Source organism: Salvelinus fontinalis, chromosome 23 (genome assembly GCF_029448725.1).
Source record: "Salvelinus fontinalis isolate EN_2023a chromosome 23, ASM2944872v1, whole genome shotgun sequence".
Lineage (NCBI taxonomy): Eukaryota > Metazoa > Chordata > Actinopteri > Salmoniformes > Salmonidae > Salvelinus > Salvelinus fontinalis.
Genome location: NC_074687.1, coordinates 41,826,433 through 41,898,521, shown reverse-complemented (window position 1 = coordinate 41,898,521; position 72,089 = coordinate 41,826,433). Strand labels below are relative to the sequence as shown.

At 42.7% G+C, this 72,089-nt stretch overlaps 1 pseudogene; it reads left to right on the top strand.

Moving 5' to 3' along the window:
* The first annotated feature begins 31,173 nt into the window (after positions 1-31,173).
* Positions 31,174-58,448, top strand: LOC129821346 (protein Wnt-10a-like; annotated as a pseudogene).
* Positions 58,449-72,089: the final 13,641 nt, after the last annotated feature.

The window sequence follows — 72,089 nt, the reverse complement described above, 5'->3', positions numbered from 1 at the left end:
GCTTGGTGCGTGGTGCCGGGACTGGAGGCACTGGGCTGGAGACACGCACCACAGGGAGAGTGCGTGAAGGAGGAACAGGGCTCTGGAGACGCACTGGAAGCCTGGTGCGTGGTGTAGGCACTGGTGGTACTGGGCTGGGAACACACACCACAGGGCTAGTGCGAGGAGCAGTAACAGGACGTACAGGACTCTGGAGACGCACAGGAGGCTTTGTGCGTGCTGTAGGCACTGTCTTAACCAGACGGCTAGCACGCTCCTCAGGACGAGTATGGAGAGCTGTTCCCGGTGACATTAACTCACCAACACGTTCATTCGGACGAATGCCGTGCCTCATGCACCAAACCAGTACATCCCTCATAACTCTCTCCTCCAATTTCTCCATTAACTCCTTTACTGTCTCTGCGTCACTCACCTCCAAATCCGCCCTCACCGGCTCCTTACGGTAAGCAGGAGGAGTTGGCTCACGTCTCCCGACTGACCCAACTAAACTACCCGAGAGCCCCCCCCCCAAGAAATTTTTGGGTTTGACTTACGGGCTTCCAGCCTTGTTTCCTTGCTGCCTCCTCATATCGCCGCCTCTCTTCTTTCGCTGCCTCCAGCTCAGCTTTGGGGCGGCGATATTCTCCTGGTTGAGCCCAGGGTCCTTTTCCGTCCAATATTTCCTCCCATGTCCACGAGTCCTGGTTACTTTGCCACTGTTGTTGGTTCCGCTCACACTGCTTGATCCATGGTAGGTGGGAGATTCTGTCACGATTGTCTTCTTTAGAGAGAGTGGACCAAGGCGCAGCGTGTGCAAAATACATCTTCGCTTTATTTTGAAGATGAACACAAAACGAAACACTTATACAAACTATACAAAACAACAAACAACCGTGAAGCTACAAACGAAAGTGCACACACAAGCTACTTACGTTCAACATAGACAATCTCCCACAATCACCTAAAGCCTATGGCTGCCTTAAATATGGCTCCCAATCAGAGACAATTAATGACATCTGTCTCTGATTGAGAACCAAACCAGGCAACCATAGACTTTCCTAGAACTCTCTCCTGAACACAACCCCATACACTATACATGTCACGTTCCTGACCTATTTATGTTAGTTTTGTGTGTTAGTTGGTCAGGACGTGAGGTTGGGTGGGCATTCTATGTTATCTGTTTCTATGTTGGTTTCGGTTTGCCTGGTATGGCTCTTGATTAGAGGCAGGTGGTTTGCGTTTGCCTCTAATTAAGAGTCATATTTAGGTAGGGCATTCTCACTGTTTGTTTGTGGGTGATTGTCTCCTGTGATGTCTTTCGTCGTTGTCGATGTGTTTTCACTTACGGGACTGTTTGGCTGTTCGTGTGTTTCGATGTAACGTTCCTGTCCGTGAGTTTACGTTTGTGATGTGAGTTTATGTTCAGGTTCCGTTCTACGTCGTTTTGTTATTTTGTAAGTTTTGAAAGTGTTTGTTTTCGTGTCATCAGTTTTCGTTGTTATATAGTAAAGATGGCATATTTCCCTGAACCCGCATTTTGGTCAGAAGATCCTTCTCTCCTCACCTCATCTGAGGATGAGGAAAGCGACAGCTATTACAGAATCACCCACCAAGCTAAGACCAAGCGGCAAAGGGAAACTAAACGGAGTAAGGGACAGGAGAGAAAGGATTTCTGGACATGGGAGCAAATAATGAATGGAGAAGGTCCCTGGGCTAAGGCAGGAGAAAATCGCCGTCCCAAAGCTGAGCTGGAGGCACGGAGGAGAGCAGAGGCTACCGAGGAGAGGAACCGGAGCTATGAGGGAACGCGTCTAGCACGGAAGCCAAAAAAGCCCGTGAGTAATTCCCAAAAATTTCTTGGGGGGGGGCTAGGAGATAGTGGGCCAAGGGCAGGTAGGAGACCTGCGCCCACTTCCCAGGCTTACCGTGGAGAGCGGGAGTACGGGCAGGCGCCGTGTTACGCAGTAGAGCGCACGGTGTCTCCTGTACGAGTGCATAGCCCAGTGCGGGTTATTCCACCTCCCCGCACTGGTAGGGCTAGATTGGGTATTGAGCCAGGTGTCATAAGGGCCGGCTCAACGCGTCTGGTCTCCAGTGCGTCTCCTCGGGCCGGCATACATGGCACCTGCCTTACGCATGGTTTCCCCGGTTCGCCTACATAGCCCGGTGCGGGTTATTCCACCTCCCCGCACTGGTCGGGCAACCGGGAGTATTCAACCAGGTAAGGTTGGGCAAGCTCAATGCTCAAGAGTGCCAGTACGCCTCCACGGTCCGGTATTTCCGGCACCACCTCCCCGCCCCAGCCTAGTACCTACAGTGTATACACTACGCACTAGGCTACCAGTGCGTATCCTGAGCCCTGTTCCTCCTCCACGCACTCTCCCTGTAGTGCGTGTATCTAGCCCGGTGCCTCCAGTTCCGGCCCCACGCACTAAGCTACCAGTGCGTCTCCAGAGCCCTGTACACACTGTATATTCTCCCCCTACTAATCCTGATGTGCTTGTCCTCAGCCCGGCGTCACCAGTGCCGGTACCACGCATCAGGGATAGAGTAGGCTTTGAGAATACAGTGTGCCCTGTTCCTGCTCCCCGCACTAGTAGGAAGGTGCTTGTCATTAGCACGGTGCCTCCAGTTCCGGCACCACGCACCAGGTCTACAGTGCGCCATATCCGGCCAGAGCCATCCGTCTCCCCAGCGCCATCTGAGCCATCCGTCTCCCCAGCGCCATCTGAGCCATCCGTCTCCCCAGTGCCATCTGAGCCATCCGTCTCCCCAGCGCCATCTGAGCCATCCGTCTCCCCAGCGCCATCTGAGCCATCCGTCTCCCCAGCGCCATCTGAGCCATCCGTCTCCCCAGCGCCGTCTGAGCCGCCCGTCTGCCATGAGCCTGCAGAGCCGCCCGTCTGCCATGAGCCTGCAAAGCCGCCCGTCTGCCATGAGCCTGCAAAGCCGCCCGTCTGCCATGAGCCTACAGAGCCGTCAGCCAGACAGGAGCCGCTAGAGCCGTCAGCCAGACAGGAGCCGCTAGAGCCGTCAGCCAGACAGGATCTGCCAGAGCCGCCAACCAGACAGGATCTGCCAGAGCCGCCAACCAGACAGGATCTGCCAGAGCCGCCAACCAGACAGGATCTGCCAGAGCCGCCAACCAGACAGGATCTGCCAGAGCCGCCAACCAGACAGGATCTGCCAGAGCCGCCAACCAGACAGGATCTGCCAGAGCCGCCAACCAGACAGGATCTGCCAGAGCCGCCAGCGAGCCATGAGCAGCCAGAGCCGCCAGCGAGCCATGAGCAGCCAGAGCCGCCAGAGCGCCATGAGCAGCCAGAGCCGTCAGAGCGCCATGAGCAGCCAGAGCCGTCAGCCTGCCATGAGCGTCGAGAGCCGTCAGCCTGCCATGAGCGTCGAGAGCCGTCAGCCTGCCATGAGCGTCGAGAGCCGTCAGCCTGCCATGAGCGTCGAGAGCCGTCAGCCTGCCATGAGCGTCGAGAGCCGTCAGCCTGCCATGAGCGTCGAGAGCCGTCAGCCAGCCATGAGCTGTCCTTCAGCCTGAAAAGGCTGGATACCCAGAACTGCCCATCAGTCCAGAGCTGTCTCTCTGTCTGGAGCTGCCTTTCAGTCCGGAGTTGCCCCTCTATCCTAATCTCCCTCTCTATCTTCATCTATCTCTATATTCTTATCTATCCCTCTTTCTTGATTTATCTCTCTGTCCCGGTGTTGTCCCTATTGGATATGTTGTTAAGGGAATTTTGTGGGGGTCAAAAGAGGGTGGACATTCTTGGAGGGAGGAAGTTAGGATGGATTATGGTGGGGTGGGAACCACGCCCGGAGCCTGAACCACCACCGTGGTTAGATGCCCACCCAGACCCTCCCCTAGACTTTGTGCTGGTGCGTCCGGAGTTCGCACCTTGTGGGGGGGGTACTGTCACGTTCCTGACCTATTTATGTTAGTTTTGTGTGTTAGTTGGTCAGGACGTGAGGTTGGGTGGGCATTCTATGTTATCTGTTTCTATGTTGGTTTCGGTTTGCCTGGTATGGCTCTTGATTAGAGGCAGGTGGTTTGCGTTTGCCTCTAATTAAGAGTCATATTTAGGTAGGGCATTCTCACTGTTTGTTTGTGGGTGATTGTCTCCTGTGATGTCTTTCGTCGTTGTCGATGTGTTTTCACTTACGGGACTGTTTGGCTGTTCGTGTGTTTCGATGTAACGTTCCTGTCCGTGAGTTTACGTTTGTGATGTGAGTTTATGTTCAGGTTCCGTTCTACGTCGTTTTGTTATTTTGTAAGTTTTGAAAGTGTTTGTTTTCGTGTCATCAGTTTTCGTTGTTATATAATAAAGATGGCATATTTCCCTGAACCCGCATTTTGGTCAGAAGATCCTTCTCTCCTCACCTCATCTGAGGATGAGGAAAGCGACAGCTATTACAATACAACACCCCCTAAACAATACACACACCCTAAACTAGACAAAACACACAAACTTCCCATGTCACACCCTGACCTAACTAAAATAATAAAGAAAACAAAGAATACTAAGGCCAGGGCGTGACAGCAAATGGGTCTTCCAAATGGACAATGACCCCAAGCATACTTCCAAAGTTGTGGCAAAATGGCTTAAGGGCCACAAAGTCAAGGTATTGGAGTGGCCATCACAAAGCCCTGACCTCAATCCTATAGAAAATGTGTGGGCAGAACTGAAAAAGTGTGTGCAAGCAAGGAGGCCTACAAACCTGATTCAGTTACACAGGCTCTGTCAGGAGGAATGGGCCAAAATTCACCCAACTTATTGTGGGAAGCTTGTGGAAGGCTACCCGAAACATTTGACCCAAGTTAAACAATTTAAAGGCATTGCTACCAAATACTAATTGAGTGTATGTAAACTTCTAACCCACTGGGAATGTGATGAAAGAAATAACATTTGAAATAAATCATTCTTTCTACTATTATTCTGACATTTCACATTCTTAAAATAAAGTGGTGATCCTAACTGACCTAAGACAGGGAATTGTTACTAGGATTAAATGTCAGGAATTGTGAAATACTGAGTTTAAATGTATAAGGCTGAGGTGTATGTAAACTTCCGACTTCAACTGTATAATAATATCTAAATAATTGTCACGGTCGTCTTCGTGAGAGAGAGAGGACCAAGGCGCAGCGTGTGCAAAATACATTTCTCTTTTATTGAGAGAAAGGAAAAACACGGAAAGAACACTGAATACAAACTAAACAAAACAACAAACGACCGTGAAGCTAAATAACGTAAGTGCACAGACAAGCAACAAACGTTCAACATAGACAACACCCCACAAAAGCCTGCCTTAAATATGGCTCCCAATCAGAGACAATGAATGACAGCTGTCTCTGATTGAGAACCAATCTAGGCAGCCATCGACATAACTAGACAACATTACTCTACTCTACCCCATACACATACAACACCCCTAGACACTACAAAACACATACATTCCCCATGTCACACCCTGACCTAACTAAAAAACATAAAGAAAACAAAGAATACTAAGGCCAGGGCGTGACAATAATAGCTAATTAACTATCCATAGCTGGTAGTGGTAGCTCATCATCATCATGTTAATAATTACTGCTATGACCGAGCCAAGTGAGTCCACAGTAGGCAGCTACCTATAGCTAGCAAGTTATCAAGCTAGCAATATTCGGATGGTTGGCTAGAGATGCCTGATCTGATTATTTATTCGCTTTAATTTTCATCACAGATTTTTTTGTCTAACATTTTTTAAGTGATAAACAAATCGTTTTCTAAACATTTAGGGGCCCATACAAAGCTAGGGCCCCATGAATCATTAATCCCCCCCCCCCCCCTTAACGGCGCCCTTGAGGATCCCCATTAGCGGCGGCTAACGCAGCCTCTACTATTCTTTGGGTCCACAAGATGATGCTGACAGGCTTAAATATTATATTTACGTCAAGTCAATTACACTAAGTTGTTCTTTTTGTTTGCTATCACTGTTTATCATTAGGTGTAAAAAAGTACCTACATTTGTAACTAGAACTAATGAGGTTTAAGTATAGATGTTCAGTACCTCTGCAAACGGGACATTATTTGTCTTTTTACATAAACATGCAAACACCATCAGATAGAATTCATAACAATCAGTGCCCTGGAATGACATTCATATGAACTGGAATGACATTCACTCTCATGGGATGGGTGGCCAAAAATAACTAACTGAAACCCACACCCCCAATAAGCTATGAATATGACCGCATTGAGGCATATGTTTCTACAGCTACATGTGTATGCAACATGCCACTGCCTATTGTACTTCATTTTTTCATTTAACAAACGGGATAGCTCATAATCCAGTGCCTCACCAGTGCCTTTATCACAGTCAACAAACCTATAGCTTTAAAACAGCAACATTTTCTCCCAGCCTCATGGCAAAATGTGTAGAATAGCAACATTAGCTATACAACTGCACATTTTCCTATCTGTCCCATGGCAAAATGTGTAGAATTGCAGGAAATTTGTTTTAACACAGCAATGTTTTATCTCAGCCTCATGGCAAAATGTGTAGAATAGCATGAGATTAGCTATACAACTGCAAATGTTCATCTCTGCCCCATGGCAAAATCTGTAGAATTGCCGAAATGTAACTGTTTCATGCATGTCAGATATCAGAGAGAGGCTGAGAGTGGCAAGTTTCATCCAAATGGCACCCTATTCCTTATATAGAGCCCGTAGGACCTCAGGCGGAGACAGTGAAGGTGCATCAAAGCTGGGACCGAGAGACTAAAAAACAGCTTCTATCTCCAGGCCATCAGACTGTTAAACAGTCACCACTAGCCAGCCTACGCCCAGTACCCTGCCCTGAACCTTAGTCACTGTTCTAGCCGGCTACCACCCGATACTCTACCCTACACCTTATAAACTGCTGCCCTATGCACATAGTCATTTAACACTGGTCACTTTAATAACGTTTACATACTGTTTCACCCACTTTACATGTATATACTGTATTCTAGTCATGGCTCATCCTCAATTTATTTTTATTTTTTTCCTGGATTATGTGTGTATTGTTTTTTTTTATTGCTAGTTGTTACTGCACTTCAAATCTGTGTACGTGACCAGTAAACTTTGATTGATTTTGATTCGATTTTTAGGACTCAAAATTAGTGCACTACATAGGAATAGGCTGCCATTTACGACACACCCTATTTCAGTCTGACCTCCAGTATGTCCTTTCCAGATAAATAAACATGTAGAGTAGTGCATAGACACCACACTCTCTCTGGCTCATTTCACCACACTTCTGACTCTCTCGCTAAAATCGAAACGAAGCACGCCACATTTTTTCAACAGCCCATGAAAAGTTTAGCTAAATTTAAAGTCTCCCCTGGGCGACACATTAGTGTACCTTCTGTGAGTCATTAAGACGGTCCTAAATAAAGTTTCACTCATCCCCAAACTATTTTTGTGTACCGCAATGACTCGTTAATTGATTAAAACCATACTGTTCTTCCACCCAGAAGATTGCAACACAGATACAAAGGAATAACAAGGTCGGCCTAACCTTTCTATTGCACCATGCATCAGTTTAACAGCGCAGTTTCAATAATCAACATGTTTACAACATGTTTCTATAAGGTCTTGGCTTAAGACCTTAAAGAAGTTCATTCCCGGCTTTACAGAGCCCTGGTATACTGTAAGTCTATTTTTTAAATAAAAATTCAGCACAGTATTTCTGTACAACAATCACAAAATTTCTATAGTGGTTGTTGCTATGGAAATAACAACAGGAAGGCCGAAGTATTGACCAAAGTACTGGTCTGGATCTATAGCCCACTGTAATTGTCTGAGATGTAGGCCTATTGTAGAAGTGCATTCCTCAATCATCTAATATTCCTGCATTAGCCCATAATTTCAATCTCAGGAACCGTGACTTTCTCTTATTTTGATTAAATTGTAATAATACCGATCCATTCCAAACACTGATTATTCCGCCAACTCTTAGCTATTATTTGTCTGCATGCTCCTATAAGTGGCGAGCTCTGTTCTTTTCGACATATTTTGTCTTGTAGTTTCTCCATCTCTCGATGTACTCTCAAGTATTTACCTATTAGCCTGTGAAATTGTTGTAATTGGCTAACCTTCTTCTCATTCCTTTACAAAACTCTCCAAGAAACATGAACTTGGCATGTGTCACGTTCGTCATACGAATGAGACCAAGGCGCAGCGGTGTATGCGTACATTCTATATTTATTTGAAGAATGAACACTGAACAAAACTAACAAAACAACAAAATGAACCGTGAAGCTAATATGAATAGTGCAGACAGGCAAATAAACATAGAACAAGAACCCACGAACACAAAAGGGAAAATGGCTACCTAAATAGGATCCCCAATCAGAGACAACCATAAACAGCTGCCTCTGATTGGAAACCATATCAGGCCACCATAGACATACAAATCCCGAGACCTACAAAACCACTAGGCATACAAAAACCCTAGACAATACAAAAACTAGCATACCCACCCTCGTCACACCCTGACCTAACAAAAATATAAAGAAAACAGAGATATCTAAGGTCAGAGCGTGACAGCATGAGCTTTTGAACTGTCGGCTGACAGTTTTCTCAGCAATATAGTGCTGTATATATCTACAAAAACTGTTAATGCTGTAAATACAGTAGTGTTAATGTACATGTAGTGCAAAAGTAATGTAAATCTATTATCATAATATGGGTTTAGGGTTGGGGTTAAAGCTATTCAATTCAATTCTAATAAGTTATTCTATTCTAATATGTTTCTTTTTTCACATCTGCCAATTTTCGGACGGGGAGGGAGATGATTTTGAGAGAAGAGACATTAGATAGTGAGAGTTACCACAGCATCCTTTCTGCTATCTAGGAAGCAATGCAGTACAACCTTCCACTCAAAGTTCATGGGAGACCCCCCCCCCCCCCTCCCCCTCTGCTCTGAGCATCTGAACACAAGGGGCTTTTTTCAAACAGAGATCTGTAATGACGGACATAAATACTAGCAAAACACCCCTTAACTTTTCAAACATGTTGTTATGTTACAAGTTGGGGTTAAAATGTATTTAATTGTCATTTTTTTGTCAATGATCCACATATAATGCTCTGTAATGTCAAAGTAGAAGAAATGTTGTAAGATTTTTTTAAATTGTAATGAAATATAAAATACTAATGTATCTTGATTAGATACGTATTTAACCCCCTGAATCAATACATGTTAGAATCACCTTTGTCTCTAAGAACTTTGCGTACTTGGATTGTACAATATTTGCCCATTATTCTTTAAAAAATTCTTCAAGCTCAAGTTGGATATTGATCATTGCTAGACAGCCATTTGCAAGTCTTGCCATAGATTTAAGACGATTTACAGTACCAGTCAAACATTTGGACACCTACTCATTCAAGGGTTTTTCTTAATTTTGTACTAATTTCTACAATGTAGAATAATAGCTAAGACATCAAAACTATGAAATAACACATATGGAATAATGTAGTAACCAAAAAAGAGTTACAAAAATCTAAAAATGTTTAATATTGTTAATTATTCAAAGTAGCCAGTCATTGCACTGATGACAGTTTCGCGCACTCTTGGCATTTTCTCAACCAGCTTCACCTGGAATGCTTTTCCAACAGCCTTGAAAGAGTTCCCACATGCTGAGCACTTGTTGGCAATTTTTTTTTAACCTTTATTTAAGCAGGTAGGCAAGATCAAGCTAAAGCAGTTCGACACATACAACACAGAGTTACACATGGAGTAAAACAAACATACAGTCAACAATACAGTAGAAAAATAAGTCTATATACAATGTGAGCAAATGAGGTGAGATAAGGGAGGTAAAGGCAAAAAAGGCCATGGTGGCGAAGTAAATACAATATAGCAAGTAAAACACTGGAATGGTAGATTTGCAGTGGAAGAATGTGCAAAGTAGAAATAGAAATAATGGGGTGCAAAGATGCTAAATAAATAAATAAATACAGTAGGAGAAGAGGTAGTTGTTTGGGCTAAATTATAGATGGGCTATGTACAGGTGCAGTCATCTGTGAGCTGCTCTGACAGCAAGTGCTTAAAGCTAGTGCGGGAGATAAGTGTTTCCAGTTTCAGAGATTTTTGTAGTTAGTTCCAGTCATTGGAACAGTCTTTTCCTTTACTCTGTGGTCCAACTCATCCCAAATCATCTCAATTGGGTTGAGTTCGGGTGATTGTGGAGGCCAGGTCATCTGACGCAGCACTCCATCACTCTCGTTCTTAGACAAATAGCCCTTACACAGCCTGGAGGTGTTTTTGGACTCATCAGCCCAAAGGACAGATTTACACCGGTCTAATGTCAATTTCTCGTGTTTCTTGGACCAAGCAAGTCTCTTCTTATTATTGGTGTCCTTTAGTAGTGGTTTCTTTGCAGAAATTCAACCATGAAGGCCTGATTCAAAGATACAAAGAAGATAGGCTTTTGAAAAAGTAACTATTTTTTATAAAATTGTACATTTATCTTAGCTAGCTGAATTGTTTACCAGTTGCTACGCAGTTGCTAGGAACTCTCCTGGAAGAAGCTAGCTAGCTAACAAAGAATAACAAAGAATATCTAGTTAACAGAATAAAAGAAAGATAAAATAAGGACAGAAGAAAAAGGACATCAAAGTGAAACAGTCCTCAAAAGGCACAAGAGACAATAGTACAAGAAACAACGCTTCTATTGCGCTTATATTCTATTTCTATAGCTTCAAGGTTTCCAAGATGGCGTTGCAGTCCTTTGTCCTCGTCTTGTCTCGTGTGTATGTATTTGATGTCTTTTTGTCTTTTTCTTTGCATATCTTTTATATATATATTTTTTTTCTAGAAACTCAACTTCAAAACACTCTCCTGCAACCCGCCTCACCAAATGTGGTGCGGATCTGTTTTTTGTTCGTTTTTTTCCAAAAGTATTATTCACCTCGTATCCGAAATCCACAACAAAAGCTAGCCAGCAGTTAGCCAGCTCACTAGCTAACGTTAGTATTCAGCTAACCACGGCTAGCGGTCAACAGCTATCCTTTAGCTCGGAAAGCTATCGGCAGTTTGTACAACGCGACTCAGACCAGAGCATACCGGACCTATTTTCTCTCCATATCCCCGGATTTCTACCGCAAGCTCTGGACATTTACACCTGGATCTTGCAGCTAACTAGCTGCTATCCGAGTGACTATTGGTTAACGTCGATTCCGGAGCAAACACCAATTATCCCGGAGCTAGCCAGCTGAAGAGTTTCATCAGCCACTCCTGGGCTACAATCACCTATCCGGACCCGTTTTACTGCCGATGCGGAGCCCCACCGGGCCTTCACGACTGGAATTCCGACATTATCTGCCCGAGGGAGTTATTCAACTGGCCCCTCCATCGCGACGTAACCTGAACGCCTATCTGCTAACTGCGGCCCACTAATCGTTAGCAGCCGATATGCTCAAGACAGCTATCTGAACAGGTCTATCAAACAATCTTCTTGGGCCACTATAACTATTTTGACAATTGGATTGGTCCCCTCTACCACACGGAACCCACTAATCTACAGACGGAAACGCACGGGGTGGCTTAAAACAGACCTCCATCTTCTGCTAGCTTGCTACCCATGGCTCGGCTAGCTGTCTGAATCACTGTAACCCCAACCAACCTCACTACTCACTGGACCCTTATGATCACTCAGCTAAGCATGCCTCTCCTTAATGTCAATATGCCTTGTCCATTGCTGTTCTGGTTAGTGTTTATTGGCTTATTTCACTGTAGAGCCTCTAGCCCTGCTCATTATACCTTGTCCAACCCTTCAGTTCCACCACCCACACATGCGATGACATCACCTGGTTTCAATGATGTTTCTAGAGACAATATCTCTTTCATCATCACTCAATGCCTAGGTTTACCTCCACTGTATTCACATCCTACCATACCTTTGTCTGTACACTATACCTTGAATCTATTTTATCGCCCCCAGAAACGTGCTCCTTTTACTGTCTGTTCCGGACGTACTAGACGTCTAATTCTCATGGCTTTTAGCCGTACCCTTATCCTACTCCTCCTCTGTTCCTCTGGCAATGTAGAGGTGAACCCAGGCCTTGCAGTGCCTAGCTCCACTCCTATTCCCCAGGCGCTCTCTTTTGATGACTTCTGTAACCGTAAAAACCTTGGTTAAATGCATGTTAACATTAGAAGCCTCCTCCCTAAGTGTGTTTTATTCACTGCTTTAGCACAATCTGCCAACCCGGATGTCTTAGCCGTGTCTGAATCCTGGCTTAGGAAGACCACCAATAACTTTGAAATCTCCATCCCTAACTACAACATTTTCAGACAAGATAGAACGGCCAAAGGGAGCGGTGTTGCAATCTACTGCAGATAGCCTGCAGAGTTCTGTCCTACTATCCAGGTCTGCACCCAAACAATTTGAACTTCTACTTTTAAAAATCCACCTCTCTAAAAACAAGTCTCTCACCGTTGCCGCCTGCTATAGACCACCCTCCACACCCAGCTGTGCTCTGGATACCATATGTGAACTGATTGCCCCCTATCTATCTTCAGAGCTCGTGCTGCTAGGTGACCTAAACTGTGACATGCTTAACACGCCGGCCATCCTACAATCTAAGCTTGATGCCCTCAATCTCACACAAATTATCAATGAACCTACCAGGTACAACCCCAATGCCGTAAACACGGGCACCCTCCTAGATATCATCCTAACCAACTTGCCCTCTAAATTCACCTCTGCTGTTTTCAACCAAGATCTCAGCGATCACTGCCTCATTTCCTGCATCCGTAATGGGTCAGCGGTCAAACGACCTCCACTCATCACTATCAAACGCTCCCTGAAACACTTCAGCGAGCAGGCCTTTCTAATCGACCTGGCCCGAGTATCCTGGAAGGATATCGACCTCATCCCGTCAGTAGAGGATGCCTGGTTATTTTTTTTAAATGCCTTCCTCACCATCTTAAATAAGCATGCCCCATTCAAGAAATTTAGAATCAGGAACAGATATAGCCCTTGGTTCTCTCCAGACCTGACTGCCCTTAACCAACACAAAACATCCTGTGGCGTTCTGCATTAGCATCGAACAGCTCCCGTGAAATGCAACTTTTTAGGGAAGTTAATAACCAATATACACAGGCAGTTCGAAAAGCCAAGGCTAGCTTTTTCAAGCAGAAATGTTCTTCCTGCTACACAAACTCAAAAAAGTTCTGGGACATTGTAAAGTCCTTGGAGAATAATAGCACCTCCTCCCAGCTACCCACTGCACTGAGGAAATGAAATTCTGTCACCACCGATAAATCCACTATAATTGAGAATTTCAATAAGCATTTTTCTACGGCTGGCCATGCTTTCCACCTGGCCACGCCTACCCCTGTCAACAGCACTGCAAATTAGCCGGGCTAGACAATCTGGACCCTTTCTTTCTAAAATTAGCTGCCGAAATTGTTGCAACCCCTAGTACTAGCCTGTTCAACCTGTCTTTCGTGTCGATTCCCAAAGATTGGAAAGCAGCTGCGGTCATCCCCCTCTTCAAAGGGGGGGGGACACTCTTGACCCAGACTGCTACAGACCTTTATCTATCCTACCCTGCCTTTCTAAGGTATTCGAAAGCCATGTTAACAAACAGATCACCGACCATTTCGAATCCCACCGTACCTGGTCCGCTATGCAATCTGGTTTCAGAGCTGGTCATGGGTGCACCTCAGCCACACCCAATGTTCTAAACGATATCTTAACCGCCATCGATAAGAAACAATACTCTGCAGCCGTATTCATTGACCTGGCCAAGGCTTTCGACTCTGTCAATCACCACATCCTCATCGGCAGACTCAACAGCCTTGGTTTCTCAAATGATTGCTTCGCCTGGTTCACCAACTACTTCTCCGACAGAGTTCAGTGTGTCAAATCTGAGGGCCTCTTGTCCGGGCCTCTGGCAGTCTCTATGGGGGTGCCATAGGGTTCAATTCTTGGGCCGACTCTCTTCTCTGTATATATCAATGATGTCGCTCTTGCTGCTGGCGAGTCTCTGATCCACCTTTACGCAGACGACACCATTCTGTATACATCTGGCCCTTCTTTGGACACTGTGTTAACAACCCTCCAGACTAGCTTCAATGCCATACAACTCTCCTTCCATGGCCTCCAACTGCTCTTAAATACAAGTAAAACTAAATGCATGCTCTTCAACCGATCGCTCCCTGCACCTGCCCGCCCGTCCAGCATCACTGCTCTGGACGGTTCTGACTTAGAATTTGTGGACAACTACAAATACCTAGGTGTCTGGTTAGACTGTAAACTCTCCTTCCAGACTCACATAAAACATATCCAATCCAAAGTTAAATCTAGAATTGGCTTCCTATTTCGCAACAAAGCATCCTTCACTCATGCTGCCAAACATACCCTCGTAAAACTGACCATCTTACCGATCCTCGACTTTGGCGATGTCATTTACAAAATAGCCTCCAACACACTACTCAACAAATTGGATGCTGTCTATCACAGTGCAATCCGTTTTGTCACCAAAGCCCCATATACTACCCACCACTGCGACCTGTACGCTCTCGTTGGCTGACCCTCGCTTCATACTCGTTGCCAAACCCACTGGCTCCAGGTCACCTACAAGACCCTGCTAGGTAAAGTCCCGCCTTATCTCTGCTCGCTGGTCACCATAGCTGCACCCACCCGTAGCACGCGTTCCAGCAGGTATATCTCACTTGTCACCCCTAAAGCCAATTCCTCCTTTGGCCGCCTCTCCTTCCAGTTCTCTGCTGCCAATGACTGGAACGAACTGCAAAAATCACTGAAGCTGGAGACTCATATCTCCCTCACTAGCTTTAAGCACCAGCTGTCAGAGCAGCTCACAGATCACTGCACCTGTACATAGCCCATCTATAAATAGCCCAAACAACTACCTCTTCCCCTACTGTATTTATTTATTTTGCTCCTTTTGCACCCCAGTATTTCTACTTTGCACACTCATCTACTGTCAAATCTACCATTCTAGTGTTTTACTTACTATATTGTATTTACTTCGCCATCATGGCCTATTTATTGCCTTTACCTCTCTTATCTCACCTCATTTGCTCACATTGTACATTTTATATCATTTTAAAAGGCCATTTTATTGCTTCCTTAATCAGAACATCAGTTTTCATCTGTGCTAACATAATTGCAAAAGGGTTTTCTAATGATCAACTAGCCTTTTAAAATGATAAACTTGGATTAGCTAACACAACGTGCCATTGGAACACAGGAGTGATGGTTGATGATAATGCGCCTCTGTACACCTATGTAGATATTCCATGAAAAATCTGCCATTTCCAGCTACAATAGTCATGTACAACATTAACAATATCAACACTGTATCTCTGATCAATTTTATGTTATTTCAATGGACAAAAAAATTACTTTTCTTTCAAAAACAAGGACATTTCAAAGTGACCCCAAACTTTTGAACAGTAGTGTATATATATTTAAATGAGAAATACAACAACAACAAAAATACTATGTGGAAAGAAATTCCACATTAACTTTTAATAAGGCACACCTGTTAAATGAAATGCATATCCAGGTAACTACCTCATGAAGCTGTTTGAGAGAATGCCAAGAGTTTGCAAATCTGTCATCAAGGCAAAGTGTGGCAACTTTTAATAATATGTTTTACACTTTTTTGGTTACTAAATTATTATATATGTGTTATTTAATAGTCTAGATGTCTTCACTATTATTCTACAATGTAGAAAATAGTTTTTTTATGATAAAATCCTTGAATGAGTAGGTGTGTCCAAACTTTTGACTGGTACTGTAAGTCAAAACTGTAACTAGGCAACTCAGGAACATTCAATGTCATCTTGGTAAGCATTTCCAGTATATATTTGGCCTGTTGCAGGTCATTGTCCTGCTGAAATGTGAATTTGTCTCCCTGTGTCTGTTGGAAAGCAGACTGAAACAGGTTTTCCTCTAGGATTTTGCCTGCACTTAGCTCTATTACATTTATTTTTATCCTAAAAAACTCATACCCAAAACATGATGCAGCCACTACCATGCTTGAAAATATGAAAAGTTATATTTAGAGATATGTTGTGTTGGATTTGCCACAAACATAATGTGTTGTACTCAGGACAAAAAGTTAATTTCTTTGCCACATTTTTTGCAGTATTACTTTAGTGCCTTATATTCTGTGCATGCTTCCTAGCATAGTCAGTGTAGTCAGCTCAGCTATCCCCATTGAAACTGTGTCTGTGCCTCGACCTAGGTTGGGCAAAACTAAACATGGCGGTGTTCGCCTTAGCAATCTCACTAGGATAAAGACCTCCTCCATTCCTGCCATTATTGAAAGAGATCGTGATACCTCACATCTCAAAATAGGGCTACTTAATGTTAGATCCCTCACTTCAAAGGCAGTTATAGTCAATGAACTAATCACTGACCATAATCTTGATGTGATTGGCCTGACTGAAACATGGCTTAAGCTTGATGAATTTACTGTGTTAAATGAGGCCTCACCTCCTGGTTACACTAGTGACCATATCCCCCGTGCATCCCGCAAAGGTGGAGGTGTTGCTAATATTTACGATAGCAAATTTCAATTTACAAAAAAAAAATGATGTTTTCGTCTTTTGAGCTTCTAGTCATGAAATCTATGCAGCCTACTCAATGACTTTTTATAGCTACTGTTTACAGGCCTCCTGGGCCATATACAGCATTCCTTACTGAGTTCCCTGAATTCCTATCGGACCTTGTAGTCATAGCAGATAATATTCTAATTTTTGGTGATTTTAATATTACATTTACATTTAAATTTAAGTCATTTAGCAGACGCTCTTATCTAGAGCGACTTACAAATTGGTGCATTCACCTTAAGATATCCAGTGGAACAGCCACTTTACAATAGTGCATCTAAATCTTTTAAGGGGGGGGGGGGTCAGAAGGATTACTTTATCCTATCCTAGGTATTCCTTAAAGAGGTGGGGTTTCAGGTGTCTCCGGAAGGTGGTGATTGACTCCGCTGTCCTGGCGTCGTGAGGGAGTTTGTTCCACCAGTGGGGTGCCAGAGCAGCGAACAGTTTTGACTGGGCTGAGCGGGAACTGTACTTCCTCAGAGGTAGGGAGGCGAGCAGGCCAGAGGTGGATGAACGCAGTGCCCTTGTTTGGGTGTAGGGCCTGATCAGAGCCTGGAGGTACGGAGGTGCCGTTCCCCTCACAGCTCCGTAGGCAAGCACCATGGTCTTGTAGCGGATGCGAGCTTCAACTGGAAGCCAGTGGAGAGAGCGGAGGAGCGGGGTGACGTGAGAGAACTTGGGAAGGTTGAACACCAGACGGGCTGCGGCGTTCTGGATGAGTTGTAGGGGTTTGATGGCACAGGCAGGGAGCCCAGCCAACAGCGAGTTGCAGTAATCCAGACGGGAGATGACAAGTGCCTGGATTAGGACCTGCGCCGCTTCCTGTGTGAGGCAGGGTCGTACTCTGCGGATGTTGTAGAGCATGAACCTACAGGAACGGGCCACCGCCTTGATGTTAGTTGAGAACGACAGGGTGTTGTCCAGGATCACGCCAAGGTTCTTAGCGCTCTGGGAGGAGGACACAATGGAGTTGTCAACCGTGATGGCGAGATCATGGAACGGGCAGTCCTTCCCCGGGAGGAAGAGCAGCTCCGTCTTGCCGAGGTTCAGCTTGAGGTGGTGATCTGTCATCCACACTGATATGTCTGCCAGACATGCAGAGATGTCATTCGCCACCTGGTTATCAGAAGGGGGAAAGGAGAAGATTAATTGTGTGTCGTCTGCATAGCAATGATAGGAGAGACCATGTGAGGTTATGACAGAGCCAAGTGACTTGGTGTATAGCGATAATAGGAGAGGGCCTAGAACAGAGCCCTGGGGGACACCAGTGGTGAGAGCACGTGGTGAGGAGACAGATTCTCGCCACGCCACCTGGTAGGAGCGACCTGTCAGGTAGGACGCAATCCAAGCGTGGGCTGTGCCGGAGATGCCCAACTCGGAGAGGGTGGAGAGGAGGATCTGATGGTTCACAGTATCAAAGGCAGCCGATAGGTCTAGAAGGATGAGAGCAGAGGAGAGAGAGTTAGCTTTAGCAGTGCGGAGCGCCTCCGTGACACAGAGAAGAGCAGTCTCAGTTGAATGACTAGTCTTGAAACCTGACTGATTTGGATCAAGAAGGTCATTCTGAGAGAGATAGCAGGAGAGCTGGCCAAGGACGGCACGTTCAAGAGTTTTGGATAGAAAAGAAAGAAGGGATACTGGTCTGTAGTTGTTGACATCGGAGGGATCGAGTGTAGGTTTTTTCAGAAGGGGTGCAACTCTCGCTCTCTTGAAGACGGAAGGGACGTAGCCAGCGGTCAAGGATGAGTTGATGAGCGAGGTGAGGTAAGGGAGAAGGTCTCCGGAAATGTTCTGGAGAAGAGAGGAGAGGATAGGGTCAAGCGGGCAGGTTGTTGGGCGGCCGGCCGTCACAAGACGCGAGATTTCATCTGGAGAGAGAGGGGAGAAAGAGGTCAGGGCACAGGGTAGGGCAGTGTGAGCAGAACCAGCGGTGTCGTTTGACTTAGCAAACGAGGATCGGATGTCGTCGACCTTCTTTTCAAAATGGTTGACGAAGTCATCTGCAGAGAGGGAGGAGGGGGGGGGGGGATTCAGGAGGGAGGAGAAGGTGGCAAAGAGCTTCCTAGGGTTAGAGGCAGATGCTTGGAATTTAGAGTGGTAGAAAGTGGCTTTAGCAGCAGAGACAGAAGAGGAAAATGTAGAGAGGAGCGGAAATGGAGGAAAACTCGCCTCCCTGCGGACCTGGCATCCTATATTATAATTCAGAAATGTTCACTGTTTTCACAAGAAACAGACTGACACACATTTTCTGTTTTGACTGATCAGTTTTTAATATAGGATGCCAGGTCCGCAGGGAGGCGAGTTTTCCTCCATTTCCGCTCGGCTGCCCGGAGCCCTGTTCTGTGAGCTCGCAATGAGTCGTCGAGCCACGGAGCGGGAGGGGAGGACCGAGCCGGCCTGGAGGATAGGGGACATAGAGAGTCAAAGAATGCAGAAAGGGAGGAGAGGAGGGTTGAGGAGGCAGAATCAGGAGATAGGTTGGAGAAGGTTTGAGCAGAGGGAAGAGATGATAGGATGGAAGAGGAGAGAGTAGCGGGGGAGAGAGAGCGAAGGTTGGGACGGCGCGATACCATCCGAGTAGGGGCAGTGTGGGAAGTGTTGGATGAGAGCGAGAGGGAAAAGGATACAAGGTAGTGGTCGGAGACTAGGAGGGGAGTTGCAATGAGGTTAGTGGAAGAACAGCATCTAGTAAAGATGAGGTCAAGCGTATTGCCTGCCTTGTAGGTAGGGGGGAAGGTGAGAGGGTGAGGTCAAAAGAGGAGAGGAGTGGAAAGAAGAAGGCAGAGAGGAATGAGTCAAAGGTAGACGTGGGGAGGTTAAAGTCACCCAGAACTGTGAGAGGTGAGCCGTCCTCAGGAAAGGAGCTTATCAAGGCATCAAGCTCATTGAGAGAACTCTCCAAGGGAACCTGGAGGGCGATAAATGATAAGGATGTTAAGCTTGAAAGGGCTGGTAACTGTGACAGCATGGAATTCAAAGGAGGCGATAGACAGATGGGTAAGGGGAGAAAGAGAGAATGACCACTTGGGAGAGATGAGGATCCCGGTGCCACCACCCCGCTGACCAGAAGCTCTCGGGGTGTGCGAGAACACGTGGGCAGACGAGGAGAGAGCAGTAGGAGTAGCAGTGTTATCTGTGGTGATCCATGTTTCCGTCAGTGCCAAGAAGTCGAGGGACTGGAGGGAGGCATAGGCTGAGATGAACTCTGCCTTGTTGGCCGCAGATCGGCAGTTCCAGAGGCTGCCGGAGACCTGGAACTCCACGTGGGTCGTGCGCGCTGGGACCACCAGGTTAGGGTGGCCGCGGCCACGCGGTGTGAAGCGTTTGTATGGTCTGTGCAAAGAGGAGAGAACAGGGATAGACAGACACATAGTTGACAGGCTACAGAAGAGGCTACGCTAATGCAAAGGAGATTGGAATGACAAGTGGACTACACGTCTCGAATGTTCAGAAAGTTAAGCTTACGTTGCAAAAATCGTATTGACTAAAATGATTAAAATGATACAGTACTGCTGACTGGTGAAGTAGGCTAGCTAGCAGTGGCTGCGTTGTTGACTTTGTTTGAAAGTGTAGCTGGCTAGGTAACCTCGATAACTGGCTAGGTAACCTCGACAATTACTCTAAACTACACAATTATCTTAGATACAAAGACAGCAAAGACAGCTATGTAGCTAGCTAACACTACACTAATCAAGTCTTTCCGTTCTAATGTAATAGTTTCTACAGTGCTGCTATTCGGTAGAAGTTGGCTAGCTGGCTAGCTAGCAGTGTTGACTAGGTAGGAGAACAGTGGCGCGGCGGACGAGAGTAGCTGGCTAGCTAACCTCGATAGTTACTCTAAACTACACAATTATCTTAGATACAAAGACAGCAAAGACAACTATGTAGTTAGCTAACACTACACTAATCAAGTCGTTCCGTTGTAATGTAATAGTTTCTACAGTGCTGCTATTCGGTAGAAGTTGGCTAGCTGGCTAGCTAGCAGTGTTGACTAGGTAGGAGAACGGTGGCGCGGCGGACGAAAATAGCTGGCTAGCTAACCTCGATAGTTACTCTAAACTACACAATTATCTTAGATACAAAGACAGCAAAGACAACTATGTAGCTAGCTAACACTACACTAATCAAGTCGTTCCGTTGTAATGTAATAGTTTCTACAGTGCTGCTATTCAGTAGAATAGCAACTTCGGCAGAAGTTGGCTAGCTGGCTAGCTAGCAGTGTTGACTACGTTAGAAGTGCGAAAATAGCTGGCTAGCTAACCTAGATAATTACTCTAAACTACACAATTATCTTTGATACAAAGACGGCTATGTAGCTAGCTAAGATCAGACAAATCAAACCGTTGTACTGTAATGAAATGAAATGAAATGTAATACTACCTGTGGAGCGAAGCGAAATGCGACCACTCGCTCCAACCCGGAAGTCCACATGGAAAAGTCCACAGACCCACTCCAAAAGGCTTTCGGAGCCATCATCGACTCAGTGGGTTTTGTCCAACATGTCTCTGGACCTACTCACTGCCACAGTCATACTCTGGACCTGGTTTTGTCCCATGAAAAAAATGTTGTAGATTTTAATGTTTTTCCTCATAATCCTGGACTATCGGACCACCATTTTATTACGTTTACAATCGCAACAAATAATCTGCTCAGACCCCAACCAAGGAGCATCAAAAGTCATGCTATAAATTCTCAGACAACACAAAGATTCCTTGGTGCCCTTCCAGACTCCTTCTGCCTACCCAAGGACGTCAGAGGACAAAAATCAGTTAACCACCTAACTGAGGAACTCAATTTAACCTTGCGCAATACCCTAGATGCAGTTGCACCCATATAAACTAAAAACATTTGTCATAAGAAACTAGCTCCCTGATATACAGAAAATACCCGAGCTCTGAAGCAAGCTTCCAGAAAATTGGAACGGAAATGGCGCCACACCAAACTGGAAGTCTTCCGACTAGCTTGGAAAGACAGTACCGTGCAGTATCGAAGAGCCCTCACTGCTCATCATCCTATTTTTCCAACTTAATTGAGGAAAATAAGAACAATCCTAAATTTATTTTTGATACTGTCGCAAAGCTAACTAAAAAGCAGCATTCCCCAAGTGAGGATGGCTTTCACTTCAGCAGTAATAAGTAATAAATTCATTAACTTCTTTGAGGAAAAGATCATGATCATTAGAAAGCAAATTACGGACTCCTCTTTAAATCTGCGTATTCCTCCAAAGCTCAGCTGTCCTGAGTCTGCACAACTCTGCCAGGACCTAGGATCAAAAGAATCATAAAACACGGGACGAGATGTTGAAACTGTCCATTGTGCCAATAGATGGTATGCACTCACATGAGATTTGCCGTGATGTTGACAGAGTGGCATGGGAGGTTTATTTCTTAGACTGGGTCAAGATGTCAATTTTGGGACACATCCTCAGTAGTGTGCCTTCGAATCAGTGGGTGTTTCGGCCTTTAATCACTAAACACCCTCATCAAAGGTGGCCAGCTAAAGGGTGATCAAGCCCTAGCTTGTGTCCCATGCCCAATTAAGATTTCCCACGGGACTATGCAAGGCAGGGGCATCCTCTTCCCTGAGCCAGCCCTATAGCTGACCGCATACCTCATATGCCCTCCTCAAGTTGGATGGATCTGAATTGGGTTCTCAGGTGGGGGTGTGTGGGGGGGGGGGGGGGGGTCATGAAATTATAGCCCAGCAAGGGTCCTTCCGTTTGATCCAGATCCACTGGCTGCCTCTTTCAGCTGCTTGAGAAACTGCTCTGACGGTCTGCCGCAGAGCCTGTCCATGGATTCCAAGTTCTTTCAGCAACCTGATGGTGGAAGAAGCCACGAATCCTCTGCATCCCACTTCAACTGGCCAGACTTTTGCATTCCAGCCACGCTGAGTTGCGTCTGCTGCCAACTCTGTGTAACGCAGTTTCTTACGCTCGTAGGCCTCTTCAACAGAGTTTTCCCACGGGACTGTGAGCTCTATCATGTACACAGCCTTTCGTGAAGGGGACCAGAGTACCATGTCTGGCCTAAGGTTGGTAGAAGCAATCTCAGGTGGAAAAATTAGTTGCTGGCCAATATCGACAAGCATCTTCCAGTCCCGGGCCATGCCTAGGTGTCCAGTTTCTGGCTTTGTAGGAGGATGCTTGGGCCTTTTCTGTCCCTCCCGGATGAATGTTGTTGTTTTGACGGGATTGCTTGTTTTTGGAGGTAATGAATTGGTTGCACTCCTCTTGGTCTCAAGTGCTGCAGCCAGGCTCTTGAGGACCTGATTGTGCCTCCAGGTGTAGCGGCCTTGTGAGAGGCTGGTCTTGCAACCTGTCATTATATGCCTGAGAGTCGCTGGAGCTGGACAGAGGGGGCAGGTCGGGTCCTCGCCATACCATTGATGTAGGTTTTTTGGTGATGGAAGCACATCATAAACAGCTCTTATGATGAAGCTGATGTTGCTTGCCTCCATTTGCCAAAGCTCACTCCAGTTGATCTTTCTCCTCTCCAGGCCTTCCCACCGCGTCTATTGCCCTTGTTTTGCAAGAGAGACAGCCTTTGCACTTCTTGCAGTCTCCTCCTGTCTGCGCACCTCCTCGACCACCAGCTTCCTACGTTCAGATGTTGTTGCCTTATGGAACGTTGGTTTGCTTGCTGCCAGGCCAAAGCCTCCTCTTCCATGCTGGATATTCCCCACAATGTCTTGGTGTCTCAGGGCTGATATTGCTTGCTGCACAGCCTTGGATGATGTCCATTTCCGTCCAGTTTGTAGGGGAGGTGCAGCCTTGCTGATGGTCTGGTCTTTGGAGTCCTTCAATGTCATCTGTACTCTTACTTTAGAGCACTTGTACTCCTTCGTTAGACTTGTAAGAGGTAGTTCAAGGACCCCTTTGCCATAGAGGCCGATGTTACTCAGGCATCGTGGGACACCCAGCCATTTCTTCACGTATGAGGTAATGGTTCGCTCCATCTTCTCCACTGTTGTTATTGGGACCTCATAGACGGTGAGTGGCCACATTACCCGGGGGAGAAGTCCAAACTGTAGGCACCAAAGCTTGAGCTTCCCAGGCAGTATGGTCTTGTTGATGTTCTCAAGTCCGTCTGCGATGTCCTGTCTTACTTGCTGCACTTGATCTTTATCTTGGAGGCTTTCGTTGTACCATCTACCCAGGCTCTTGACGGGTTGCTCAGACACCGTTGGTATCGGGTCATCTCCAATGCAGAACCTCACATCTTTAAGCTGTCCCTTGACCATGGAGATGCTTCGAGATTTGCTTGGCTTGATTTTCATCCGGGCCCACTTGATGTTATCCTGCAGTTTTGCAAGTAGCCGCCTGGTGCATGCTGCAGTGGTGGTCAGTGTAGTCATGTCATCCATGTATGCTCGGATAGGTGGGAGACGGAGCCCTTCCTTAGTTCTCTCACCACCGACCACCCATCTCGATGCCCTGATGATGACTTCCATGGCCATAGTGAAGGCCAGAGGTGAAATTGTACAGCCTGCCATTATGCCCACTTCCAAGCGCTGCCATGTTGTGAAGTCAGGTGTTGTAAAACACAATTGCAGGTCTTGGAAATAGGCCTTTACCAGTGTAGTGATGGGTTCTGGTACGTGGAAAAAGTTGAAGGATTCCCAGAGGGGTTCATGGGGAACTGAGCCAAAGGTATTGGCCAGGTCGAGGAAGATGACATAGAGGTCTCTCTTGTCTTTCTTAGCTGTTTGGATCTGGTGCCAAATCATACTAGTATGTTCCAGGCAACCAGAGAAACCAGGAATGCCTGCTTTCTGTACAGATGTATCAATGTACTTGTTCCTTTCCAGGTAAGTGGACAGCCTCTGTGCTATTATACTGAAAAAGATCTTCCCTTCGACGTTGAGAAGGGAGATTGGTCGGAATTGACTGATGTCTGTCGCATCCTTCTCTTTCGGGATTAGCACACCACCAGCCCTTCGCCATGCCTTTGGTATTATTTCCTTCTGCCACACTATCCTCATGAGCCTCCAAAGAAAGCGTAGAACATCCGGGGCGTTCTTGTAGATCTTATATGGTACTCCATTAGGCCCAGGAGCCGAGGCCGCTCTTGCTCGTCGGACAACGTTCTCTACTTCCTTCCATTTTGGAGGGTCAGTGTCCAGATTGAATTCTGGTGGTTGAATAGGTGGGATGTCATGTGGGATGATTATCTGCTCATGCCTTTTCGTGTCCTGGTGGACCTTTTCCAGATGTTCTTCCAGTTCTGGCTTTGGAGTTTTTAGGATTCCGCACTTTTCCTTTGCGAAGAGGTCTTTGACAAACTTAAAGGGGTTTTTATAGAACCGTGTTCTTGAGTGTTCCTTCTTCCTACGAAGTTTCCTTAAGTTTTCCGCTCTTCGCAAGGTTGCCAGCCGACATTTGATGTCTGCTTGGAGTAGCATGAGACCTTCTCTCTCTGCATCAGAGGCCTTCTTCCACTGCTTTCTCAGCTGCCTTCTCTCTCTGACAAGTATCTCGATCTCTTGCTGCCTCCTAGATTTGGCAGGCGCGGGTGGTGTCTTGCCACTTCTCCTTTCGTTTACTCCAAAGCGCTCTTCTCCGTAGTGGTAGATAATGTCTCCCATCCTTTCAAGCTTTTTCTCTGCTGTTCCTACCTGTTGTTCCAAGATTTTTGTCAGGTCGTTGTTGATTGTTTCCCACTCTCTCTTTTCAACAGCTTGGGGCCACTTCACACTCGGTCTGTGCCCTTTGACCTTTTCCTCTTTTAGAGGTCTCTGTGGTTTGGTGAGTTCATCCACCGGCATTTCTGTGCTTGTGTTATCCTCCTCCGTTACAGGGTTGCTGATGCTCTGCGAACTTTGGTTTGCGTCCCGTCACTGTGCTTCATTCGACTGATTTGACTGGCTGCTTCGTAAGAAGTACTGGTCAATGCGAGGTCCCTGTCTCTGCTCTACCAAGCACCTTTTCCTCCCTTGATGGATCCTTAACCCCCTTGCCGATGTTACTCTCTCCCAACCACAGCTGCACACCTGAAGTGTGTGTCCTGCTGCTGTTATGGTTGTCTCATGTGCTGTGTTCCTACTCGTAGTCGTTTCCATTCCTGGGTCCGTAGCCGTGTGATCAGTCGTTGAGCCATCTTGCGCCCCAGCTCTCGCAGGCTCTAGGGGTATGTTCCTTTGTTGACTTTCAGTAGCACTTAGCGGGTGTCTCCAACATACTGAAGCAGCGTCGGAGACTGCCAACATGGGTAGCTAGCCCATTACAGCCCCATTGGGGTCTATTCCCTCCGGTCAGCTGTCTCTCCAAGCTGTCACACAGACTTTCCTATGTTATCAGCTGTCCTTTCACAGCAGTCACTGGACAAGTCCAGATAATCAGAATCATAAAACACGGGACGAGATGTTGAAACTGTCCATTGTGCCAATAGATGGTATGCACTCACATGAGATTTGCCGTGATGTTGACAGAGTGGCATGAGAGACACTTAGGTGTTTTTGGTCCCGTGTGGCTCAGTTGGTAGAGCATGGCGCTTGCAACGCCAGGGTTGTGGGTTCATTTCCCACGGGGGACCAGGATGAATATGTATGAACTTTCCAATTTGTAAGTCGCTCTGGATAAGAGCGTCTGCTAAATGACTTAAATGTAAATGTAAATGTTAGTACTATATCTCTTGACACAATGATGAAAATAATCATGGCCTCTAAACCTTCAAGCTGCATACTGGACCCTATTCCAACTAAACTACTGAAAGAGCTGCTTCCTGTGCTTGGCCCTCCTATGTTGAACATAATAAACGGCTCTCTATCCACCGGATGTGTACCAAACTCACTAAAAGTGGCAGTAATAAAGCCTCTCTTGAAAAAGCCAAACCTTGACCCAGAAAATATAAAAAACAATCGGCCCTGGTTTTAGATCCCATCATAGCACTGAGACTGCACTTGTGAAGGTGGTAAATGACCTTTTAATGGCGTCAGACCGATGCTCTGCATCTGTCCTCGCGCTACTACACCTTAGTGCTGCCTTTGATACCATCGATCACCACATTCTTTTGGAGAGATTGGAAACCAAAATTGGTCTACACGGACAAGTTCTGGCCTGGTTTAGATCTTATCTGTCGGAAAGATATCAGTTTGTCTCTGTGAATGGTTTGTCCTCTGACAAATCAACTGTACATTTCGGTGTTCCTCAAGGTTCCGTTTTAGGACCATTATTGTTTTCACTATATATTTTACTTCTTGGGGATGTCATTCGAAAACATAATGTTAACTTTCACTGCTATGCGGATGACACACAGCTGTACATTTCAATGAAACATTGCCCTCGCTAGAAGCCTGTGTTTCAGACATAAGGAAGTGGATGGCTGAAAACGTTCTATTTTTAAACTCGGACAAAACAGAGATGCTTGTTCTAGGTCCCAAGAAACAAAGAGATCTTCTGTTGAATCTAACAATTAATCTTGATGGTTGTAAAGTCGTCTCAAATAAAACTGTGAAGGACCTCTGTGTTACTCTGGACCCTGATCTCTCTTTTGACGAACATATCAAGACTGTTTCAAGGACAGCTTTTTTCCATCTACGTAACATTGCAACAATCAGAAATCTTCTGTCCAAAAATGATGCAGAAAAATTCCTCCATGCTTTTGTTACTTCTAGGTTAGACTACTGCAATGCTCTACTTTCCGACTACCCGGATAAAGCACTAAATAAACTTCAGTTAGTGCTAAATACGGCTGCTAGAATCCTGACTAGAACCCCAAAATTTGATCATATTGCTCCAGTGCTAGCCTCCATACACTGGCTTCCTGTTAAGGCAAGGGCTGATGTCAAGGTTTTACTGTTAATCTACAACACGCTACATGGGCTTGCTCCTACCTATCTTTCCGAGTTGGTCCTGCCGTACATACCTACACGTACGCTACGGTCACAATACGCAGGCCTCCTAATTGTCCCTAGAATCTCTAAGCAAACAGCTGGAGGCAGGGCTTTCTCCTATAGATCTCCATTTTTATGGAATGGTCTGCCTACCCATGTGAGAGACGCAGACTCGGTCTCAACCTTTAAGTCTTTACTGAAGACTTATCTCTTCAGTAGGTCATATGATTGAGTGTAGTCTGGCCCAGGAGTGTGAAGGTGAATGGAAAGGCTCTGGAGCAACGAACCGCCCTTGCTGTCTCTGCCTGGCCGGTTCCCCTCTCTCCACTGGGATTCTCTGCTCCTAACCCTATCACAGGGGCTGAGTTACTGGCTTACTGGTGCTCTTTCATGCCGTCCCTAGGAGGGGTGCGTTACTTGAGTGGGTTGAGTCACTGATGTGATCTTCCTGTCTGGGTTGGCGCCCCCCCTTGGTTTGTGCCGTGGCGGAGATCTTTGTGGGCTATACTCGGCCTTGTCTCAGAATGGTAAGTTGGTGGTTGAAGTTATCCCTCTAGTGTTGTGGGGGCTGTGCTTTGGAAAAGTGGGTGGGGTTATATCCTTCCTGTTTGGCCCTGTCCGGGGGTATCATCGGATGGGGCCACAGTGTCTCCTGACACCTCCGGTCTCAGCCTCCAGTATTTATGCTGCAGTAGTTTATGTGTCGGGGGCTAGGGTCAGTTTGTTATATCTGGAGTACTTCTCCTGTCTTATCCGGTTTCCTGTGTGAATTTAAGTATGCTCTCTCTAATTCTCTCCTTCTCTCTTTCTTTCTCTCTCTCGGAGGACCTGAGCCCTAGGACCATGCGTCAGGACTACCTGGCATGATGACTCCTTGCTGTCCCCAGTCCACCTGGCCTTGCTGCTGCTCCAGTTTCAACTGTTCTGCCTGCGGCTATGTAACCCTGACCTGTTCACAGGACGTGCTACCTGTCCCAGACCTGCTGCTTTCAACTCTCTAGAGACTGCAGGAGCGGTAGAGATACTCTTAATGATCGGCTATGAAAAGCCAACTGACATTTACTCCTGAGGTGCTGACCTACTGCACCCTCGACAACTACTGTGATTATTATTATTTGACCATGCTGGTCCTTTATGAACATTTGAACATCTTGGCCATGTTCTGTTATAATCTCCACCCGGCACAGCCAGAAGAGGACTGGCCACCCCTCATGACCTGGTTCCGCTCTAGGTTTCTTTCTAGGTTTTGACCTTTCTAGGGAGTTTTTCCTAGCCACCGTGCTTCTACACCTGTATTGCTTGCTGTTTGGGTTTTTAGGCTGGGTTTCTGTACAGCACTTTGAGATATCAGCTGATGTACGAAGGGCTATATAAATACATTTGATTTGATATTTCCTTTCACTCTGTCATTTAGGTTAGTATTGTGGAGTAACTACAATGTTGTTGATCCATCCTCAGTGTTTACCTATCACCATGCTCAAAAGGATATTTATTGTCTGCTTCTTTATTTTTACCCATCTACCAATAGGTGCCCTTCTTAGCGAGGCATTGGAAAACCTTCCTGGTCTTTGTGGTTGAATCTGTGTTTAAAATTCACTTCTCGACTGAGGGACCTTACAGATAATTGTATGTGTGGTGTACAGAGATGGGATCGTCATTCAAAAATCATGTTAACCACTATGAGTTCATGCTACTTATTATGTAACTTATTTAGGCTTGCCATAACAAAGGGCTTGAATACTTATTAACTCAAGACATTTGAGCTTTTAATTTCAAATTCATCTGTAAATAAATAAATAAATAAAAAATCCACTTTGACATTATGTGTGTCGATCAGTATTCAAATGAGTGAATATATAGGGACTATCCTGCAATATGAATACAGTGTGTCAGGACAGGACACTGACGATTTCAGGAAACCGATTGCCTTGAGTCATTTGAGTAAAGCAACTAATTTTGTAAGTTAGAAGTACACTTGGCTGACTTGGGACAAAACCATTTTTTCCCCATGTCACTTATGATACATTTAATTGAACAGAAAATGTTTTCGCCAGTGAATAATGGGAAACAATTAGGCTCCGTGTGTTAGAATCCTGACAGCAGTTCTGCTTGGCAGAAAACCACAGCCCACCAGATGGAAGCAGTATTTTTTGTTTTTCTTGAGCTTGCAACATCTTGCTATTCATCCTCAGAGAGGAAATGTGTCCACTGTACTGAATCTGACCTGAGGAAAGCAATATATGAGCAATATAGCAGAATCGTGACTCAGTTGTAATGGCTCACAGTGGTGGTTAACTGCAGCAGACTGAAGAACATAGTGGGACCTTTGCAATAGAGTATATCTACCCCCAGTCTTATAGAGCCCCCCTAGTTCAGACCATATGAGCTCATGTTGTGACTTCACATTGCCAGAATACACTGGTGGCTAAAGGTTATTATTTATATATTTTTATTTTTTTTCACTCTCGTAAAAGCCCAAGATGAGTAATATCACATGGCTTCGAACAACTTTAGATTTTGACACAATTCACAATTCAATATCTAGTTTGTCTACAAATGAACAATCGATACATTCAATTCACATCTCCATCTCAACCAAAAGTTCAAGAATAGGACCAAATCGAATGAAATCAAACTTTTAAATGCACTTTTAATAAAGTTTGATTTGATTTAGTCCTATTCTTTGACTTAGATTTTTAATTGCGACGGAGACGTGAATCCAACATATTCATTATTAACTTGAAGATTACATTTGAAATCAACCAAAGCTTGAAACCCTAGACCTATAAGTATTGTCTATTTTTAGTTGAACTCTGAGTTGAATTGAAGCAAGAGCGGTTGATGACTTTTCAAATGCTATTCCGTCACTCGGTCGCATAGTTGCCAATGTTGTCAATATTCTACAGACTTTGCAAGCATATATGATGCTCAAAAGTAGAACGTGGGCTAATGACTGTGTTCTCTAAATTACATTATAGGGCCTCGGGACTACAATGACATTGCTAAAGTAGGCACATATTTAGTAGGAAACAACTTTGCTGTTATCATCGTGTTGTCAAATGTACTTTAGACAGATGGCAATGTTGTCTGGCATTAGCTAGCACATTTCTCAGTGAAAATCCACGAATATAGGCCTAAATGGAATACTTGATATATGACTTATAAGTTCTTAGATCAACTCTCCAGTAGGAGGTGCTGCCCAGCCTATAGTTTTTTTTCTGATAGTGGAAATAATGTGCAAGATCTGACATTGTTTAAAATGTACCCTCAAAACAACATGTTGAAAATTGGTTACCATGATGACATAACCCTATGGTTGAAATTTCACCCTCAAAACAACAGTTTAAATGCGTGACGTTTTGCAAATCCAACATATTTTGCATGTCACAATACATTAACTAAATTAATTGTAAGTCGCTCTGGATAAGAGCGTCTGCTAAATGACTTAAATGTAAATGTAATTAACAAATGAAGTTGAAACAACGTTGATTCAACCAGTTTATGCCCAGTCCCTACTGGGCACAGACATTAATTCAACATCTATTCCACGTTGGTTCAACATCATTTTGTTAAAATGATGTGGAAACAACATTGATTCAACCAGTGTGTGCCCAGTCGGTGGGTTGTCCTCTTCTGCCGCTATTAGTTACTCTGAGTGACGTAGAGGTGGGCTGGCAAAATGCTAAGTGGTGCAGTTTAGAGTGCTATCAGTACAAGCAAATCATCACAAGTCAACGAGACTCCAGATAGCGCGCTATTAGTACACCCACGACTTTCGGATGTATTCCAATGCAAATATCTTGGCGGAGCTGTCGTACAATTGTGCAGATGTGCGATAGCATGCAAGTGTGTTTAGTCGTCTCTCTTCCAACGTATTATCTTCATTCAATAAGTTGACAGATAGTGCAGTCAAACTCTGTCGTTCTTTGAATGACTTGTCCTGCAGTCGTTAGGTACATCCAGCACTTTGTCAGTCTCAAATCAGATCCATACTTGAGCTCAAGACCTGTCATCCTCAAAAGCGCGTCCGCCGGAACTCTGGAGTGGACAGATATTAGAGGGACATATAACTTGTTATACACGCTCTATGTCATTTCTTATCTTTTGTCAAAAACAAGCGATACAATGGATTTCTCGTTCTGCCGCCTAATATGTCTTGTGATGGCAATCACTATGTTCAATCAAAGGTGAGTTGAGAAGTTTCATTTACTTACTTAAATATTTTACCTGAAGATTTCTTTGAATAGTAGTCTTTTACTTTTGCTGGTGTAGTCATTCATCTTAAATATATACTCATAAGTTAATACAATAATGAATGTGCCAGTGTTTATCTAAAGTTTGCACCACATTACAACCTACAGTTGCTACATTATATTCGGCTGTGATTTTATTTACATTTTGCAGCACCTAGCTACAGTTTACACTCTCGTCTATGTTGGCACAATCACTATAGGTTCCTTGTAGGCATTGCTCTTGTTCACAAATCATATTGTGAAATTAAGTACTGTACAATAAATAACTCAGAGCAACTTTAACTTCACAAATCATGTTCATTTAGCATTATATGAGTTTGTCATAACTGAGTAATAAGTATCATATTATTGACATGATGACTAACTTTACTGTCCTAAAGATCAGACTCTTTGCATGATAATGTAATGCACATGGAGGTTTTTATGAGATGTAAGCAGCAACAACAAAAAACGATATTAGTTCCATACTGGGTCAGTGTGGTATCCTGCTTAGGCTATTGTAATAACCCAAAGTTGATTTTAAGGGATATCAAATGTTTACTTCTGCATAACTGTTTTACTGATGAGGATGCTGTATCACAGACAGACTACATATCTATCATAATTTACATAAATGTTCCCAATGTTCCCAAGTACTTTTCTACTCAGAATCAAAGTGATGGGAATTTGCTCTTAGGAATTTTCAATGACTCTAAAAAGTTATCCCACACTTTTGAACTGAGTGTTTATTTTCCATTCTTGTTAACATGGTGTCCGTCCTCTCTGGTGACATGCCCCTTCATTCAATATCAGACTGCGAGACTTAAAGTTTGATGTCCCAGAGTGCTTTGAGACATGGTAAAATGAGTTGTAGAAATTAAATCTGTTTTTTTATCAATGACATTTCATAAACATGTTTCTTTGATCAGTACTGGGATTACAGTAACAACTCTGCCAATATGAATGATTGCACAAATGGATATTTATGTAATGAACTTCCTGATATTGACTGGTGTGTGTGTGTGTGCCCTCGCCCCCATGTGCTGCCGTGTGTGTGTGTGTGTGTGTGTGTGTGTGTGTGTGTGTGTGTGTGTGTGTGTGTGTGTGTGTGTGTGTGTGTGTGTGTGTGTGTGTGTGTGTGTGTGTGTGTGTGTGTGTGCAACAGGCAATATATTTTAGAATGCATAACAATAAAATCATTAAAACTGAATTTTTCATTTCCTCAATGTAAAACGTGCCACTTTTCGACCTTCAACTACTTCATGAGTCAATACTGTCAGAAACTATTTACAACCATAAACTCTCAGAAGTGTAATACTGTAAAACACCTGACTCCTGTCATGTAAATGACAGTTGTTACAAATGATTTACATGCCACAGAAGTATCAATCATGTGCTACTGTACAGACACACCTTAACATCAAACCTTCTGTGTTCCAGGGTAGATTCCAACAAGATTCTCGGGCTGAAAATCCCCAATATTGACCCCATTCTCAATGCTAACACCGTGTGCTTGAACCTGCCTGGACTGAACCACAGACAACTGGAGGTGTGCATGAGAAACCCAGACGTCACCGCCTCGGCCATCCAAGGGATCCAGATCGCCATCCATGAGTGCCAGCACCAGTTCAGAGGACACAGGTGGAACTGCTCCAGCCTGGAGACCAGGAACAAGATCCCATACGATAGTGTGGTTTTCAAACGAGGTGAGTCACCTAACAGACAGTATGGGGTAGGGTCCCCTCCTGAGTTATAAAAGGTGCTTCAGATTCTCACATCTGCATCCCAAGTGGCACCCTATTCCCTATAGTGCCCTACTTGTAAAACGTATTACCCTGTAAAGGGAATAGGATACCATTTGGGACCTATCCCACACGTCCCCCTTTACTCATTCACTTTACACACAGCGTTTGTTGTTGGATTTCTGGCATTTGGTTATGGATGGGTATGTTTTGCCTGAGGCAAAAACACCAGTTTTTAAATGAGTTGATTCATCCGCTAAGAAATGCTTACTTTGAATGAATATTCCGTTACATAGTTGCATTATATGAAACATATTTTCTTGTACTACGCCAACAAACATACAGTAGGAAATACAGTAGCGAAACGACAGATATGAAGCTATTAAGCTAATACAAGTTTTTGTTTAGAAGCTTTTATGAGTGGGTTTTGCACATGCAGCGTATTATGCATGCCCTATCTAATTGTTTGTTTGGATATCTAATTTTACTACAGGAAACATATCCTCTTTACCTCAAACATGTATCTGCTTGTTGATTTATTCTGACATACTTTATGGGGCCATATTGCTACGTTAGTCTGAATTAAAACTAGACTACAAAGCCAGTTAGTCACATATAGTGAGCCTTCTCGGGGCCCGGCTAATGCTTTTACTCTCTGCCAGTGCAAGTGCTGTGAATTTGCTCTCAGCACTTTCCCAACTCTCAGTGGTAATACATAAACCTGTTTAGTTGGTTTCTGTAACACAAAGTGACAGTTTTCTTTAATCTTTAATTCATTTTCCCACTTCCTCAGCCATCAGTTCAGCCGGGCGTGCCTCTCACTTTAAATTATTTGTTAGATTGATTTGTTCCAGGTCTCTCGCCTCAGCCTGCTAGGGAGGAAATCTAAAACAGCATTTTCATGTCTGTGTCTCTGGGCTGCATCTAAGTGCCGTCCTCCGTCCCCCATGGACTCATGGGGAGTTGGAGAGGCGGAAAAACGACTGTGTGTGTGTGTGCGTGTGTACGTGCGTGTGCATGAGTGAGTGAATAGGGGATGATCAATGGAACGTCATCGACTATATCTTATCTATCCTCTATACCCTTGGGATGCTTTTCTTTAAGGCTTTTCTTTACAAGCCCCAATATGCATTGAACTGGGGTCGTGGCCAGTTTAGGACTTGTTCAAACTTCGTCACTTTTTTTTTACTCCAAATGTAATTTCTAATTGATACTGTATACCTATACATATTTAATAATAACAGTTACAATTGGGAGTTTTTAAATTATAAAAATGTCATCAATCGAATTCTGTCTCGATCACGTCTACTTTTTGTCATCAAAAAGTAAGAAAATCATTGTTACAAATATCACAAGTTGAAATAACACAGGATAAGTAACACTGAGCATCTCTACAATAGTGACAAATTGGGCTGTTTGTAGTAATACCATTTTTCCTCAAACTGTAAGCAGTTGAAACAATCCCAAATCGTATTCCCCACCCGTTTCAATAAAAAGCTGATGGTCTGAGCTGGAGAAATCCAACCACTCTCAAATTCATAGGCAGGGCTACGGATGCAAGGACTTACCATTCATGATATCACACTTATAGTTTTAACCATGTTTTAATATAGTGTTTATTCACATCTACGACAGTTGAACTAAGGTCATGAGGCATTAATAAGTCATATTCAAGAATCAATTAGTACATTTCATTAATTTATAAGCCTAAAAATGGATGTAGCAACTGCAGATTTCCCCTTTAATGTCTTGAGTATGTTCTAAACATGTTTCTTTTACAGCACTTTGTTTTGTCTTCTGTAAGTGATTCTGAGAAGGGCTGGTTTTACAGGAACTCGGGGAGTCATGGTTACAGGCTATTAGCTCTGATCACCACTAAGGAGAGTACAGTATAGACAGACACCTGTGGTGAATATGCTCTGTATTTTACCCTGTAACCCTTGAAATGGGCAGTACTGTACAGAGAAACACTAGGTCTATTAAGTTGCTGTAACAATGTTAGGATTCTGCACGAACAACACGAGGAAGGTCCTCAAAATCGCGTTACACATGTGAAGCCTTCTCTCAAAGATGTGTAGAATAATATGTATTTATGTGGGCGTATTTACAGTATGTACTGGCAAGTGTTGCAAAATTCTGGTAACTTTCCCAATATTTCCAGGTTTTCCAGAAATCCATGTTGGAAGATTCCCGGAATCAGAAAGCAATAAGCAGGAAATCCGAAATTCTCTAACCAGGATTTCTGGAAAAAAGCATAATTTTTAAACCCTAGTACTGGTAACTTTCTGCTATTTCTTTTTGTTCTGCCTTGCTGCGTCACCCATGACATGCATGGCATGACAGAGCAGCCCATACTGGCCTGATTAGGGCTGAGACGCCGTGCGGTTGCTGTGTGTGATTTGGCAGGCAGATCAAACGGTTTCCAACAGTAGCCAGGTTAATTGTAAACATGCTGGAGAGCTCAATAAAGGGAGAGCTTTAAAGGGGATTAACAATACAGTGCTCACATCTGCTGCACCACCACCGGCCACTTCCAGCCCTGTTAATGATCACTGTCAGATCCTTATGTTGAAAGGATGGTGGGGGTTTGTTCACTCTCAGCCCCTGGGCCTGGAGACATGCAAGTGTTTGGGCTTAATTGCTATTGTCCCAGATGTTTCTGCCTCTGTTGTGCTGTGAGGTAGGGTGGGGGTTTATACGGGTACTGCAGTGTATCTCAAAAACCCATCAGGGCTCATTGGACTTCTGTATAGCTCCACAGATAGTCATCTACTGCACTGTACTGTATGTGCAGTAGGAATCAAAGGACTATAACAGGATAGTATCTCTATTGTTAATCTTTTCTTTCTCGCCCTCTCTTTCAGGTTTCCGAGAGAGCGCCTTCGCATACGCCATCGCGGCAGCGGGCGTGGTCCACGCCGTGTCCAATGCCTGCTCCATGGGGAAGCTGAAGGCGTGCGGCTGCGACGAGAAGCGGAGAGGCGACGAGGAGGCTTTCCGCATCAAACTGAACCGGTTGCAGCTGGAGGCCATCCACCGGGGGAAGGGCATGGTGCACGGTGTCATGGAGCATTTCCCGGCAGACCTGCCCGGTCCTCAGGACTCCTGGGAGTGGGGAGGCTGTAGCCCCGACGTGGACTTTGGGGAGAAGTTCTCCAGGGACTTCCTGGACTCGCGCGAGACATACAAGGACATCCATGCCAGGATGAGGCTCCACAACAACAGAGTTGGCAGGCAGGTAAGAGGAGGCGTTTCAGCTACTGACGAGGGCTGTTTGGGGGTGGTGGGTGGTAGGGGCTATGATAAAAAGTAGTGCACTTTATAGGAAATAGATTGTCATTTGGGATATATTCTTAAATCATTGAGGAGTTTAAATAGAAAAGATGTTGTGGGGTAATATTGGATATATATGCATATTATATATACAGTTGAAGTCGGAAGTCTATACACCTTAGCCAAATACATTTAAACTCAGTTTTTCACAATTCCTGACATTTAATCCTCGTAAAAATTCCGTCTTAGGTCAGTTAGGATCCCCACTTTATTTTAAGAATGTAAAATGTCAGAATAATAGTACAGAGAATGATTTATTTCAGCTTTTATTTCTTTCATCACATTCCCAGTGGGACAGAAGTTTACATACACTCAATTAGAATTTGGTGGCATTGCCTTTAAATTGTTTAACTTGGGTCAAATGTTTCGGGTAGCCTTCCACAAGCTTCCCACACTAAGTTGGGTGAATTTTTGCCTATTTCCCCTGACAGAGCTGGTGTAACTGAGTCAGGTTTGTAGGCCTCCTTGCTCGCACACGCTTTTTCAGGTCTGCCCACTGTCACGTTCCTGACCTGTTTTCTGTTATTTTTGTATGTGTTTAGTTGGTCAGGACGTGAGTTGGGGTGGGCATTCTATCTTTTGTGTATCTATGTTAAGTGTCAGTGTTAATTGACCTTGTATGGCTCTCAATCAGAGGCAGGTGGTTTACGTTTTCCTCTGATTGAGAACCATATATAGGTAGATTGTTTCACATTCTTTGTTGTGGGTGGTTGTCTTCCGTGTCTGTGTATGTTGCACCATACGGGACTGTTTCGGTTTGTTCATTCGTTTGCTGTAGTCTGTACCTATTCGTGCGTTCTTCGTGTTATATGTAGTTCTCATAGTTCAGGTCTGTCTATGTTCGTTTGTTATTTTGTAGTTTGTTGAAGTGTTTTCGGTTTTCGTCTTTTCTTTAATAAACTTCATTATGTCAAACTATCATGCTGCGCTTTGGTCCAATCCCTACTCCTCCTCTTCGGACGAAGAGGAGGAGGACAGCCACAAATTGTCTATAGGATTGAGGTCAGGGCTTTGTAATGGCCACTCCAATACCTTGACTTTGTTGTCCTTAAGCCATTTTGCCACAACTTTGGAAGAATGCTTGGGGTCGTTGTCCATTTGGAAGACCCATTTGCAACCAAGCTTTAACTTCCTGAATGATGTCTTGATATGTTGCTTCAATATATCCACATAATTTTCCTGCCTCATGATGCCATCTATTTTGTGAAGTGCACCAATCCCTCCTGCAGCAAAGCACCCCCACAACATGATGCTGCCACCACCGTGCTTCATGGTTGGGATGGTGTTCTTCGGCTTGCAAGCCTCCCCCTTTTTCCTCCAAACATAACGATGGTCATTATGGCCAAACAGTTCTATTTTTGTTTCATCAAACCAGAAGACATTTCTCCAAAAAGTACGATCTTTGTCCCCACGTGCAGTTGCAAACCGTTGTTTGGCTTTTTAATGGCGGTTTTGGAGCAGTGGCTTCTTCCTTGCTGAGCAGCCTTTCAGGTTATGTCGATATAGATACTTTTATACCTGTTTCCTCCAGCATCTTCACAAGGTCCTTTGCTGTTGTTCTGGGATTGATTTGCACTTTTCATACCAAAGTACTTTAATCTCTGGGAGACAGAACGCGTCTCCTTCCTGAGTGGTTTGATGGCTGCTTGGCCCCATGGTGTTTATATTTGCGTACTATTTTTTATACAGATGAACGTGGTACCTTCAGGCATTTTGAAATTGCTCCCGAGGATGAACCAGACTTGTGGAGTTCTCAAATTTTGGCTGATTACTTTTGATTTTCCCATGATGTCAAGCAAAGAGGCAATGAGTTTGAAGGTAGGCCTTGAAATACATCAACAGGTACACCTCCACTTGACTCCAATGATGGCAATTAGCCTATCAGAAGCTTCTAAAGCCATGATGTCATTTTCTGGAATTTTCCAAGCTGCTAAAAGGCACAGTCAACTTTGTGTATGTAAACTTCTGACCCACTGGAATTGTGATACAGTGAATTTTAAGTTAAATAATCTGTCTGCAAACAATTGTTGGAAAAATTACTTGTGTCATGCACAAAGTAGATGTCCTAACAGACTTGCCAAAACTATAGTTTCTTAATTAATAACAAGACATTTTTGGAGTGGTTGAAAAACGACTTTTAATGACTCCAACCTAAGTGAATGTAAACTTACGACTTCAACTGTACTTCACATGCGATCCGTGATAAGACTATGCACTTTGTATGTTAACAAGCCTACTGTTTATCTGACTCCATAAAAAAAATTCAGCAATATGCAAGAAACTATAGTTGAGTTACAGGAATAAAGCATCACGAAAAGAATAAGAATTGTCTATCAAAGGCAAATAGATGTAATTACATTGTAAAATGAATGAAGGCATTAGCTTAAGCATTAACAAGCATTACAAGACATTATCCTAGGCATGATCAGAGAGGGAGAGAGAGCGAGAGAAGTCAGCCTGAAAGGCCATGCCCCAAGAGTCCCAGAGGTGGGGCGAGAAAGAGAGAGTGTATCTCACCAGCTCAGGTCAAGAACAAAGAAGGGAAAGCTAAGACCCTTTTATAAGCATCTGACTTCAACATCTGAGTTGTTGACTAATAGCATTACTGTTAAGTTAACGTCCAACCAGACGTCAGACCTACAGAACGTCAGGACAACAGAACCTCTGCTTCCCAGAGGTGTGACAGAGTGGGGGTTGGTGAGATAATGCAGCTTTCCTAAGACAACACAGAGGAAACCTTGCATACTGTTGATAAGAGTCACTTCAGGGGCTGGGCCGCCCTACAAAGACACATTACCATGAAAGCAGGTAAAGCATGAGATGATTAGGACTTGAATCCTAACGGTCACGTCATTTTGAGACACAGTGTCTGATTTTATTGGCCCAGAAGTCAGTAGTTGACCTATCAATACAGATTACTCACTGATTTCTCCACATGATGCAATTGCCTTGCGAGTGTGGTCTCTTTGAGTCAGGCCTCCGATCCCACTTTATTCTTAGTAATGCTTGTAATCTGGCTGTTACAATAACACCCAAGGACGCAGCTGCGTATTATGTTCGAAAGTGCTCATAGTCGTAGTGTGGTTTTGAAGATATCTATATAGGAAATTATTCACTGATGACGTGAAATAAATATCATAGCTGACATTTATTGGCAAACAGGTGTAATTACATTGTAAAATGAATGAATTGTCGTCACCACACCTCACCTTCATGCATACATACCTTTTCCTGTCATTCTTACGTGTCAAAGCAAGGTGCCCCCTTATGCTTGTTGTGGATGTCTTTGCCATAACTCCTGTTCAAGCGACTTGGATCTTGCAATTTATGAATGTTCTATTTAATCGACGTTCTACTACGGTCTTTCCCTGTGTAGCATGTGGCTAATAAAGAAGCTTGGTTATGATGGCCATATAGCATTGGTCTGGAATGCGAAGAGTTTCCTTCAAAAATGTGGTTATACTTAACGCTAGTTTTCTTTGATTGATGTTGTGATACCATATGTGATCAATTGGAATAATATAAATGTGATATTCCATGGGGATTTTCCCAGCCAATGTAGTTGATTTCATGGACAGATGCTTGGTGTTGACAATGGTATTATTGCTCTGGTGTAGGACAAAGTGGATGATTTGTGTCAGATTTGTGTTGCTCCAGAGATGACCAGAAGTAGCAGTATCAGGGAATTGGGTTATGGGTTAGTTCAGTATGTTTTATGAAAGGAACAAAGAAGAGAAAGTGCCCATACCTTAAAGAGTTTATATATTCTTTTTAATATACAACAATTACTACCACTCCTACTCCTACTCCTCCTTCAACACTATTAAAACTACTACTACTATTACTACTACTACGACTACCACTACTACTACAACTACTATGACTACTACTACTACTACTAATACTACTACTACTACTACTACTACAACTACAACTACAACTACTACTACTAATACTACAACTACTATTAATACTACTACTACTACTACTAATACTACTACTACTCATCCTGCTCCTACTCCTCCCACTACACTATTACAAAAACAACTACTACTACTACTGCTACTACTACGCCTACTACTAATACTGCCACTACTACTACTACTAATAATAATTATTATTATTATAATACCACCTTTACTACTATTACTACTACTACTCATCCTCCTACTCTCCGACTACACTATTACAACAATAGCTACTACTACAACTACTACTAATACTACTACTGCAACTAAAACTACTACTACTACTACTACTACTACTACTACTGTAGTAGTAGTAGTAGTAGTGTAAACTTAAATGTAAATGTACTACTGCTACGACTACTACAACTAAAACTACTACTACTACTACACTACTACTACTACTACTACTCCTCCAACTCCTACTCCTGCTACTACACTATTACAGCAACAACTACTACTACTACTGCTACTATTACTATTAATACTAATACTACTACTACTACTACTATGACTACGCCTATTCCTACTCCTCCTACTACACTATTACAACAACAACAACAACTACTACTACTACTACTAATACTACTACTACTACTACTACTACTGATACTACTACTACTACTCCTTCTACACTATTACAACAACAACAACTACTACTACTACTACTACTACTCCTTCTACAATATTACAACAACAACAACTACTACTACTACTACTACTACTACTACCACTACTCCTTCTACACCATTACAACAAAAATAACTACTACTACTACTACTACTCCTCCAACTCCTACTCCTGCTACTACACTATTACAACAACAACTACTACTACTACTACTACTACTACTACTACTACTACTACTACTACAACTCATTCTACACTAGTACAACTACTACTACTACTACTACTACAAATACTACTACTCCTTGTACACTATTACAACAACAACTACTACTACTACTACTACTACTACTACTACTACACTACTAGTACTACTACTACTTCTACACTATTACAACAACAACTATAACTACTACTACTACTACTACTACTACTACTACTTGTACACTATTACAACAACAACTAGTAATACTACTACTACTACTCCTTCTACACTATTACAACAACAACAACAACAACAACTACTACTACTATTACTCCTCATACCCCTACTCCTCCTACTATACTATTACAACTTATACTACAACTACAACTACGACTACTACTACTAATACTACAACACTATTACAACAACAACTAGTAATACTACTACTACTAATACTACAACACTATTACAACAACAACTAGTAATACTACTACTACTAATACTACAACACTATTACAACAACAACTAGTAATACTACTACTACTACTCCTTCTACACTATTACAACAACAACTACTACTACTACTACTACTCCTTCTACACTATTACAACAACTACTACTACTACTACTACTACTACTACTACTACTACTACTACTTCTACAACTCATTCTACACTATTACAACTACTACTACTACTACTACTAGAACTACTTCTACTCCTTCTACACTATTACAACAACAGCAGCAATAACAACTAATACTACTACTACTACTACTACTACTACTACGACTCCTTGTACACTATTACAGCAACAACTACAGCTACTACTACTACAACTACTAATACTTCTACTACTACTAATACTCCTTTTACACTATTACAACAATAAAAACTACTACTACTAATACAGCTTCTACTACTACTACTACTACTCCTACACTATTATAACAACAACAACTACTGCTTCTACTAATACTACTACTACTAATAATAATAATAATACTAATTCTACCACTACTACTACTACTACTACTGCTCGTTCTACACTATTACAACAACAACTACTACAACTACTGCTACTCCTACTCTTCTACACTATTACAACATCTACTACTACTACTAATACTACTACTCATTCTGCACTATTACAACAACTACTACTACTACTACTAATACTACCACAACTCCTTATACACTATTACAACAACAACAACAACTACTACTACTACAACTGCTACTACTCCTTCTACACTATTACAACAACAACTACTACTACTACTACTACTACTACTTCTACACTTTTACAACAACAACTAGTAATACTACTACTACTACTCCTTCTACACTATTACAACTGCTACTACTACTACTACTACTACTACTACTACTACTACTACTCCTACTCATACTCCTTTTACACCATTACAACAACAACAACAACTACTACTACTACTACTACTACTATTACTACTACTAATACTACCACAACTCCTTATACACTATTACAACAACAACAACTACTACAACTGCTACTACTCCTTCTACACTATTACAACTGCTACTACTACTACTACTACTACTCCTACTACTACTACTACTCCTTCTACACTATTACAACTGCTACTACTACTACTACTACTACTACTACTACTACTACTCCTACTACTTCTACACTATTGCAACAACAACTACTATTACAGCTGCTGCTACTACTACTACTACTACTTCTACTACTACTACTACAACTACTACACTATTACAACAACAACAATAACAACTACTACTACAACTACTACTACTACTACTACTCCTTCTACACTATTACAACAACAACAACTACTACTACTGCAGCTACTAGTACTACTACTACTACTACTATTACTACAACTACTAATACTAGTAATATTATTACTTCTACTACCTATTGTTACTATTGATGCACTGGACACTGATATTTAAATGACAGCAATAAGTTCTGTATGCTCCCAGGCAGCACTGTTGCCATAATCAAAAGGAGTAGTAAATTGCTCATTGTTCTACGCTTCCTCCTCAGTAATTCGGTCTTGTATCTTTCCATCCGTTTACTTCTGGTTTCCTTGATTATTCAGACAAAACACAATTGTGGAGTTACTTAGCGAAGCAGGGAGAGAAAGATAGATAGAGAGCCTCAGATGATAGTCATGCTTCTCATGTGCAGCATGATAAAGCCATGCTCGGCCCTACACAGTGACCCATGAGTTTGCCCATAGCATAGCATAAATCCCTTTATATATATAACCCTTTGGTTTCAGGAAGCTGCAGTGTTTTGACACAAATCTATCAACATAAGGAAGATAGAAAAGCATAGCTAGCTACTGACTTTTGATATATTCGACACTCAGGGTGAAATGTTGCAGGGAAGATGTCATAGTTTAGGCACATTGAAGCTCTGTTTTTGCCAGGAGGCCTATTTGGCAACAGTAGCTGATTGTGTTAGAAACGTTACCTGCTGCTACTGGGAAATGCTTTGAAACCGTCAAAACTGCTTTTTGGAGACAGCTTCTTGGATCACAAGGAGAGCCAAGAAAACCGGCACTATTAACATACATGAGTTTGAAACAAAAACTTCCATTACAAGTAGATTCACAAGAACGTCAATCAGCAGTTGCACTGTGTCATTTAAAGGAGCTGTATCTTCAAATGTATTTCTGTGAAGCTCTATTACATCTAGTTGGAATTGAGTTTATTGTGAACCGTGTCAATGAACTCAGTGTAGAGTAACTGAGCTGTGTTTTGACACAGATTTGACCAGCGTTCAATGCTGCAGAGTCTGTGCATCTGCTAGTCGTCTCTCAGGTCAGGTTGCACAATGCTCTGGGCGTGTGGAGTGCAGTTTTCTTAGCACACCTCAAGATATCAATGCTTTAATGAGTTCTACACTGGGAGAAGAAAACAATTGAAGGTGTAAATGTTTTTTACTGAAGTAGTGTACAGAGACATCAGAGGTACAGTATGACTCAGGGAGTGGTGCATTGTTAGATGAATGCAGCCAGGGCAGTGCCTTGATTTCTTCAAACAGAGCAGAAAGCCCCCCAAATCAAAACGAAAACACTGACAGGTGAGGTCTCAAATAATACCTCATACCCTCTACCACCTCCCCCAACACCTCCCCTAAAAAAATGGGGTATACATGTCGCCTCATGCCCACCCTCTGGTTCTCACGACGTTCAGTCTTGTTAAAAGCTCTAATTAGTGGCTGCTGGCTGTTTGGAAACAGATGTTTAAACCCAGCAAAAGATTTTAGACATCAAACAGGGCGGAAAGTAAAGAGATTCGCCCTTCCTTCCCCACAAATACAGATTTAAGAGAAGTTTATCAGGGGAGAAAAGTTTAAAAAAGATATATAATTAAAAGCACATCCCTCTCATTCTGACTAATTTCTCTTTTCTTTTTTTTAACAATCGTTTAGCAAAACTTACTTCGCAGCAGCAGGTGCGTAACTTGCGGAGTAAGGGGGGTCGTGACCCCCGCCAATATTAGTAACAAGTCAATTTACCCCCCCCCCCCCTGATAATATACCATGATGAGTTTAATTGATTGGAAAACACTTCCCTACTATAAAGCGGCAGGCAGCTACTGGATTTATGTTGCTTTGCACAACAGTGACTCAGTTCCTCGTTTTATGATTGGATCCCCCCCATTGCTAAATACCATTTTGGTTGGTCCCCATAGGCAGCTGGCCGGTTCAGGGAAAAAGAGTTGAGTACTGCTTGTAAGAAAAATAGAAATTTGCAATTTCTCCTAATTTCCCTTTTCATCGGTCTGCATTGTATTTCTTTGGTCTGCAGTTACAGCTCAGCATCGGACACTCCCCTCTCACTCTTTCTCTTTGTGGTGTTTGCGCTCCAATGTATGAATGTTTAGAAAGTTTAAATTGAGTAAAAGTTCATGAACATTTCATAAATGTATTCCTATGTTGTTGTGTAACTAGCGAACTATTGGTTATGACATCATTTTGTGTAAAAATTGTTCTATACCGAGTGATGCAATGTTAGGTTGGCTATTTTAGCTAGGATAACGTTAGCTAGCTAGTTAAGCTAGTGCCAAATATAGCACCACAGTATCTGGATCTTTCCCTTTTCAACTGTAGTCAGTGTTCACTCTAGTGAAAAAATAGCTAGTGCCCTTAATGGAGGTGCCAATGCCAAAGAAGAGAAAAGTGCAGGACATATGATTTTTGAGGGAAGTGCAGAGGACTGTAAGTAAATTAATGAATGGCTACATAGCTAGCTAGCTACTGTACCATTAATAATAGACTCGTACTATGTAGTCAGCTAGCTAGCTATACCTATTGCCAGACAGTAAATAAACAATTTAGCTAATAAAAGCAGAATCTAATTCATGTTAATAAGCTAACCCCATCATTGTTAAGGCTAGCTATTTTTGTATGTGATAATGGTATTTGGTCATATGATTATAGCAGGGTTCAAAGACAGGCAATAGAGAGAGTGAGAGAAGGAGAGCACCGCCCATGTTGAGGCAGGGAGAGGACGAACAGGTCATCAGGTGAGAATTTGAGTTATAAGGCATTATCAGTTCAACTCCTCATCTTTGCTGATTGTAGCCCAATTACTACAACAAAACAGTTGTTCCTTTCATTCTGAATTAATTTGGTTGTCATGGCAGGGGTCAGAGACAGTCAGTATAGAGAGTGAGAGCACAGCCCATGTTGAGGCACAGGAAGAGAATGAACAGGTGATCAGGTAAAAATTTGGAATTTGAGTTATAAGGCAGTCTGGTAAAGCACATTGCACAGCAATTTACATTGCACGCAGATTGGAACATTCGGTTCAACTCCTCATCTATTCTGACTGTCCGAGTGTCCGATTCTGACAAATGCTGTTGCCTGCATTCTGATTTCATTTAGTTGTCATTTGGTTGTGAAGACGTGGCTGTGACACAAAGCAGACTGAACCATGTTGTCGTGTGTCATATCCACCAGGAAAAGCTGGATACCAAAGATAGGAAAACAATATGCCAGAATTGAATTTCTGGAAGTGACAAGCTAAAACAGGTATTTGGCGCATTTAAGTTAATTGAGACTGAAGATCTGACCCGTGATGAAGGGTACACAAATAGAATAATGGGTTTTGACATTTAAATGTAGTTAAAAAAAGAAGGGGTGTGGTGGTGATTTTCTGAACCGTGAAGAGTAACAACACAGTTTAAAGTAAAATAGAAACATTTTGGCGTTTCAGTTGTGATTGGGGTATATTGACCAAATTATCAGGACATTTTTGGATGTATTCTACCTTCAAAATTCAAACAATAATTTCACAACTATATATATAGAGATATATATATAAAACAATCTCCCGGGGTGCGTTGCCCCCAGACCCCCCTAGAGGGAAACCCTATTGACCCTGAACCTGACCCCTACCCCCCAATATCCAACACAAAGTTACGCCCTTGCACAGCAGTATGTTTGTGTATAATGATGTCATGATTGATCGGAACATAGTTTTGAGGTTCCCGCTGCATGATTAAATGTTTACAGTGGCTGTCGACAACATGGAGACATTTGCAATGGTAGTAAATTCCTTTCAACAATATTTTCATTGGAATCACTCAATTGGAACTGCACACCCACCACAAATGCTGACATCATTCCACATAGCATGTCTGTATTCACAGCTACGAGTACGAGCAACGTGCTAAGATCGCAGACGGACACATTTACATGTAAATGTAGGTAATTTCATGACAACACAAACTGAGCCTTTCTTCATACCTTCGGGATAGCTTGTTTGAGCGGCTGGTGCTGTGGGTGACAATTATCTTTCTGCTTTTATGTTGTATATTTAGATTAATGATGCTCTTTTTTCTCCTCTCTCTCTCTCTAATATGTAGCAGAGCTTAATACACATTGACTGTGTGCATTGTGACTTTTTGGTCTGGCCTTTGTAAATCCTTAATGGTTGCCTGTTGGATCTCCATTAGAGGCATGCAGCATCATCTGAGGAGAGGGAGCATTCCATTGGCCTCCAGAACAAATGTTTAAAGCACAGCAGGTGGAAACTGTTATGGGTAAAATTTTACTAGGAAGGCCAAATTGGATCGGTGAATGTTGTGTACAATTAACAGAGAGTAATCCTGCACATGATTGGTGTGTTGGAAGGTTCTCATTTGGTTTCCTTATTGCTTTGAGATTAAAGGATTGTTTAGTGTCAATTGTTGCGTGTCTCCATCTTAACCGTTCTTTGATGACTTGTGTTTGATTTCAGCATCAGTGATGCTGAAACTTAATACGATGTGGGTTTGTTTATATTCTTTGAAATCGTGGCTTCACATCCCTTTATGGTTGCTGTTACATGTCTTTGAATGGAACGACATAAAGCAGCGTGCGATGTAACTTCATTCGTAAAAATGACTGTTTACGATTCCAGGACAGATATATTTAGCACAAATATCTTAGGTAGTTGTAGCTAACTTCATAATTTAATGTCATATTTGCTAAACATTGAGTCATTATCGTACTGTTAATCCCATTGAAGACAGACAACATACCAGTAACAATTCACAAGTAAGACAGTCAACAGAAGTGTTTTAGGTCATAACATTTTAATAGACTATTAAATCCCATTTTTAATGACACAATAAGGATGACAGGAATAAGGGGATTAAGAATGATGACAATATTAAACAGACACAGCATTTGATAAAGGAAGGAGCAAGGCTTGTGTCACAAATGGTACTCTATTCCCTATAAAGTGCACTAGGGTCCTGCACTGTTTTTGGGACAGAGACATAGTGAAGGGTTTGAGTGCTCTGTAGACATTTACATTTAAGTCATTTAGCAGACGCTCTTATCCAGAGCGACTTACAAATTGGTGCATTCACCTTATGATATCCATGTAATACCATGTAATACCATAGACCATGTAATACCTAGTATTGCCTGTGGTCCTACTCTGCTACCAATATGTCTTATTTGATCTTCGTCTGAGGCTGGTTTATAGAGGAGTCTGTCTCACTCTTCCCCAATTAAAACAGCCCAGATGTGTGTTTCTAACGGTGGTCTGACAATGAATTTGGGGGCAAATACTTCAAAGTACATGTTTTTTTCTTTGCATAACTAAAGTGTTAGTTTATAAGACCTACATATGTAACACACACTTTTCAGTGAGACTGACAGTCAAAGGCCTGAGATAGACGCCTTTGGAGGATATGACCATGTGTAGTTGGACGTTAATGTTTCCTCATATAAGAGGGCATTCAAATCGAGGCGATACACTAGGAAAAAAATGTTATTTGGCTGTCCCCATGGGAGAACCCTTTGAAGAATCCTTTTGGGTTCCAGGTAGAACCTAATGTGGAAAGGATTCGACATGAAACGAAAAAGAGGTTCTACCTGGAACCCAAAATGGTTTCTTCAAAGGGTTCTCCCATGGGGACAGCCAAAGAATCGTTTAATATTTTTTCCTAAGATGATACAGTTGTAATAGAGGTAGCAGCCTTTGGTATTGCTGTAAATATTGTATGTATTGTTTGTTTATATCATCTGACAGTGATTACCATGTATAATATAGTATCTGCTGTAAACATGATGGATTATTGTGTGAATAGAATTTAGAGCAGGGGTCCCCAATTAAATTCAGCCTTGGGACGATTTTTCCTTGAGCGGAGTCGGAGGGGCGGAACATTGTTATAAATCATTTGTACACCGCAAATTGACAGCAAGAATCCCAAACAGATACAGTGCCTTCACAAAATATTCTTACCCCTTGACTTTCTCCACATTTTGTTGTGTTACAAATATGAATGGATTTCATTGTCATTTTTTTGTCAACGTTCTACACAGAATACTCATAAAATAATGTCAAAGATGAAGAAAAAGTAAAACATTTATTAAAACAAATAACGAAAAATAAAACACAAATATATCTTGAATAGATAAGTATTCAACTCCTGAGTCAATACTGTACATGTTAGAATCACCTTTGGCAGCGATTACAGCTGTGAGTCTTTCTGTGTAAGTCGCTAAGAGCTTTCCACATCTGGATGGTGCAACACTTGCACATGATTCTTTTCTAAATTCTTCAAGCTATGTCAAATTTATTGTCGATCTTTGCCGGCAGATCTTTTCAGGTCATTGATTGTCAAGCAGATTTAAGTCAAACCTGTAACTCGGCCACTCAGGAACATTTACTGTCTTTATGGCAAGCCACTCTAGTGTAGATTTGGACTTTTAGGTTATTTTCCTGCTGGATGGTGACTTCATCTCCCAGTGTCTGGTGAAAAGCAACTGAACCAGGTTTTCCTCTAGGATTTTGCCTCTGCTTACATGTAGCTCCATTCCGTAAATGTTTTTATCCTGAAAAAACTCCCCAGTCCTTAATAATTACAAGCATACCCATAACATGATGCAGCCACCACCATGCTTGAAAATATGGAGAGTGGTAATGCGTTGTATTGGATTTGCACCAAACATAATACTTTGTATTCAGGACAAAAAAGTAAAAGAATTTACCATATTTTTTGCAGTGCTACTTGAGTGTCTTGTTGCAAACATGTTTTGGAATATTTGTATTCTTTATAGGCTTCCTTCTATATATTCTGTCAATTATGCTAGTATTGTGGAATAACTACAATGTTGTTGATACATCCTCAGTTTTCTATCTCAGCCATTAAACTCTGTAAATGTTAAAGTCACCATTGGCCTCATGATGAAATCCTTGAGCGGTTTCCTTCCTCTCTGGCAATTGATTTAGGAAGGACACCTGTAGCTTTGTAGCGACTGGGTGTATTGTTACACCATCCAAAGTGTAATTGATAACTTCACCGTGCTCAAAGGGAATTTCAATGTTTGCTTTTTTTACTCATCTACCAATAGGTGCACTTCTTTGCGAGGCATCCATGAGTCCATGCAACTTATTATTTGACTTGTTAAACCAATTAGTTTTTTCATTTTTAATGAATTTGTCCAATTTTTTTATTTTTATAATTTCACTTTGATATTTTTGCATATTGTGTGTAGGCCAGTGACCCAAAAAATATCAATTTTATCAATTTTAAATTCAGGCTCTAACACAACAACATTTGGAAAAAGTTTACTGTCTTTTATGTCCAATATGTTTTAATTAAATAAAATCACCTGCGTACCACCTATTGGGGAACCCTGCTATAGAGTGAGACCTGTACAAGACAGGCAGTGTTAGCAGTGAGCGTCAGTAATGAGACCAGTGTTAGGCTAGGTTGCATTCCAAATGGCATCCCTATACAGGCCAGCAATACTCAACTGGCGGACCGCGGTCCGTATCCGGACCCAGAACGGGTTCAATACGGACCGCGGGTACCCCCACAGGAATGCACCATTTATAGTCCAATATTTACACTTGTTTTGGGGAAGGGGGAGTCTGGTAGGAACAGTTGTGATGTGTAGCATGAATGTATATGTGTGTGTGTGTGTGTGTGTGTCACAGGAGGTTGGTGGCACCTTAATTAGGGAGGACAGGCTCGTGGTAATGACTGTAGTGGAATTAGTGGAGCGGTATCAAATACATAAAACACATGGTTTCCATGTGTTTGATGCCATTCCATTTGCTCCGTTCCAGAAATGATTTTGAACCGTGTGGATGATTGTATATCTGTGTGGGTGTGTGCGTGAGTGAGTGCATGTGTACTAAAGTGTGGCGGGTCAGTGCAGGTGGTCAGTCCAGTTCAAGTGTTCAGCACTGCGATGTCTTGTAGATAGAAACTGTCTCTGAGCCTGTTGAGAATTGCAGAAAATGTACTTTTAAACTGCAAAATGTTCTCTCCGCCCCATGACAAAATGTGTAGAATTGCAGGGAAGGAGCTTTTAAAATTGCAAAATGTTCTCTCTGACAAAAAGAGGGGGTGGGAACAGTTTGAACAGTTTGGGGTCGCATGAGGGGGGGTTTGTTACTACGCCGATAAATGACAATATCCATCCGGAACTTTGCCACCTAGGAAATATTTGTGACCTCACTTTTTCAAATTGTACTTTAGTATACCTGCCATAGGCCATACGGCTTTGGTCAAAAGTAGCGCACTATATAGGGAGTAGGGCGCCATTTGGGACTTGGGAGTTGCTAATCAGTGGATGGCAGACACAGATATGAGCATCAGACAGTTCCTGTACTCTGATCTCTGTTCTCCCCTCCAGGCTTGTCTAGCCGCTGGTCCTATGAGTGAGATTCTAAAACACAGTCAGTCAGTTCCGTATCCAAAAGGGCTCTTTAAATCACTGTCAGCGTCTCTCGTCAGTCAGCACGTGGACTCAGCTCATGCTCCCAGGTGCGTGGTTGGACACGGCGTGGAGTAAAGGGAACAAGCTTGCTGATCTGATCATCATCACAGCACTCATGTCATGTCGGGCCACTTATGGCATGAGCAGGCATGTCCCATTTCCAAAACTGTGAACAGCGCTGAGGTTTCAGTTAACAAATCTTACTAGATAGACAGTTGATTGTGAGAATTCATTAAATAAACTACAGTAGGGATACAATTAGACCGGCCAGTTCAGTGTGTATCTAAAGGGTTAAGTGGGTTACTGTTGTGTAATTACAGGGTGTGTATAAAGCCAGAAGGATGCAGTTCAGGGACGCAATGCGCTGATGTAAAAACAAAGCATTAAAGTATTTAGCCAGGTTTGTGATATTTGGTCTGAATGGGCTGTGATCAATAGTTGTTAGCTTTGGCCCCAGTGAGATCAGGTGTTGTTTCTCTTTCCGTATCATTCCTAATGGATGGTTCAAGTGGGTCAATTTATCACTCTCCAACTCTCATTCACACAGAATAGCACTTTCTCTCTATTCAATGGGAACACCTACAAGAGGCCCTGAAATGGAAACCCACAGCACACAAACCCATGCCTTAAAAAAAGAAATCCTGCTTCTTCACAAAGGATATCTGCTTTGGCAACTGTTCAAAATGACCTTTAGTCTAAGAGTGGCTACGACCATGTCCTCGGCTCAAACCGTCAGAATGCTCTGTTTAATGGATCAGAACACAGCTGAATAATAAAGTGGGTTTCAACTCGCTTCTATCCAAAGGGAAAACACGTTTCGGGATCTCCTCGCTCTTCAGCAGATTCTATCTCAAAACAAAGAGAAGCCAGCACATTAAATAGTCCAGTTTCACCCCAGCTCGTTTCAGCTGTGACTCACATACTGTACTAGTAGAAACGTAAATCCTCTGGCTTTCAGCAGACTAAACTTGTTTTCAATCGTCTTCATGTGTGTGTGTGTCCCAGGGCAGCTGGGTAGAGGCCTAGGAGAGAGTAGAATGTGTGAGTGCTGAAGGTGTGTGTTTGTGCTCGTGCTGTTGATAGGGGTGGGTGTAAGGAGCATCTGTCAGTGCTGAGGGTGGCCCCTTTTCCTGTTGGTAATTGGATCTAAAAGTTTATAACTCAGGCTGACAGATGAGTGCGTTGTTGAGAGAATGGGAGGTCTGGGAGTGTCGGAGGGACATCCTCAGTCGGGATGTGAACTTGACATTGTCATGAAAGTACGCTACTGCAGTACAGCTTCGGCGAGTCAGTTATTCCACGCAAAACCGCTCACTATTAGGCTAGTGCTACTCTACCTCCATATTTGTGGTGCCTGTCATTTTTTTTATGCCTAATTGGTTACTCAGCAATATGAAGCACACACACACCTCATTTTGGGAGAGGGGTCCAGGATCAAGTGGAAGGGAGTTCCACCACCTTAGAGTGAGAAATGGTGTAGATAAAGTTTATTTCTGTTGAACATGATTGCAGAACAGTCAAGCCAATTCCTTTAGTGACAATTATAAGTCCTAAATGTTACCAGTTGTAGAATGAAAAAGGAGTCTAATCACAGTCTAGTTCATTTGCCTAATTTGATGAGGGAACATGTGTCCTACTACAGGATGGGATGCAGGAGGATGTTAACATGCAGTTCCCTGTTCCCCTCTGTGCAGGTGGTGATGAACCACATGAGACGGAAATGCAAATGTCACGGGACATCAGGAAGCTGCCAGCTGAAGACTTGCTGGCAAGTCACACCGGAGTTCAGGGTGGTAGGCTCGCTGCTCAAGGAGCGTTTCCACACAGCCACCCTCATCAAAGCCCACAACAGGAACACGGGCCAGCTGGAGCACGCCCACCACCCCACACACAGACGACTCAACGAGCTGGTCTACTTTGAGAAGTCCCCGGACTTCTGCGAGAGGGATCTGCGGTCCGACTCGGCCGGAACGCAAGGGAGGATCTGTAACAAGACAAGTCACGAAATGGACAACTGTGAAAGCCTCTGCTGCGGGCGAGGCCATAACATTTTACAGCAGACCCGCAGTGAACGATGCAATTGCAAGTTCCACTGGTGCTGTTACGTGGTCTGCGAAGAGTGTCGAATAACAGAGTGGGTCAGTGTCTGCAAATGAAGAAATGCAGAAATGTAATAATATACCTACCTTTTTTTTAAACAGAGAAAGACTGCAATGCACCCCTTCCCTTTGCAATGGACTGCCATTTCCATTAGTAGAATGGATCGCACGAAAACAAGACTGGAATATAGCCAGTTCAAAGAGGTGTACAATCAATGTGTGCACAGCATGTGTCCAACCAACATAGTTCAGAGACTCTGGATCTGCACTGCCTTTCATCTCAGAAAGTGTTTTTAGGATAAATTAGATTAAAGATAGTGAAATACTTTGAATAATATTGATAACTGAGCACTCATTTATTTAAACAAGGCTTCCTCGAAAATGACAAATGGCGGATTTTGTTATCTCTAGACTAAAACAACTGCATGGGATTCCGGTAATTTAAGAAGAAGAAGACAAGCAGCATTTGGGAAAAGCTAGAGATTGTTCCAGAATGTTACATTTACTCTTGCTATACGCAGAGCGACAGGTTAACCATGCCAACTCATTTAAAATGTTTTGTAATGTTTCAGGTTACAAAATGTGCCAATTCTAGATGTCACTCTGCAAAATGTCTACCGTGTCCCTCACAACAGTACATTTGTCCATACTGGTAAAAAAACAGGAAATGTGGACTAGAGTGTTGACTGTTGCGGGTGTTCTCTTGCATGGATGGAGCTGTGAAGACAGAGGATCAGAGGATCAAGCGATAGAGACATGAGTAGTTACAGTACACAGAATGGACATGAGAAACAGCCCGAGGGCAATGGTGGAGCTGATTCATGTCTGGAAGGCTGAAACAATGAAAAGACTGGACCAGTTGGTTGGTCTATGCAAAATCGGGTCATCTATAGCCCTGCCTTCACACTACTAACTGTTAAGATATAGTCAATGTTATAAAGCACTACCGTTATCTCATAGGTTTGACTCAATGGACAGTTAGAAATTGACTGGGTTGTGGTCCAAAATAGGGGAGGGGCGTTTTTCTATTGGGCACAGGGGTGGGTATAGTGCGTTTTTTCTTGGGTTTACATTCGCCCTTTTGCAGATTTTAATTTATGATTTCTTCCATCCTAGCCAAATGTCCTCATCTGCTTGTGCTTCCCCTATCAAGGTGTTTTGGTACTTCCCTTATGCACTACGCTTTTCCACACGTAAATTATACCACAGGTCGATATAGTCTACCAGTCTAACTGTCTATACTGCTATCTATCCACCATTCATAGTGACAATAGTGGGAGGTGGATCGTTTGCAGGTTGACGTATAGTGTCTTGTCCTGAATGCAGAACTGAGTGATGTCCCGTTAGATTGGCCAGCTGCAAAGTCAAAATTGGCTATATTGTAAAAATGTATGGGAAAAAATGCTTTTTGGTCTTAATTTTAGGTTAGAGTTAGAGTTAGTGCAGTTAAGGTTAGGGTTAAGTTTAGGGTTAGGTTTAAAATCAGATTTTATGACTTTGTGGCTGTGCTAGCTAGTGCAGAGCTAACTCCAGAACAAGATTCATGACAGAAAATGTTAACCTGCGGATAATTTTATCCAGATCTGATATATGCTAAGTAGCAATCATACCACACATAAAATCATTCAAATCAGCACCAATTTTCAATATAAGAGGAGACGCCGGGTGCATGAAAGAACAGTGAAGACAGGAGACACGCAACTCTAAAAGCTCCCGCATTGATCTTGTTTAGGAACAATACAATTACCCTTCCTAGACTAGCCTACAACACCACAATCCAAAGAATAATTGCATTATTGTTTTCAAGTGAGTACAAAATTCATGCTCTAGGCTATAAACTGCAATGAAAATGTCATTTGAAAAGGCCCTGTTATTTGAACATTTCATTCCATTAATTTCATTTGGATCAGTTCTTTCAAGTTGTCTTATAATATTGGAGCCACATATGCTCCCAGCAGGCCCAGTTATTCAGGAAAGCTTAAAAGGATACTTCGGGATAGACTTCCAGTCATTGTGCTAACGCTAGTTAGCATTGGCTCGCAAAACGACTTTTAACTTCCTTCAAACTGGACACAGAGACATACAAATGGTATCCACGAGGTTCGTCTGACTCTGGGGAAGTATATAAAGAGCCTCATTGCCAAAATCCCAATGTGTCCCTTTAACACTGCTCTGCCTTCTCTCCGATCTGAGCGACAATTCCTCGCGCACCTAGAACCAAACGCTTCAATATAGCCTAAATATTTGTCATTTCACTGTTAAAATGTATTACCTTTTATGTGTGGCATAAACACAACCGGGCACAATGTTTTAATCTGGTTAGGCTACTTCAAAAGCCTCCTTTAGGCTACTTGCGCACATTCGTCCAAAATATAATTCCAGCATCCAAACTGCAGATTGTGGTGTTAAAAACGCAAACCATGAAGTTGGTCTATTTTGCTTATTGGTTGTGGTGCATTGGTACAGAAACCTGTTGGTGAAAAACATGTTTTTATATATATAGAATTATAAATATAGCATCAAAATCTTGAAAATCGGATTTCCCCCTAGCTGATCATTGTCTGCAGCCGGGCTCTGATCGTAGTGTAGGTCTAATGGAACAGGCAGGGAGAGTTAGCTGACCAAGGTGGTCGTCAAACCCTCAACATTCTGGCCCGTAGCCCTGCGTGGCACCGACTGTGCCACAAAAGCATGCAGAAGTGGCAAAGTCGATAGCCACGTTTTATAAACACATATATTGTGATTTTGGTCATAAACATAATTTTTTGTCAATTCTGTGCGGGGGTGTACATTTTATTTTACAGTACAGGGGGAGGTTTGTGTGAAAATATTTCAAATTTTGCGGAGGGGGGCGATTTATTTTTCATATGACACCTCAAGTTGGACCAGACCCCCACCCCCAGTACATTTCTAACTGTCCCCAATTAAGTTAGCTGTAAACCACCATTAAAGTTTGTACAGATGAATGGTTGATGTAAGTCCTTCCAAACCTAAAACTCAATGCAAATATATGGTTGTCTATACACTGTAAAAAAAATAAAAAAATAGTTTCAACTAAATATTATTAAGTAACTGGTACCACAGCTTTTCTTTGTGTGTTTACACACCTTTTCGGTTAAAGGGTTAACATTTTTAGTTGGGCCCAAACTTAGCTCCAACGTGAGAAAACCTAGGCAAAAATCCAGTCATGTTAAAATGATGTGTTTGCTTAAATTGTCTCATATGTTCATTCAACTAGAAATTATTATTTGGGCATCTTACTTAAAAAAAAAACAGCTGTGGAACTATTTAAACAGACACAGTGTGTTTAACATACATTTTTTTCAGCCTACATATTTGACAGACATGCTTACATTGCGCATGTTAGTTTATAAAGTAATTCATATTCAACGTGTCCTCTGAACTCACAACCTCTTGGTTCACAGCATTACAATCTTCCTGCTACGGCATCATGTCTGTGTCAACGACTGATTTCACCCGTACTGCTACACTTTGCACTTCAGAGTAAATCTCAGCTCTGTTAAAAGTACACTCAAGAAAAACTATTACATTTATCGTGGTGATTAAGGAGTAACATTAACACAGAGTAATATGCTCCGCCAACATCAGACAACTATACAGAAAAAAAGAAAAATCACTTAAATAAGTCAATCGAATCAACGATGAGAGAATAGTCAGATTAAGTGATAATTTACAAAGACATGGTGGTGTAGCAGGAGGATCGGAATGCCATCAACCAAGAGGTTGTGAGTTCAAATCCCAGGTGAATATATAATAATTCTGTAAATATACATGCACAATGTAATTATGTGTTTCAAATATGTATGTTAAAATCACTGTCAGTTGCACAGACTTTTTTTGTTGTTAAGATGCCTAAATAATGTCTAGTTGAATGAACATATGAGACAAGTTGAGCAAACACATAATTTTAAATTGACCGAATTTTTGTCAAAGTTTTCTCAAGTTGGAGCTTAGTTTGGACCATATATACATTTGCTGTTCAGGTAACACTTGGAATGAAAAGTTGAGTAAACAGAAAAAAGTCTGTGGAACCAGTTACTTAATAATTATTAGTTGAAACAACTAGATTTGTGGGTGTTTTTACAGTGTATCCTTGTTTGCTAATAGGTCCATTGTTTGCCTGTGCTGTGTGTTTTATTATGAAAATCGAATTTCTGCATAGAATATATCAAAATGCATTTTATCAAAGAACTTGTCAGTCAGGGTAATTTATTATGAGCAAATACATTGGGTCTGTGTTAAAAAAACACATAATATGTTACTGGTAAAATGTTAGATTATTTTGATGCAGATTAGTAGTTTGCACATTCATTTTGTTCTGGAGGACGTGTATTTTGGGGATATAACATAGCAATATGCGTTTTGTTATAAATTTATTATTTTTCATATTTGATGGTCCTGGTTATTTTCTAAGTTATTTTATTTTTGTGGATAACTTAATATTTGTAAAACAATAAAGAACTAAAGTAAAAAAATATATATTAAAAAAAGGGACTTTAATGTGATGACAAACGAGAAGAGTACATTTGTTTAAAAAAATAAAGTGCAAAAAATGGATCTGGTCATGAGTCAGCAATTTACTGGGCATGCACATCATCCCGACTCTTTTGCCTTCCATAGATGTTGCTGTTTGCGTGCAGCAGCAGATAACACCACTGTGGCATCCTGGCTCAGTGATGCATTCTCAGTTCCCTAGTGTAGGATGAAGTTACCAAGTCAAGTGTAAGAATGTGAGAGATATGCTTTCAAAGTAAATAGATGTGCACTATTAATGTGCAAAGTCATACAGACCTATTCGTATCTAAACACACAAGCTGAGAAGAAAAGCTCTCCCTCTTTCCTGTCTTATAATAGTAGCTTGGCATCCAGTACTAGTTTGGTTAATTTTTGCCTTGGTAAGAGCTGCTTGCACTGTGAGAACATGTCGCGCCTCAAACCCTAGGTTGACATGTAGCTTTTGCAATCCGCACAGAGATATCCCCAGGCCTTCTGTCAGTCGACAGTGAGCTTCATCAGCAGCCAAATTGCAGCGAGTTGATCATTTTTGCCCTATATAAACAGGCAGTACCATAAACGAACAAACAGTACTTGTGTAAGATGATTCTAAGCTTCCCTTTGATAATTCCTTGTCTTTCAAAAAAAAAAAAAAGAACATTACCATTTGAATCATGAATAGGTATAATCACCCAGATAAATACTTCATAAATATCAAATTAAAAGAAAGCGATATATCGTTGGCCCTTTAGTTTATTTGAATAGTATCTGTTATTGATCTTGAGAGTATATCCCAAAGTTATTCTAAACTTAAAGAGTGACTGCCTTTAAAAAGAAACAAATTCATTTGATGTGGCATCTACTGTATATGAGTCAGAAACAGTGATTCTAGTGTCAAAGTTGACTACGGAGTGTACATAGTATCATTTTGGTCAGAAAGTCAGTCTCACCTAAAAAGAAGTTTGGAACATCCGTGGGTCACAACAGATAAATGAAAGTTTGGTTTTGATTTGAAGATGTCCATTTGCCCAGTAACATGGGGTGAACAGCTGCGGTGATTGGTCTCTATCCAATAGCATAGACAGTGAGACAGACCTGCCCAGCAGCTCCGACTTTGTTTACATAAGACAACACATTTTTTTAACTTGAGAAATACTCCACCAAATACCTTAGTTAACTAAAACTTCCTCTGCAAAAATGTCAAAATGAATTACAGATTTCTTGAGTTATCTTAGATTCATTCTGGGGATTTTGAGGAAGTGAAATAGGCTTCCATGTCTACAGTGTCACATGGGGGACAAACATCATTAACCAGACACGGAATCGGTTAGGAAACACAACTCCAAGACTGAAATCTCGTTTTTCTAATGAGCAACAGAAAAACATGTGCCAATCGAAATGTTCAGTGGCTCTTAAATTACCTAACATTAGGTTGGGGATTGAGAATGAGATTTGTAATCCAGTTGCATGAGCTGGCAGGTGTGGTATAAACCTCTTTATACACCAAACAAACAAACAGACGCTGCAATAATTGCACGAGGACACACTTGGACCTACATTGAACAAATACTTATCATTGCACGCACTCATTATCCAATAGCACACCCTTTCCAGCCCAGTCCCATGAAATAGCAGAAAAACCTTCAATTGCATTTTAATCAGTGTTTTTAAATGTCAGAAAACACTGCTGCCCGATGTCTGACCTTGGGGCATAGAACCTACATGCTCTGAATTAAAAACCATGAACTGTTTCACCAGTCATATATTTAAAGAGTTGGTGACCAAAAAATGTAAGCAACTGAAAATGCTAGTACATTACTCTCCACAAACAAGCTTTGCTCTTTGTGGTGTAAAGACAGCGGGGAAAGCCAGTCGCCATAAAGAAGAGCAGAGCAAGGCTCAGAGCTAGCCGATGGAAAACAGTCTGCACTGCCAAAGCCTGATTTGGAATAAATGTTCTCTGTGCATTTTTCCCCCAAGGGTGGATCGCCTAAAGCAGATTCGAGGGACCAGTCCATACAAGCAAGGTCCCAAACAGAAGAGAGTGCACACACCACAGGTACCAAACAGAAGAGAGTACACACAGCACGTGAACTTCTGAGCAAAAGTTTTTATTGCAAGAAGTTTTCATGATTTCCTTTGTTGAATGCAAACACACCGCAATTCAGGGTTAATAACCATGGCATGTTTATTGAAAGTGTTACATGACTCATTTATGCTTGTTTGACCATACTCGAAAGAGGATTTATTATCACAAGAGGCCCAATTGAAACTTGTTGATCTAATTAGATGTCTACAAACAGTGATGAACTTTGACATTATCGTCAGCACGAAGACCACACGTGAGTGCTGGTATAGGTGTAGGATTACTGGTCTGTTTGACGTGTCTGACAGGAGCAAGCTCTGCTGATGGCTGACAAACCATGAAGCATAGTCATTATTGGTTTATTACAATCCAACAGAAAACAACCCCTTTTCTCATGTTTTGACATCCAGTGCGTGGCCTATCCATCATGGCTTAGCACAGGTACGGTGTCCATATTAGGGGGTGTCCTAATATGGACACCGTACAGAGGTACGCTACTGAGGCTGCAGTTAGGGAGGAGATCACGAGGCAGTGCTCCTTGCTATCAGTACCGTTCATCTGGGGAAGGGCTTGGTGATTACCAGACCCATTGTTTACGGACACCCTTCCTACGGGCACTCAGCCTGTGGTCCTGACTTGTGTGGCTGAACGGGGCCACAGGACACCTCCTCTAGAGACACACATACGTTCGTAAAGGAGTGTAGCGAAACAATCGTTGTGCCACTTTTTGATAATAATTCACATAAAAATGGACCATTCCATTAGCGTGATGGTTAATCACAGATCAGGGTTTCAACATTCCAGTAGATTTCTCCAAATTCCCAGGTTTTTGCGGAGATCCTGGCCGAATCTTCCAAAATCCTGGGAATTTGGGGAAAGCTACCAAGATGTTGCAGCCCTATCACAGGAATAACAAGACACCACCACACGTTTTTATTTCTTGACAATGTCAAATATGATATTGTGAGCATTGGAGTGCTGCCCCGTGGAGTTATATGGAACCCTCCAAGCAAACATGGAGGGATGGAGGTTCCTTATAAACGGGCTATAAGAGCAATCCATAGTTGACACTCATCTAAACTCAATGGCTGGGGGTTTCCAGCTGGTTCAAGCGTTCTGTGTAACACCAAGCAGTTGGTCATATTAGAGAGTTAGCCACACATGCTACAATACTTTATATAATTCTAACGCCTTAGCGGGTGATGTTCAAAGACATTCATGGGATGGGCGGTTGAGTGAATCCGCCTGATGCTGCTCTAGGTGATAATAGACTGTAGCCTACTGTAACTGATCAGTGGTCTGAGAGGTGCCACAGTCAGTAAATCAGCAGACATGTAAGAGCTCAGGTCAGATCAGACGAGAACTCGCATACAGACGTTTAATCCCATCAAGGCCCTTGTTCTCCCTCAGATTACACTGTGATAGATCACTTTGATGCACCTTTATTATTTGATTTGTTCTATATGATAATACTCTGGACTGTCATGTTTATGTGGTAAACTATAGCTTTTGTGACTGTTTTCGCGCTTTGCACTTTTGCCATTGTTGCTGGAGGTTTTGACGCAGTCGCGTCCGTCTGCTGTTTGCTCCTGCCTAAATAAAGTGTGCGCCTGTTCACAACTCTCTGCTCTCCTGCACCTGACTTCGCTACCAGTACGCACACCCGTGACAAATGCAACTGTAAGTCGCTCTGTAAAAGAGTGTCCGCTAGATGACGTAAATGTAAATGAAACTTGATGGGTGCAGTATATTCATTGTTATTTTAGTTCAAATTGAGATTCAATATGAAAGAAAATACTGCGTCGCTAGCATAGGTAAAGTATGCGCTACAAACACATAGATACATACAGTACCTCACTGTACATACAGACATACATACATGCATACTGTGCCTCATACATACACTACCGTTCAAAAGTTTGGGGTCACATAGAAATGTCCTTGTTTTCCATGAAAACATACATGAAATGAGTTGCAAAATTAATTGGAAATATAGTCAAGACGTTGACAAGGTTAATTGAAATAATAATTGTGTCCTTCAAACTTTGCTTTCGTCAAAGAATCCTCCATTTGCAGCAATTACAGCCCTGCAGACCTTTGGCATTCCAGTTGTCAATTTGTTGAGGTAAACTGAAGAGATTTCACCCCATGCTTCCTGAAGCACCTCCCACAAGTTGGATTGGCTTGATGGGCACTTCTTACATACCATACGGTCAAGCTGCTCCCACAACAGCTCAATAGGGTTGAGATCCGGTGCCTGCTGGCCACTCCATTATAGACAGAATACCAGCTGGCTGCTTCTTCCCTAAATAGTTCTTGCATAGTTTGGAGCTGTGCTTTGGGTCATTGTCCTGTTGTAGGAGGAAATTGGCTCCAATTAAGCACCGTCTAGAGGGTATGGCATTGCGTTGCAAAATGGAGTGATAGCCTTCCTTCTTCAAGATCCCTTTTACCCTGTGCAAATCTCCCACTTTACCACCACCAAAGAACCCCCAGACCATCAAATTGCCTCCTCCGTGCTTGACAGATGGCGTCAAGCACTCCTCCAGCATCTTTTCCTTTTTTCTGTGACTGATCCAAACATCGCAAACTTAGATTCATCTGTCCATAACATTTTTTTCCAATCTTCCTCTGTCCAGTGTCTGGGTTCTTTTGCCCATCTTAATCTTTTATTTTTATTGGCCAGTCTGAGATATGGCTTTTTCTTTGCAGCTTTGCCTAGAATGCCAGCATCCCGGAGTCACCTCTTCACTGTTGACATTGAGACTGGTGTTTTGCGGGTACTATTTAATGAAGCTGCCAGTTGAGGACATGTGAGGCATCTGTTTCTCAAACTAGACACTCTAATATACTTGTCCTCTTGCTCAGTTGTGCACCGTGGCCGCCCTCTCCTCTTTCTATTCTGGTTAGAGACAGTTTGCGCTGTTCTGTGAAGGGAGCAGTACACAGTGTTGTACGAGATCTTCAGTTTCTTGGCAATTTCTCGCATGGAATAGTCATTTCTCAGAACAAGAATAGACTGACAAGTTTCAGAAGAAAGTTTCTGGCCATTTTGAGCCTGTAATCGAACCCACAAATGTTGATGCTCCAGATACTTAGCTAGTCTAAAGACGGACAGTTTTATTGCTTCTTTAATCAGTACAACAGTATTCAGCTGTGCTAACATAATTGCAAAAGGGTTTTCTAATGATCAATTAGCCTTTTAAAGTGATAAACTTGGATTAGCTAACTCAACGTGTCATTGGATCACAGGAGTGATGGTTGCTGATAATGGGCCTCTATACGTCTATGTAGATATTCCATAAAAAATCTGCCATTTCCAGCTACAATAGTCATTTACAACATTAACAATGTCAACACTGTATTTTTTTTATGAATTTTATGTTATTTTAATGGACAAAAAAAATGATTTTCTTTCAAAAACAAGGACATTTCTAAGTGACCCCAAACTTTTGAACGATAGTGTACATACATACATACATACATACATACATACATACATACATACATACATACATACATACATACATACCTCATTCTGTCAGCTTCTTTACAAATACTTGATCTGTGCTAACATTACAGTTTGATCTTTATTACTTTTTAATTGCCTGTACCAGCATGAATGCTATCGAGGAGGAAAGAAGGATAATTTGTGGGCCATATTCATGAAATATTTGAGAGCAGGCCAGCAAGTACATGCTTTTAACACCATTTGTAACATGTTCTGGGTGACCTAAGCCGACACCACGAGTAGCTTTAGTTCCATTTTCTTGAAGGCTTTGCGAAAAGGATTATGAAGCCTGCTCACCCAAGTGACTGTTCCCAATTTACACTAGCTTAGGCTCTATGGCCATGTCTTCACCAGGCAGGAGATTGGAGTGACACAAGGAGCAATCCACTGAAATATTGATTAGCGGGGTTAAATATTTCCTCACCACGAGTGCTATAAACGGATAGGAACCACAAGCTCTCGGTCCAGCTAGGTCCCTAAGAGGGAAAGCTTTCGACTCACAGCCAGCCCACTCCACCTCCCCAGGTTCCCTTCTGTCATTAGATCAAATCTGTTCCCGTGCTCTGTTGTGACGTCCTAAATACTTCACGAGTTCTCTTTTAAAAGGGCTCCTTAAGTCACTTGTTGCATCCTTCATAGAACATCATGTCCTTTGGCCCTAATGGTGGTTGAAGACGGTGATCTAATGGACAGTTTTGGGGAACATTTTGTTCGTTAAGAGTTATTTATTTAAAGAGAGCGTGTTTGAAACATACCTAATGTCTTGAAACTCTGGAGTGAATTGGGGAAGTCCACAGATTTTCCCCAACTGACTAATGGAGTTAGTAAAAAATGAAAAATGTCATTTTTCCTTTATCAGCATGGTCATTTTATCACTTTTCCTGATGGGTGACATTTTTATACAGATGCTATCTTATCGTCCGATATCATTGGCCTCTCCTCAAGGGCTAACAGTTGTTCCAGGTAGATTTTAGGACAGTTTCATCCATGATTGCATTTAAACATAGGATCTACTTAAAACGCCATTAGAAAACAGTCTTTTATCTGTGCTAGGATGCATATTTTGGTCATCTGTCTTGCATTCTCCCGAACACAGACAGCTGTAAGCATTGGTGTAACAGCCCCTTTGGCCTTCATGAGAATTCTCCTGGAGAATAATATAGTGTTTCAAAATGTTTACACTTGGGGCTGGGTTCAATCTGTATCGCTGAAGCGTTACAGATTGCGCAATCAAAGTTTTAAGGTCATTTCCAAATGAGAAGACATATTGCAGCGTTTACGTGAATGCAGTCTCCGCTACCACGGGAACATTGCCTTTACATTTCAATCACGCTTTAACGCTGAACTTCAGCGATGAAGATTGACTCCAACCATACAGATTGACTCCAGCCCTTGGTCATCATGGAAATAATATGGTACTCCCTGTGTCCCTGGAGTTACCTCCTAAACCCTGGCACTCTCCCACCCACTGACCCTGGGCTCTACAGCTTTGATCAAAGTGATCTGCACTAAATTAGTTAAATAACCTCATCAACCAACCATTCAAAAGTTCTAAAGAATATAATTCGCAATTTCAGCATTAATAACATAAAACGTACAAGCACTGTTACCCTTTAATCTTAGGATCTTCAGATTATTATTATTATTATTTTTTGTTTTTTTTATTTTTATTGCTGACCCACACCAACCCACAAGCCACAGTTTATGGTCACCTAATACTAAATCACAGAGCTGTGGATAGTAACGTGTTTTTATTAACCGATATGTGGGGCAATGGTTGAACAGAAACAGAGCCAAGCACTTGTGAATAAACTGAGGAGCTGAACTGTCGAAGTGAAAGCAATGTTCCACAGTGAAACAGTCATTTGAAGCATCTGGAGAAGATTCCAGAAAACTTGAGATGGGAATAGGTACCACAGCTACAGGACCATGTGTACTTTTGTACTTGAATGATTTTTGTGTTTTTTCTATTTTAATATAACTACGGAATGTTTTAAAAGGGCAATCTGCAATTGCGACGTCCATTTTTGGACTATTGAATGTATGGTACTGTATGTACCCATTTGTTCTTAAATAATATAACTTATAAATGCCTCATGTGCTTAGTTCAACTCATCAGAACCCAAAATATAAGCTGTACTCCAATGTTTGGAAACAAAGTAAATGTAAACAAACACTATATAGCCTAAAACATGGTTAAACAATCATTTTGACATTATGGAGGGTCAGTCTTTTCAGCCACAACTCTGTCATGTGGCTCAGTTGGTAGAGCATGGTCCTTGCAATGCCAGGGTTGTGGGTTTGATTCCCACGGGTTGACCAGTACGGAAATGTATGTCGCTCTGTATGTTAAATTCATTTGAGAGTTCTTACATTTCTCCAGCCCCATCCCTCAGCTATTTATTGAAACAGGGGCGGGGAAGCACTTTGTTATTGTTTCAACTGCTGATTGCCGCCTTAAAGGAATTCTTTCAATTTCAGTACAAATCTTTACCATCTACACAACTGCATGGCCAGACGGATGGCTATTATCTCAAGTCTTTCCAACTGCAAAGTAGTAGTTCTTTAGATGAAGATTTATAATGGGACCAATGTAATGGACACACTTTGGTGCCAAAACCTGCTTTCTTCTACTGCGGTCACACTTCAAAAAGGACTTCAAAACGGACTTTACCGTAAAGAGTTTGAATTCAAGAACAACAAATCACCAGTGGTATGCCATTGCCACTCATTGGCTGACCATTAGGCCCGGGATGAATCATTTATACCTCTGAGCTACAGTATGCCTGACAATGAGGACGGTGGGATGAAGGGTGGGGGATGGCATAATATACGGTCCAAGCAGAACACAGAAGTTCTGACAAGTATTCCAAGACAAACGGTAGAACTACGGTTTTAAAAAAGTACGTGCAAACCTGTTCCATACGATTTACTTACCTCATAAAAAACATCAAATGGTATTTATTATCAATAAACCATTGGTAAAGGGACATGACACTGGGCTACGTAAGGCTAGATATAGGCTAATCAATAACAGCTCTTTGTTCAGAAAAAGACAAACCCCCAGGGCATTTCTGCTACCTTAAACAAAAGTTCAATATGCTCTGCACAGACCTGTAGAACTGAGTTCAGAGATCATTCCAGAAATGTTTCCCTCCTTCCACCCTGCAGATCTTTCCCAGTGAAATATGTCTAATACCGCTTGTGGCACACTATACAAGTATACTCTGAACAAGTTGAATCAGCTGTATACATTAACTGTAACCAGGGAAGGCCTGGACAGGAATGTACTCCACTTTCACCCTCGACGTCTCACGGGTGCCCCGTGAAGTCAAAATGAAAGTGTGTCAGTGCTAGGGTGTCATCTACCACCACCCCTCCCTCTCTCGTTTTATTTGATGTGTTCGAGTCATCTCAGGCAGCGCTAGAAATGACTTGGGAGAGACAGATTGGGACATGTCTGAAGGGGAGTGTCAAGGCTTCACTGTTCCCTAATGTTGAAACCTGCCTGCTGATGTGTGTGTCAGACGTTACCCGCGCCAAACGCGCGGCGCCTGAATCAGATGACATAACCTTGGTCATGTGACGTCAGCATCCTACTACAGTATGCGCACGTCTTATTCACAGCGTACCATTTTAACCCACCAACTTTTGACATCCTTGACGCCGTACCTTTTGGAGGGGTAGGGGTGGTGTCGGGAGGACGGGGTCCCAACGGACGTCATTTCTCTGAGGTGTCGTTTTTCTGACGTGATCTGCCGAGATAGTGACACGCGGCTTTTTAAAACAGCACAGGGGTGACATGTGGAACAGGCAACTTTTAGAAGGATTACGACATCAGGGTGTTCTCCTACAGATAAATAAAAAAATAAGAGGTCGTAAATGGGTGGGTGGGTACCTTGCGGGATCTCCAAACAGCCAGTGTTATAGGTATATTCCTCATCTCAATGTGGAAACCACAACTGAGCACCTGAGAGGCGTCTGTGTCATCTGACTGATGGAATACACTTAGCTTAGCTTAGCTCAATTGACATTTGAGTCGGTGGGCTATGGAATCAAAGTCAGCTCTGATAGTATCAAGAAAAGCCCCTTTACTCTCATTCACCCTGGCTGAATGTCTGATGGTTGGCACTTGACATAGAACTGATAGCTTCTCTAGGCACTTTAGTGAAGAAACGATTGTGTGTTATACAGAAAACTATTACAGAGCAAATGTCTGCCAGAGATAGCTAATTGTCCAATCTTCTCCAAGCAGGAATCCCTCTCTCCTTTTCTCTTTTCTCTGGCATTGATACCCGGTTGGTGGTTTCAAATGAAGACAAGTGAGTCACTCACTATACACTCTTTCGAAGTACGAGACAGCCGTAAAACCAAAACAAGGAAAAGCATGAGCCCAGTGCCGACTCAAAAGAGCCCTCTGTGGAAATGTGTTGTGAAGCCCTACACAGCCGAGCCTTTGATGATTTTAATCAGCAGTAACGCATTGGCAAATGAGTTTAAGGGAACCTTAGGAATCGCACAAGAAAGACCTGCACTGGTGGTGTGCTCTTCCCACTTCCCTTTGACTGCTGGAGATCCTCATTGTCCTGCTGCTACTGCGTGAAGTGATATTAGGTGAAATACTGTAAATTCATGCAAAATAACCACAGTGGAGCTTTTAGACAGATAGCTAAATACAGCTTTCAGCCGTGCAGGGACCAAACTGCATTCAGTAGATGCACCATGCATTAATAATACACTGTAGTTAAAAGAAATACGGTGTCCATATTACGACTGCCTTATGAGAAAGGTGAAAGGTGTGCAGCAGGAGACATGGATGGGTTGAGGGTCTTTCAGGGATTGGCCCTTTATTGAGGGGCCAGCCATCCAGCCAGGATGGTGACATAGGCCAGCGAGAGGCACACGGCGTGGAGCGGAGCGGCAGTGCCGAGCACATCAGTTAGACGAGCAATAAACGCAGGTCTTTAATCTGGCTAGACCAGCTGGCCGCGGCTGACAGCACCGAGGTTCTCATTATCTCCCTCTCATGTGGTCATGCAGCTGCAAGTGGCGTGCCTCTACTACATTGCTCCCAAACAGGGGGACTTTCCAAGTAGGGGGAGAGAGAGAGAGAGAGAGAGAGAGAGAGAGAGAGAGAGAGAGAGAGAGAGAGAGAGAGAGAGAGAGAGAGAGAGAGAGAGAGAGAGAGAGAGAGAGAGAGTGAGAGAAATCCTAACTTTGGAGTAACAGTACACAGTTTCCAGAGTCCCTTTGTTTTTACACTTGAGAGTAAAATAGACAATTTAGCTCAGCAAGACTGCAGAATCAGAAGGCACCATCTTGAGATTTGAAGTGGTTTGCCGGCTTTAATTTACAACCTGTGTATGTCACAACAGGGAGCTATCAACAATAGTAAGAATGAGAAGTTCTTCAAGGTAATGTTTTTGGAGGTGATGTCAACGTTAGGGTTTGTCATTTGTGCATCATTAAGTTACACAGGGGTTGAGAGGGAGCTACTGTGCTGCGGCTAAAAAATGTCTCCCGTACAAATGTGCCCCAGGTGATAGGTGGCCCCAGGTGATAGGTGGCCACAGGGATAGGTCTAAGGAAAGCAGTTTACCTCACATGAGAGGAATGCAAGTGTTTACCTCACACATGATAATAAGTTGTGCTCTGTATCAAAGTTCATGAGATAACTTCAGATACCGACCACACCTCCAAGAGCTTTCTGATATGAGATAATATCATGAGGTGCGGTGGATACAGGACATTTTCGTTACCCACAAAGTCTGGTCAAAACTGACAGGAGGTTTTCATGTTCTAAACTGAATCAATGGAAGTAATCTGATGGCAGCTGTGAATAGATGACAATAAATAGACACGGAAATAAATAAATAATTGTGAATACATTCACGGTGTATATTTGCAGCCAATTATTATTATAATGGAAGGACATGCAGGTGTGGTCTTTCCTGCTCTACGACTCATGCATGATGCATCATGCATGAGTATTGCTACTGTTTTTAATCTTTAGTCATCTCCAGAGGAACATGTAACGTCTCTCTATGATAATAATCTGTCTCTCCCAGACCCAGTCCCCACATTGATCCTTATCTGAGCTTCCATGACTAATGGGGGGGTTCCCCAATCACTTAACAGATCTAGGATCATAAATCAAAGTGATTATAAACGCTAGCCAGTCATAAGAGAACAATTTAATGGATTTGAAGCAGTAATTCAGTAGTTCATTCAAATTCGATCATTAGACCTCTCACTACAGGCTTCAGAGTCATACAAAAGTATTACTTAAATCTGAACTAGTTCTCTAGCAGATTAGTAAGAAGGTTTCAAGAATGTTTCCCAGGTGGCGCAGCGGTCTAAGGCACTGCATCTCAGTGCAAGAGGTGTCGTTAGAGTCCCTGTTTCAAATCCAGGCTATATCACATTCGGCTGTGATTAGGAGTCCCAAAGGGTGGTGCACAATTGTCTGGGGTAGGCCGTCATTGTAAATAAGAATTTGTTCTTAATTGACTTGACTAGTTAAATAAATGTTTCCCTTTATTCAGATTACAACCTCTTACTTTTGGTTATTTGAAAACAAAATCTCCAAAATATTTGTCACGGCCGTCGTCGGAAGGAGACCAAGGTGCAGTGTAGTGAGCGTACATTTTCTTTTATTTATAGTAAATGTCGCCAACAAAACAATAAAACAAAGAAACGACCGTGAAGCTTAACAGGGCATTAGTGCCACTAACAAAGATAACTTCCCACAATGACAAAAAGGAAAAAAGGCTGCCTAAGTATGATTCCCAATCAGAGACAATGATAGACAGCTGTCCCTGATTGAGAACCACACCTGGCCAACACATAGAAATACAAAAACATAGAAATCAGATCATAGAATGTCCACCCCAAATCACACCCTGACCAAACCAAATAGAGATAAAAAGGCTCTCTGAGGTCAAGGCGTGACAATATTGCTATTTTTAAAACAAGCCATAGAAAGTTGGTTCCAATTTCAGTTTAATCTACCAGAAAATGTTGAACAAATAACACAACAAATTTTGTGGTTAAACTCAAATACACTAGTTGATAAAAAAAACATTATTTTTGGATACATTCTTTGTGGGATAATGTAAATTATATGATAAATAGGACTGGTGTAGTTATGTCACACATCCAGCTAGCAGAAATATATGGAAATGTCTGCTCTACCCAATATTAAAACCAACTAATTGCAGCATTACCGCAAAAATGGAAGAGGCAAGTGGAAGGGGGAGAAAGTAAGGAACTTGTCTGTCGGCCCTTTGTTAAAGACCAAAATCGGTTAAAGAAAATTTGCGAGTTTGTGGGATTCCACCCGGAGGGGCAGATCCCGGGTGGATAGCCATACCGTCTGTCCGAGACGATACCGGGGAGCCGGGATCCGATGGCGATCCGCTTGTCGTCAATACCTGCAGGTGGTATTGAGGAGGGCTGACCGGGCTCTCCTCCAGGTACGACGACAGCGGGCGGACAAACATCTGGGCAGAAGGAATGCCGACCTCTTCCTCCTGCTCGGGGAAGAGCAGGGGTTGATACCCCAGGGAACACTCAAAAGGCGATAGGCCGTGGCAGAGCAGGGAAGGGTGTTGTGGGCGTATTTGGCCCACACCAACTGCTGGCTCCAGACCAGGCAGCGCAGAGTAGTCTCCAGATCCTGGTTGGCTCGCTCCGACTGGCCGTTGGACTGGGGGTAGAATCCGGAGGACAGGCTGGCCGACGACCCAATGAGGGTGCAGAACGCCTTCCAGAACCAAGACGAGAACTGATGGCCCCCGTTAGAGACCATGTCAACCGGTAGTCCATGGATCCAGAAGACGTGCTGCACCATGAGCTGGGCCGTCTCCTTGGCAGAGGGTAGTTTGGGGAGAGGAAAGAAGTGGGTGGCTTTGGAAAACCGATCCACCACAATCAGGATGGCGGTGTTGCCCTCAGATGGGGGAAGACCCGTGACAAAGTCCAGGGAGATGTGGGACCAGGGACGGTGAGCGACAGGCAGAGGTTGGAGGAGACCAGCCGGAGCTTGTTGAGGAGTCTTGTTTTGTGCGCACACCGTGCAAGCGGCAACAA